Source organism: Bubalus bubalis, chromosome 3 (genome assembly GCF_019923935.1).
Source record: "Bubalus bubalis isolate 160015118507 breed Murrah chromosome 3, NDDB_SH_1, whole genome shotgun sequence".
NCBI classification, from domain to species: domain Eukaryota; kingdom Metazoa; phylum Chordata; class Mammalia; order Artiodactyla; family Bovidae; genus Bubalus; species Bubalus bubalis.
This window is the reverse complement of record NC_059159.1, coordinates 52,983,658-53,055,746: the sequence shown is the minus strand read 5'-3', so window position 1 is coordinate 53,055,746 and position 72,089 is coordinate 52,983,658. Positions and strand designations below refer to the sequence as shown.

General features: G+C 38.5%; 1 protein-coding gene across 1 annotated transcript; it reads left to right on the top strand.

Moving 5' to 3' along the window:
- The first annotated feature begins 18,939 nt into the window (after window positions 1–18,939).
- On the top strand, window positions 18,940–69,696 carry GDPD1 (glycerophosphodiester phosphodiesterase domain containing 1). The gene is made up of 10 exons (XM_006045481.3): window positions 18,940–19,240; window positions 35,821–35,863; window positions 50,758–50,893; window positions 53,172–53,217; window positions 58,588–58,706; window positions 59,221–59,310; window positions 62,603–62,736; window positions 66,129–66,188; window positions 67,858–67,909; window positions 68,995–69,696. Exons 1-10 carry the CDS (start codon window positions 19,099–19,101, stop codon window positions 69,115–69,117), a joined length of 945 nt encoding a protein of 314 aa, XP_006045543.1. The 5' UTR covers window positions 18,940–19,098; the 3' UTR covers window positions 69,118–69,696.
- The last annotated feature ends 2,393 nt before the right edge of the window (window positions 69,697–72,089 follow it).

Here is a 72,089-nt window from a genome sequence, read left to right as displayed (position 1 = left end):
TCTTCATTTCAGTTCAGGTGCTTAGTGGTGTCCCACTCTTTGCGACCCCACGGACTCTTTGCAACCTCATGCAGCACACCAGGCCTCTCTGTCCATCACCAACTCCTGGAGCTTGCTCAGATTCATGTCCCTTGAGTCAGTGATGCCATCCAACCATCTCATCCTCTGTTGTCCCCTTCTCCTCCCAGCCTCAATCTTTCCCAGCATCAGGGTCTTTTCAAATGAGTAGCTGTCCGGATCAGGTGGCCAAAGTATTGGAGTTTCAACTTCAACATCAGTCCCTCCAATGAACACCCAGAACTGATCTCCTTTAGGATGGACTGGTTGGATCTCCTTACAGTCCAAGGGACTCTCAAGAGTCTTCTCCAACACCGCAGTTCAAAAGCATAAATTCTTCGGCGCTCAGTTTTCTTTATAGTCCAACTCTCACATACATACATGACCACTGGAAAAACCATACCCTTCACTACATGAACCTTTGTTGGCAAAGTAATGCCTCTGCTTTTTAATATGCTGTCTAGGATGGTCATAACTTTCCTTCCAAGGAGTAAGCGTCTTAATTTCATGGCTTCAATCACTATCCGCAGTGATTTTGGAGCCCAGAAAAATAAAGTTAGCCACTGTTTCCACTTTTTACCCATCTATTTGCCATGAAGTGATGGGACCGGAGGCCATGATCTTAGTTTTCCGGATGTTGAGCTTTAAGCCAACTTTTTCACTCTCCTCTTTGACTTTCATCAAAAGGCTCTTTAGTTCTTCTTCACTTTCTGCCATAAGGGTGGTGTCATCTGCATATCTGAGGTTATTGGTATTTCTCCCGGCAATCTTTATTCCAGCTGTGCTTCCTCCAGCCCAGCGTTTCTCATGATGTACTCTGCATAAAAGTTAAATAAACAGGGTGACAATATACAGCCTTGACATACTCCTTTTCCTATTTGGAACCAGTCTGTTTTTCCATGTCCAGTTCTAACTCTTGCTTCCTGACCTGTATATAGGTTTCTCAAGAGGCATCTCTTTCAGAATGTTCCACATTTTATTGTGATCCACACAGTCAAAGGCTTTGGCATAGCCAATAAACCAGAAATAGATGTTTCTCTGGAACTCTCTTGCTTTTTCTGTGATCCAACGGATGTTGGCAATTTGATCTCTGGTTCCTCTGCCTTTTCTAAAACCAGCTTGAACATCTGGAAGTTCATGGTTCACATATTCCTGAAGACTGACTTGGAGAATTTTGAGCATTACTTTAATAGCGTGTGAGATGAGTGCAATTGTGCAGTAGTTTGAGCATTCTTTGGCATTGCCTTTCTTTGGGATTGGAATAAAAACTGACCTTTTCCAGTCCTGTGGCCACTGCTGAGTTTTTCAAATTTGCTGGCATATTGAGTGCGGCACTTTAACAGCATCACCTTTTAGGATTTAAAATAGTTCAACTGGCTTTGTTTGTAGTGATGCTTCCTAAGGCCCACTTGACTTCGCATTCCAGGATGTCTAGCTCTAGGTGGGTGATGACACCATCATGGTTATCTGAGTCATATATATTTCTTCTGTGTATTGTTGCCACCTCTTCTTAATACCTTCTGCTTCCTTTAGGTCCATACCATTTCTGTCCTTTATTGAGCCCATCTTTCCATGAAATGTTCCCTTGCTATCTCTAATTTTCTTGAAGAGACCTCTAGTCTTTCCCATTCTATTGTTTTCCTCTATTTCTTTGCATTGATCACTGAGGAAGGCTTTCTTATCTCTCCTTGCTATTCTTTGAAACTCTGCATTCAAATGGACATATCCTTCCTTTTCTCCTTTGCTTTAGCTTCTCTTCTTTTCTCAGCTATTTGTAAGGCCGCCCCAGACAACCATTTTGCCTTTTTGCATTTCTTTTTCGTGGGGATGGTCTTGATCACTGCCTCTTGTACAATGTCACAAACCTCCATCCATAGTTCTTCAGGCACTCTATCAGATCTAATCCCTTGAATCTATTTGTCATTTCCACTGTATAATCGTAAGGGATTTGATTTAGGTCATACCTGAATGGTCTCATGGTTTTCCCTACTTTCTTCAATTTAAGTCTGAATTTGGCAATGAGTTCATGATCTTAGCTACAGTCAGCTCCTGGTCTTATTTTTGCTGACTGTATAAAGGTTCTCCATCTTCAGCTGCAAAGAATATAATCAATCTGATTTTGGTATTGACCATCTGGTGATGTCCATATGTAGAGTCTTCTCTTGTGTTGTTGGAAAAGGGTGTTTGCTATGACCAATGCGATGTCTTGGCAAAACTCTTAGCCTTTGACCTGCTTTGTTTTGTACTCCAAGGCCAAATTTGCCTGTTACTCCAGGTATCTCTTGACTTCCTACTTTTGCATTCCTATCCCCTATAATGAAAAGGACATCTTTTGGGGTGTTAGTTCTAGAAGGTCTTGTAGGTCTTCATTAGAACTGTTCAGCTTCAGCTTCTTCAGCATTATTGGTTGGGGCATAGACTTGGATCACTGTGATATTGAATGGTTTGCCTCGGAAATGAACAGAGATCATTCTGTCGTTTTTGAGATTGCATCCAAGTACTGCATGGAAAGCATTCCATTTGTAAGTGATAGTGTGTATAGTATGAAAGTGAAAGTTGCTCAGTCGTGTCCAACTCTTTGTGACCCCATGTACTATACAGTCCATGGAATTCTCTAGGCCAGAATACTGGAGTGGGTAGCCTTTCCCTTCTCCAGGGGATCTTCCCAACCCAGGGATCAAACCCAGGTCTCCCGCATTGCAGGCACATTCTTTACCAGCTGAGCCACAAGGGAAGCCTTGTAAGTGATATCATATGGTATTTGTCTTTCTCTTTCACTTAGTAAATGCAAGACTTTTATGCTATTTGTACTTATAACTTGCTTATTTGCAGCACTTCTTCATGCTTGTTTCTGTCCATAAATAGGTTTACAGGGTGTTGCCTTAGAGACATGTGGACTACGCTATCTGTATTGCTTACTGCCTTTCTCTTTAGTCGTACAAACCTTACTTCAGCAAACTTCAAAAGTGATCGTTTTATTAAAGAAATTATATTTCTTCTGTAGCAGCATTTGCATTATCCTTTTCTTAGTACTTTTTCGGAGATATAAGCAGATGTTTCAAATATATTCTTTTTTTTAAGAATCACTAGGACAGAAGGGCATCCTTTAGCCTGTTGTATGTCTTGTGGTGTGTCCTTGAAAAGTTGTATAGGATTCAAATTTTTAGGAAGTTAATCATATTTTATTCAAGAGTGCTTACTATTTAAAGGACTACTATGATAAAGCTTATAAAGTAAGTTAATCTGATTTTTAAATGGTTTTCCATGTTTGTTTACTTAAAGATTCTCCTGCACTACTTAAGCAATGAATGTGTTTCTTAGTTTAAAAAATTAAAGATTAAAAAAGACTATAAAGAAACAGGAAAGAAAATTAGAAAAATGGAACTAGAGAAGCATGATTCATAACAATAAAATAATAATAACCACTGTGTACTGAATGGGAGAAGGCAATGGCACCCCACTCCAGTACTCTTGCCTGGAAAATCCCATGGACAGAGGAGCCTGGTGGGCTGCAATCCATGGGGTCTCTAAGAGTCGGACACAACTGAGCGACTTCACTTTCACTTTTCACTTTCATGCATTGGAGAAGGAAATGGCAACCTACTCCAGTGTTCTTGCCTGGAGATTCCCAGGGACAGGGGAGTCTGGTGGGCTGCCGTCTCTGGGGTCACACAGAGTCAGACACGACTGAAGCGACTTAGCAGCAGCAGCAGCAGCAGTGTATTGAATGACATGTAATAGCTATTTCATGAATATCCATTCATTAGGTAACTTAATAAGCATTTTGCATACATTGCCTCTAATCCTCAAAGTATTGCAAGATAGATACCTATATTATCAGGAAATTAAAACTTGAAGTGATTAATTTTGTTCAAGATCATATACCTAGGGAGTAGCAAAGTCAGAATTGAAATTGAGAGCTCTGATTTCAAAGTTGTACTCTTCCTATTTTATGCCTTCGTAGAAAACATAAGAATAAAAATAGCATGTCAGTTTCTCCAACTGAATATTTTGACTCTGGTCTTAAGACTTGTGAATGCGTGAGTTTTTGCTGTCAGAAAAATGAGGTTAGATACTCTCCAAACATCTTTTTTAAAAAACTTATTTATTTATTTATTATATATAACTTATTATTTATTATATATTTGTATTATATAAAACTTGTTATTTATATAATACAGAAAGCAGGCTTTCTCTAGTTGTGGCAATGAGGGGCTACTGTCTATTTGCAGTGCACAGGCTTCTCTTGTTGCAGAGCACAGGCTTTAGGCACAGAAGCTTCAGTAGTTGCTACACTCAGGCTCAAAAGTTGTGGCTCATGGGCTTAGTTGCTCCGAAGCATGGGGAGTCTACCCAGACCAGGGGTCAAACCTGTGTCCCCAGCATTAACAGATGGATTCTTAACTACTGGGCCACCAGGAAAGTCCTAAACATCTTAATTTATTTTAAGAGTATGATTCTCTCTAAAACTGTTGAGCCTTATATTCTTGTACCCTCTCTTGTTCCGTATTTTCTTCTGTATAAAACAGCACTATAGTAGATTGAAGCCAAAAAGAATTGGCTTAAGAATTTAAGAAATTCTTAACCATTTAAACGAAATCTGACAGTTCACGTAATCCTGGAGTATTATTTTCTCGAGAATGGTAATAATTATTATTTATCGCAAAGGGTGGTTATGAGGATTGAAGGAGTATACATAAAGCACCTAATAGACAAATTCTTGATGATAATAACAATTTATCTTAAATGTACTTTTTTAAAGTATCCCATAATTCTGATAGTTTGGGAGTCTTGGTTAGTTTTAGTCCTACCTTTTATAGTCAGGGGCTTCCCTGGTGGCTCAGAGGTTAAAGCATCTGCGTGCAATGCAGGAGACCTGGGTTCAATCTCTGGGTTAGGAAGATCCCCTGGAGAAGGAAATGGTAACCCACTCCAGTATTCTTGCCTGGAGAATCCCATGGATAGAGGAGCCTGGTGGGCTGCAGTCCATGGGGTCGCAAAGAGTCGGACATGACTGAGCGACTTCACTCACTGACTCACAGAGTGCCTAGTACACATACTGGGCTTCCCAGATGGTGCTAGTGTTAAAGAATCCACCTGCCAATGCAGGTAGACATAAGAGACATGGGTTCAATCCCTGGGTGGGGAAGATCCATGGAGGAGGGCACAGCAACCCAGCCAGTATTCTTGCCTGCAGTATCTCATGGACAAAAGAGCCTGGCAGGCTACAGTCCATAGAGTTACAGGGTCGCACACACTGAAGTGACTTAGCACTCACGCGTGTAGTTTGTGTTGAGCTATTTCAAATTCTGAAAGATGATGCTGTGAAAGTGCTGCACTCAATATGCCAGCAAATTTGGAAAACTCAGCAGTGGCCACAGGACTGGAAAAGGTCAGTTTTTATTCCAATCCCAAAGAAAGGCAATGCCAAAGAATGCTCAAACTACCGCACAATTGCACTCATCTCACACGCTAGCAAAGCAATGATCAAAATTCTCCAAGCCAGGCTTCAGTAATACGTGAACCATGAAATTCCAGATGTTCAAGTTGGTTTTAGAAAAGGCAGAGGAACCCGAGACCAAATTACCAACATCCGTTGGATCATGGAAAAAGCAAGAGAGTTCTAGAAAAACATCTATTTCTGCTTTATTGACTATGCCAAAGTCTTTGACTATGTGGATCACAATAAACTGTGGAAAATTCTGAAAGAGATGTGAATACCAGACCACCTGACCTGCCTCTTGAGAAACCTATATGCAGGTCAGGAAGCAACAGTTAGAACTGGACATGGAACAGCAGACTGGTTCCAAATAGGAAAAGGAGTACGCCAAGGCTGTATATTGTCACCCTGTTTATTTAACTTCTATGCAGAGTACATCATGAGAAACGCTGGGCTGGAAGAAGCACAAGCTGGAATCAAGATTGCCGGGAGAAGTATCAATAACCTCAGATATGCTGATGACACCACCCTTATAGCAGAAAGGGAAGAGGAATTAAAAAGTCTCTTGATTAAAGGCAAAGAGAAGAGTGAAAAAGTTGGCTTAAAGCTAACATTCAGAAAACGAAGATCATGGCTTCTGGTCCCTCAGAAAATGAAGATCATGGCATCTGGTCCAACCACTTCATGGGAATAGTTGGGGAAACAGTGGAGACAGTGTCAGACTTTCTTCTTTTGGGCTCCAAAACCACTGCAGATGATGACTGCAGCCATGAAATTAAAAGATGCTTACTCCTTGGAAGAAAAGTTATGACCAACCTAGATAGCATATTGAAAAGCAGAGCCATTACTTTGCCAACAAAGGTCCGTCTAGTCAAGGCTATGGTTTTTCCAGTGGTCATGTATGGATGTGAGAGTTGGACTGTGAAGAAAGCTGAGCACCAAAGAATTGATGCTTTTGAACTGTGGTGTTGGAGAAGACTCTTGAGAGTCCCTTGGACTGCGAGGAGATCCAACGAGTCCATTCTGAAGGAGGTCAACCCTGGGTGTTCTTTGGAAGGAATGATGCTAAAGCTGAAACTCCAGTATTTTGGCCACCTCATGCGAAGAGTTGACTCATTGGAAAAGACTCTGATGCTGGGAGGGATTGGGGGCAGGAGAAGGGGATGAGAGAGGATGAGATGGCTGGATGGCATTACCAACTCAATGGATGTGAGACTGAGTGAACTCCGGGAGTTGGTGATGGACAGGGAGGCCTGGCATGCTGCGATTCATGGGGTTGCAAAGAGTCAGACACAACTGAGTGACTGAACTGAAGATGTGGCAAATAGAACTGCACTCAGTTTTTGGCACACTGCATAATTTTGCACAAATGCCAGCTAATTGTCTGTTTAACTTTTAATACTCTTAATATGTATTGCCCTACATTGGCACAGCAGCTCATTGGGTTGGCGTCTTAAAATAATTTACTCCATTGCCTAACATTGTGTCCCATCTAAAGCTTCAGTGTGTGGATTTGTAAAATGGAGAAAATAATTTCCTTATCTACCTTAAAGAACTGTGGTTCAAACAGTTCAAGAATGCATTAATTGAAATCCTTTACAAACTCTGGACTGTTTTATAAGGGATGGTTATTATTTCTTGTTTGTAGCTGATAATATTGATCTAATCATGTTTCTAAATACGATTTAAAATTTCTCCAAAACATTTCCATACCGAAAATAATCCTGTTCATAGGTAAGCAATGGTAATAATTTTCAGCTTGACTAATTATAAGGAAGATTTCTGAAGTGTAAATTATATCCTATGAGTTCAGTTCAGTCGCTCAGTCATGTCCAACACTTTGTGACCCCATGAATTGCAGCACGCCAGGCCTCCCTATGTATCACCAACTCCCGGAGTTCACCTAAACTCATGTCCCTCGAGTCGGTGATGCCATCCAGCCATCTCATCCTCTGTCAGTCCCCTTCTCCTCCTGCCCCCAATCCCTCCTAGCATCAGAGTCTTTTCCAATGAGTCAACTCTTCGCATGAGGTGGCCAAAATACTGGAGTTTCAGCTTTAGCATCAGTCCTTCTAATGAACACCCAGGTCTGATCTTCATAATGGACTGGTTGGATATCCTCGCAGTCCAAGGGACTCTCAAGAGTCTTCTCCAATACCACAGTTCAAAAGCATCAATTCTTCGGTGCTCAGCTTTCTCCATAGTCCATCTCTCACATCCATACATGACCACTGGAAAAACCATAGCCTTAACTAGACGGACCTTTGTTGGCAAAGTAATGTCTCTGCTTTTCAATATGCTATCTAGGTTGGTTATAACTTTCCTTCCAAGGAGTAAGCGTCTTTTAATTTCATGGCTGCAGTCACCATCTGCTGTGATTTTGGAGCCCCCAAAAATAAAGTCTGACACTGTTTCCAGTGTTTCCCCATCTATTTGCCATGAAGTGATGGGACCAGAGGCCATGATCTTCGTTTTCTGAATGCTGAGCTTTAAGCCAACTTTTTCACTCTCCTCTTTCACTTTCATCAAGAGGCTTTTGAGTTCCTCTTCACTTTCTGCCATAAGGGTGGTGTCATCTGCGTATCTGAGGTTATTGATATTTCTCCCAGTAATCTTGATTCCAGCTTGTGCTTCTTCCAGCCCAGCGTTTCTCATGATGTACTCTGCATAGAAGTTAAATAAGCAGGGTGACAATATATAGCCTTGACGTACATCTTTTCCTATTTGGAACCAGTCTGTTGTTCCATGTCCAGTTCTAACTGTTGCTTCCTGACCTGCATATAGGTTTCTCAAGAGGCAGGTCAGGTGGTCTGGTATTCACATCTCTTTCAGAATTTTCCACAGTGTATTGTGATCCACACAAAGGTTTTGGCATAGTTAATAAAGCAGGAGTAGATGTTTTTTCTGGAACTCTCTTGCTTTTTCGACAGCAGATGTTGGCAATTTGATCTCTGGTTCCTCTGCCTTTTCTAAAACCAGCTTGAACATCTGGAATTTCACGGTTCATGTATTGCTGAAGCCTGGCTTGGAGAATTTTGATTATTTGCTAGCGTGTGAGATGAAGGCAATTGTGCTGTAGTTTGAGCATTCTTTGGCATTGCCTTTCTTTGGGATTGGAATGAAAACAGACCTTTTCCAGTCCTGTGGCCACTGCTGAGTTTTCCAAATTTGCTGGCATATTGAGTGCAGCACTTTCACAGCATCATCTTTTAGGATTTGAAATAGCTCAACTGGAATTCCATCACCTCCACTAGCTTTGTTCGTAGTGATGCTTTCTAAGGCCACTTGATTTCACATTCTAGGATGTCTGGCTCTGGGAGAGTGATCACACCATCGTCATTAACTTGGTCATGAAGATCTTTTTTGTACAGTTCTTCTGTGTATTCTTGCCACCTCTTCTTAATATCTTCTGCTTCTGTTAGGTCCATACCATTTCTGTCCTTTATTGTGCCCATCTTTGTATGAAATGTTCCCTTGGTATCTCTAATTTTCTTGAAGAGATCTCTAGTCTTTCCCATTCTGTTGTTTTCTTCTATGTCTTTGCATTGATCGCTGAGGAAGGCTTTCTTATCTCTCCTTGCTATTCTTTGGAACTCTGCATTCAGATGCTTATATCTTTCCTTTTCTCCTTTGCTTTTCGCTTCTCTTCTTTGCACAGCTATTTGTAAAGCCTCCCCAGACAGCCATTTTGCTTTTTTGCATTTCTTTTCCATGGGGAAGGTCTTGATCCCTGTATCCTGTATAATGTCACAAACCTCCGTCCATAGTTCATCAGGCACTCTATCTATCAGATCTAGTTCCTTAAATCTATTTCTCACTTCCACTGTATAATCATAAGGGATTTGATTTAGGTCATACCTGAATGGTCTAGTGGTTTTCCCTACTTTCTTCAATTTAAGTCTGAATTTGGCAGTATGGAGTTCATGACCTGAGCCACAGTCAGCTCCCGGTCTTGTTTTTGCTGACGGTATAGAGTTTCTCCATCTTTGGCTGCAAAGAATATAATCAATCTGATTTCAGTATTGACCATCTGCTGACATCCATGTGTAGAGTCTTCTCTTGTGTTATTGGAAGAGGGTGTTTGCTATGACCAGTGCGTTCTCTTGGCAAAACTCTATTAGTCTTTGCCCTGCTTCATTCCGTATTCCAAGGCCAAATTTGCCTGTTACCCCAGGTGTTTCTTGACTTCCTACTTTTGCATTCCAGTCCCGTATAATGAAAAGGACATCTTTTTTGGGTGTTAGTTCTAAAAGGTCTCGTAGGTCTTCATAGAACTGTTCAACTTCAGCTTCTTCAAGGTTACTGGTTGGGGCATAGACTTGGATTACTGTGATATTGAATGGTGTGCCTTGGAAATGAACACAAATCAGTCTGTCATTTTTGAGATTGCATCCAAGTACTGCATTTCAGACTCTTTTGTTGACCATGATGGCTACTCCATTTCTTCTAAGGGATTCCTGCCCGCAGTAGTAGATATAATGGTCATCTGAGTTAAATTCACCCATTCCAGTCCATTTAGTTCACTGATTCCTAGAATGTCGACATTCACTCTTGCCATCTCTTGTTTGACCACTTCCCATTTTCCTTGATTCATGGACCTAACCTTCCAGGTTCCTATGCAATATTGCTCTTTACAGCATAGGACCTTGCTTCTATCACCAGTCACATTGACAACTGGCTATTGGTTTTGCTTTGGCTCCATCCCTTCATTCTTTCTGGAGTTATTTCTCCACTGATCTCCAGTAGCATATTGGGCACCTACTGACCTGAGGAGTTCATCTTTCAGCGTCCTATCATTTTGCCTTTTCATACTGTTCATGGGGTTCTCAAGGCAAGAATACTGAAGTGGTTTGCCATTCCCTTCTCGAGTGGACCACATTCTGTCAGACCTGTCCACCATGACCCGCCCGTCTTGGGTGGCCCCACACGGCATGGCTTAGTTTCACTGAGTTAGACAAGGCTGTGGTCCATGTGATTAGATTGACTAGTTTTCTGTGATTGTTGTTTCAATGTGTCTGCCCTCTGATGCCCTCTCGCAACACCTACCGTCTTACTTGGGTTTCTCTTACAGTTCTTTTTTATTCCAGACACTCATGAAAGTGAAAGTCACTCAGTTGTGTCCAACTCTTTGCAACCCCGTGGACTATACAGTCCATGGACTTCTCTGGGCCAGAATACTGGAGTGGGTAGCTTTTCCCTTCTCTAGAGGATCTTTCCAACCTAGGGATCGAACCCAGGTCTCCCACATTGCAGGCAGAGTCTTTACTACCTGAGCTACAAGGGAAGCCCAAACTGAAAGTCTCTCAGTCATATCTGACTCTTTGCGACCCCATGAACCATACAGTCCATGGAGTTCCCCAGGCCAGAATACTGGACTGGGTAACTTCTTCCCTTTTCCAACGGATCTTCCCAACCCAGGAATTGAACTGGGGTCTCCTGCATTGCAGGTGGATTCTTTACCAACTGAGCTATCAGGGAAGCCCCCCAGAAACCCTTAGAGTACTATGTCACCATAGTTGCTTGTTACTTCCTTTTTCCTACAAGGTTATATGTACTTATTTGAGTATTGAGTGCCTTCTATCTTTTATCCTGGTTATTTTGTCAGCATAAAAGCAAGATTACCTTGTTTACATGCATACTGCTGAATCTCTTCAGTCCTGTCCTACTCTTTGCAATCCTATGCATTGTGGCCTACCAGACTCCTCTGTCCATGAGATTTCCCAGGTAAGAATACTAGAGTGGGTTGCATGCCCTCCTCCAGGGGATCTTCCCGACCCAGAGATCAAACACATGTCTCTTTACATCTCTTGCATCATCAGTTCAGTTCAGTTCAGTCGCTCAGTCGTGTCTGACTCTTTGCGACCCAATGAACTGCAGCACACTAGGCCTCCCTGTCCAACACCAGCTCCCGGAGCCTACCCAAACTCATGTCCATCCAAGAATCTCATCCTCTGTCATCCCCTTCTCCTCCTGCCCTCAATCTTTCCCAGCATCAGGGTCTTTTCAAATGAGTCAGCTGTTTGAATCATGTGGCCAAAGTATTGGAGTTTCAGCTTTAGCCTCAGTCCTTCCAATGAACACCCAGGACTGATCTCCTTTAGCATGGACTGGTTGGATCTCCTTGCAGTCCAAGGGACTCTTAAGAGTCTTCTCCAACACCACAGTTCAAAAGCATTAGTTCTTTGGCACTCAGCTTTCTTTATAGTCCAACTCTCATAACCATACATGACCACTGGAAAAACCATAACCTTGACTAGACGGACCTTTGTTGGCAAAGTAATGTCTCTGCTTTTTAATATGTTGTCTAGGTTGGTCATAACTTTCCTTCCAAGGAGTAAGCGTCTTTTAAAAAATTTCATTAAATTTCATGGCTGCAATCACCATCTGCAGTGATTTTGGAGCCCCCCAAAATAAAGTCTCTCACTGTTTCCACTGTTTCCCCATCTATTTGTCAGGTGGGCTCTTTACCATTAGTGCCACCTGGTAAGCCCAAACTAGTTTATAATCCCACTTAAAACAATTTTTGTTTTTGAACATACTTTTGTTGTTTTTGGAAAAGTAATATGTATTCATTGTATCTGTTATTAAAAATTTATTTTTTAAACAAAGATAAGAATATGTTACCTGAAGTTCCACTGCTTTGCTAGTGCTCTGTTAACCATTGGCAGAATTTTAGTGAATATCCTAAACATTGCATACATAAAGGCACCTTTGGATATGTATTCTTTTTTTTTTTGTGGGGCCAAGTCATGCAGTAGTGAGATCTTAGTTCCCCCTCTAGGGGTCTACCCCAGGTCCCTGGCAATGAGAGTGTGAAGTTCTAACCACTGGACTGCCACGGAATTCCCTGGATATGTATTCAGTTTTATATAATTGCAATCAGAATATATCTTGTTCTGTAATTTACTTTTTTTTTACACTCTACTGTGTGTGGTAGACTTTTTTCCTGTCAATAAATGAAAGTATTATTAGTGGATGCATTGTTTTCTCTTATCAAGATTTATATAATCTGTCCTTTATTTAGGTTCTTTTAAATTTAGAATTTCTATGAACGATGGAATACCATGGTGCACACATCTTTTATTAATACTTGTGAAATTTTCTTGGCAGAGTAAACTGTTAGGCCTCGAACTGATGCATCAAGGGATATACACATTTTACATTTTGATATATATTGCTAAATTGCCCTGAAGAAATTTGAACCATGCTCTAACCTAGTACATCAGATTCCCATTATCAGAGTTGAGAATCCAAATGGCAGTGTGCCATTTGCACACTAGCTGTTTGTTTCAGCAGTTTTCTTATTTAGAATAGTATCACACTTTAATTTATCAGTTCCTTTAGAACTTGGGTAGTTTGAGCATTCTTTGGCATTGCCTTTCTTTGGGATTGGAATGAAAACTGACCTTTTCCAGTCCTGTGGCCACTGCTGAGTTTTCCAAATTTGCTGGCATATTGAGTGCAGCACTTTCACAGCATCATCTTTCAGGATTTGAAATAGCTCAACTGGAATTCCATCACCTCCACTAGCTTTGTTCGTAGTGATGCTTTCTAAGGCCCACTTGACTTCACATTCCAGGATGTCTGGCTCTAGGTCAGTGATCACATCATCGTGATTATCTGGGTCATGAAGATCTTTTGTGCACAGTTCTTCTGTGTATTCTTGCCACCTCTTCTTAATATCTTCTGCTTCTGTTAGGTCCATACCATTTCTGTCCTTTATCGAGCCCATCTTTGCATGAAATGTTCCCTTGGTATCTCTAATTTTCTTGAAGAGATCTCTAGTCTCAAAATTCTCCAAGCCAGGCTTCAGCAATACATGAACCGTGAACTTCCTGATGTTCAAGCTGGTTTTAGAAAAGGCAGAGGAACCAGAGATCAAATTGCCAACATCCCCTGGATCATGGAAAAAGCAAGAGAGTTCCAGAAAAACATCTATTTCTGCTTTATTGACTATTCCAAAGCCTTTGACTGTGTGGATCACAATAAATTGTGGATAATTCTGAAAGAGATGTGAATACCAGACCACCTGACCTGCCTCTTGAGAAATCTGTATGCAGGTCAGGAAGCAACAGTTAGAACTGGACATGGAACAACAGACTGGTTCCAAATAGGAAAAGAAGTACATCAAGGCTGTATATTGTCACCCTGCTTATTTAACTTCTATGCAGAGTACATCATGAGAAACGCTGGACTGGAAGAAGCACAAGCTGGAATCAAGATTGCTGGGAGAAATATCAATAACCTCAGATATGCAGATGACACCACCCTTATGGCAGAAAGTGAAGAGGAACTCAAAAGCCTCTTGATGAAAATGAAAGTGGAGAGTGAAAAAGTTGGCTTAAAGCTCAACATTCAGAAAACTGAAGATCATGGCATCTGGTCCCATCACTTCATGGGAAATAGATGGGGAAACAGTGGAAACAGTGTCAGACTTTATGTTTTTGGGCTCCAAAATCACTGCAGATGGTGACTGCAACCATGAAATTAAAAGATGCTTACTCCTTGGAAGGAAAGTTAAGACCAACCTAGATAGTGTATTCAAAAGCAGAGACATTACTTTGCCAACAAAGGTCCGTCTACTCAAGGCTATGGTTTTTCCTGTGGTCATGTATGGTTGTGAGAGATGGACTGTGAAGAAAGCTGAGCACCGAAGAATTGATGCTTTTGAACTGTGGTGTTGGAGAAGACTCTTGAGAGTCCCTTGGACTGCAAGGAGATCCAACCAGTCCATTCTGAAGGACATCAGCCCTGGGATTTCTTTGGAAGGAATGATGGTAAAGCTGAAACCCAGTACTTTGGCCACCTCATGCGAAGAGTTGACTCATTGGAAAAGACTCTGATGCTGGGAGGGATTGGGCGCAGGAGGAGAAGGGGACGACAGAGGATGAGATGGCTGGATGGCATCGCGGACTCGATGGACATGAGTCTGAGTGAACTCCGGGAGTTGGTGATGGACAGGGAGGCCTGGTGCGCTGCGATTCATGGGGTCATAAAGAGTCGGACACAACTGAGCGACTGAACTGAACTGAACTTAGAACTTGGTAAATGCCTTCTGGTCTCAATGATATATGTTCCTAGTCAATTGCATCTGCTAGTCAATTGCATCTGCTTGTAGAACACTAATAATTTGGGCAATGCATCTGTAGGTGGGGTTGAAATTACAAGTTAAGGAGTTATTTGACTAGCATGAATGTTCTTTTCACTATACTGCATCCTGGATCTGCTACCTCTGAAATGTTTCAATAGACACTTTTTAAGTGGGGATTTCCTTAATGTTATCTTCAAAGGGCAAGACTATTTTCCAAATCTTTTTATTTTTCAGACGATCAATACTTTTAGAAGATCCAGCCCCTTGAACTGAGTTAAGATTCGTGACCTTGTTAAACAATCAGCACTAGCTATATTGTCTTGGGCAAACTGCTTAACCTATCTAGATAGCAGTTTTCTCATCTCAGTGAAACAGGCCAGTGATTTCTGATACTCTTTTCTTTTTCAACCCTTTCCCCCATGACACTTGATTTCTTGTGCTCATTTCCTTTCTTGGTTTAAAAGATGTCTTATTAATTTTGGCACCCCTTATAAATTTCCATCAAAATATGGGATTCGTTTTGGAAGACTTCTGTCATCATATTGGTGCAATTTTTAAAAGATGCCTTTCTTCTGTTACACTTCACTTGTTCTTTCATTAATGTTTCATTGGAAGTTTTGGGCCTCCAATAAAGCATATGTACTCCTGCTTGATTATTTATTTTGAATAATTCTGTATACTGTCCCCAAATTTGTTGGTAATGTTTTAGAGAAGTGAGAAATGGAATATTTCCTGCCATATCAATAAACAAAGGATGTTACAGTCATTGGCAGTTGTAGCCACTGTGGATGGTGAGCTGGTGAGCCCTGAGAGAACGAAGGAAGGAAAGAATACCTCCATCTAGCAGCCATCAGTCTGCAGCCACTGCTTATGGTGAGCCCTGAGGAAACTCAGGATGTTTGGAAGACACTAGATACTGGCCCCAGATAGCTGAGGTACATATCAAAGAAATGATTTCAGTGAGCCAGACTCTTGCACATTCCCATATATAGAAAGGCACTGAATTCCTTAACTTGGAATATCTGGTTTTCTTTTGAGGTTCAGACTACCTGTCCTTTGTGGCAAAACTTCTATATAACCTGGCTCCAACCCTCCCCTCCTCAGAGCAATTCTCACAGGGTTATCTCCCGGGCTTGAAGTCTTAAAATTCTTTCTCCCCATCCCCCACCCCCAAGAAAACATAACTCTCAACTTTTATGTTGTGAATTTGTTTTACGTCCACAGAAGTAAAGAATTCTATCTTTTGACATAATGCTTTACTTATATAGGATATATATATATATACACACACACACACTCTTTTTTTTTTTTTTACACTGGCTATGCTGTGCAGCTTGCAGAATTGAACCTGGGCCACAGCAATGAAAGCATTGAATCCTAACAAGTAGGCCACCAGGGAACGCTAGGTTACTTTTAATACTTTCCTTTTACTTCCTTAGATCCTCAAAACACTGCTTTGAGGTTAGATGTTATTATCTCAAGTTTTATAAATGTGAAACTGAGGCCAAAACTAAGTGGTATGCCCAAGGTCACTCAGTTTGTAAATGGTATAGTTGTGTCTATGGGTTCTAAGTTCAAAGCTCTATCTGACTAATGGTACCTCTATAGTTGAAGGTTAGTCTTAGTTACATATTTTTTCCCTGGTAGTAGTTATCATATACTTGTTGTTTAGTCTCTAAGTCATGTCTGACTCTTTTGTGACCCCATGGACTGTAACCTGCCAGGCTCCTCTGTCAATGCGATTTTCCAGGCAGGAATACTGGAGTGGGTTGCCATTTCCTCTTCCAGGGGATCTTCCAGACCCAGGGATCGAACCTGAGTCTCCCGTTTGGTGGCAGATTCTTTACCATTGAGCCACCTGGGAAGCCCTAATCACATATATATATATGTCTGTACTAATCATAAAATAGTCATCAAATTTAAAGAAAATTGCTGTCAAGTGACATTTTAGAAGAGGGAAACAAACATGAGCACAGCTAATCTATAGGATATAATTTGACAGCCCTAAACAGATGAACAGGGAGGCCTGGCGTGCTGCGATTCATGGGGTCGCAAAGAGTTGGACACGACTGAGCAACTGAACTGACTGAAACAGATACTTGCCCTAATTCCTAACAAAGCAGTAGTTTTCAACTTGTGAGTTTCCTTAAATTAAAAAAAAAAAAAGGAACTTGCAATAACATATATAAAGATTACGTTAAATAAGACAAGGTAGTATGGGCCCAGGGACTGGCTCACAGAACACAGAAACAAACTGATGTAAGGACACCTAGTTATTCATATGGGGGAAAAAATTAAATTCCTACTTCACAACTTTCATCAAAGTCAATTTCAGATGTATCAAGGGCTTAAATGTGAAATGCGATATTTCAAAACATTTCCTTAAAAAGTTTTTAAGTTTGCTTGTATTTGGAATTTTTTATACTTAGTTCTCTTTCTTCTACAAAGGCTTTATCATTTCTTTGGGTATACTGGTGTTAAACCAAAAAATAAGACTACTATTAATCTCGGAGAAGCAGTAGTGAGCAGTGGCATGTAGTGAGAGCTTAATTCCCTGCCCAGGAATTGAAACTGGGTAGCCTGGATGAAAACCAGAAATCCTAGCCACCAGACCAGCAAGGGCTAGAGGCCGGAAGCTATATATTTCACTGGCTCTAGTACCCAGTGAAAAATGCATTTCTCATGGAGGCAAAAACTGTAAATGCAAGTACAAAGTATATTATCAGAGACAGCACAACAAATGAGAGAGCACACAGAGGAACAGCTAAGATAGAAGCAAGGCAGAGATGCACATATGGAGAGAAAAGGTGTGGGTGTCCTCCCCAGGGAGGAGTGCAGTACAGAGGTGGGTAAGTCATTTTTATAGGACAGTTCTGGGGTTTTGTTTACCTTTGGCCAATTATCTGGTTTCTTTTTCCACACCTGACCTACCCTAGCCCCCTCTCCAACATGTGTATGCAACTTTTTTCCAAGTTGGATTCCAGCCCAGAGTCCTATGTGGGAGCCTTACCGTCACATATTATAGGGTGGTGCCCTCTTCTTTTTGACCCCCAAGGAGCCTTTCTCCACCTGTGAAATGTCTCCCTTGCCCCAAGGATGGGAAATATATGATGTCCTGACCCTTTACTCAAACAAGGTTTAGCCACTCTCTGTTGCTGTCATGACTATATTAAGGTGACACAGGAGACAAAGCCTGGCTATTTACTCTATTTGTGATGTTACTTCCATTTCAGAGGGCAAATGGGAGCCCATCTATCTCCTGTCTCAGGAAATGCAAACTGGAGGCTAATTTTAAATGTCCAGCTTGAAGCCCATCTTTTTTCCTCCCAAGAAACAGGAGACCAGTTGTAAATACCTAGCCTGGGGCCCATCTACCTCCTGCCTCACTATGATGGTGAACTGACGTAAAAGTCTTTTTCTGCTACTTTTTAAAATCTACTGAAGGCCTTTGTTTTCAAGAATCCTCTAAATTTTATTAAATTTATAAAAAAATTTTATTTAAATTCCTCTTACCAAGGACACAAGAATCTTTGGAAGTCATTATTAACAGAAAGAGTTGTACGTTATCATTTAGTAAAAATGTTCCTCATTTTTCAGATAAGAAAACAGAGAAGTTTGCTTCAGGTCAGAGTCACATGATTTTAAATAACCACTCTGCCTTCTTCTTCTGTGGGAGATCTGTTTTTATGACCAAATTTTCTCCCTCAGCCCTGGGTTAATTCTTTTGCACTTAAATGTGACTCTTAGAATTATAGTTTGGAATGTGTAGAATGAAAGGGAATTTAGTTTCCAGTCTTCCCGAGACTGAAGTGATAACCTATAACACTTCAACGTTTCCTTATTTTTTAACAAGTCCACAAATATTTGTCGACCATGTCCGAGGCACGAAGTTTGCAATTTCAGTGAAATGTGCGAAGAGCCATCTCTCAAATATTTGACTGATAAACTGGCATCTCGCATGATATGTGCGACAACGGAGAAAGTTCTCGCTTGCCTAGACAAATGGATGTGTTTATTCTTTGCTTTAATAAGCCTTAACTCCTCCTACGGTAAGAGTTCTTTGCATTTCCTCGAGCAGAGGCTAACGACGCGACCCGGAGTGATTCTTTTCTGACGTGGGCTTTCTAATTACGTCAGGCCTTCCTGAAGGCTCTCCTTGAACAGCCTTTTGTGTGGGAACGACGGCAGAGGCACTGGCGGGTTTCCAAGCTTTCTCCTTTATAGGGCCGCGAGCCGGACCACAAAGCTAGGTGACAGGAGCCCGCGCTGGGACCTCCGCAGGCTCCTACCGGAGCGCGCCTGCGTGCCGGAGCTCCTTTGTTGCTCGGCGGCCGGAGTCCGGCTGCGCGTGCGCGGTGGGCAGGCGCCGACAAGTGCGCTGCACCGCGGGCGCCGGCTGGGGGCGAGCAGACCTCGAGCAGCCGCCGCTGCCGCCGCCGCAGCCGTTGCGACCGTATCAGCGGAGTTCAGAGGGCCAGGCGGCGGGAGGCTTCCTCACACGGGGGCTGAGATGTCGTCCACCGCGGCTTTTTACCTCCTCTCCACCCTGGGAGGGTACTTGGTGACTTCATTCTTGTTGCTCAAATACCCGACCTTGCTGCACCAGCGAAAGAAGCAACGATTCCTCAGTAAACACATCTCTCACCGCGGAGGTGAGAGGGGTCCCCAGAACCAGATGGCGGAAGTGGGGGAGGCTCCCCCCACCCTATCCCCCGGCCCCGCGACTGGAGCTGAGGCTCCTCGGCAAAAGGCAGGCGGGTGGAAATACGTGTGAATCTGAGGAAGGATGGGCGTGTGTGAACTGAGGGTCCCCTGGAGGTAAAGACAATGTGAAGGGGAGGTCTCCTGAAGGAAGGAGAGGTCTCCTGAAGGAAGGAGAGGGTCTTGAAACTGAGCCAAGGTGGGAATCTCTTGGGGGCAGGGAAGTCAGGGGTTCTCCGAAGGAGAAAGGACCGGGGTGAGAATGAACGGTAGATGGGAGGCTTCTCGGCGAAGGGAAGGATAATCGCGGGGTCGCTTCCCTGCAGCGGAGGCACCAGTGGGGAGCCCCGGGCCAATCCGCTGGTACCCTGCCGGGGGAACCCGGGAACAGACTTGTTCCGAGACAAGCCGGTGGCGAAGCTTGTGGGAAGATGGGGCGAACTGCTTTCCAGGGCCGAGGAGCTGCGAGAACGTGGAGCGTGGTGCAGCCCGGGCACCCACAGTCCCTGGGGGCCGGTCCCAGTTCTCCACCTCTCCATCCCTCCTCCTGAGCAGGGTAACTGAGAAGAGGGGGAATCCAAGTTCCCGAGCCGGGGACACTTCCCAAGGTCACAATTAGAGCTTGAGCTGGACTGGGACAAGAAACGGGGGTGTCCTGATTCCCAAGGCTTCAAACCTCGCACCTATTTTTTTTTTCCCCAACCCCACCTTGCACCCCAGGAGTGACGTGTGGATTTCCAAAAAAAAAAAAGATTGGGTTTTGTGACAGGACCGTATTGTATGAAGACAACAAAGAAGTTTCTTTTTAAACAGTGCCTTGCCAGAAGGAACCTATGTAGTTCCCCCTCTCATTTCTCAGACAGCAGGCCACATCTTTGCCTCTTCATTATTGTGTAATAATGTGCTTTTATTTTCATTTCAAGTATGATGTATAAGATGTTGTAAGTTTGGATTATTTCATTCAGTTTTAGCTGTTCTTTAGAGCCGAATGTTAAACTAGGTTAATATTGCTTGGAATTTACTTGAAATGGTAAATTCTAGGAGTTTACAGTCAAAAATTTAATTTAGTACCATGACTCCTTTTGTTAATAAAAATGGGCCAGGAATAGTCAGTCAGTCAGTTCAGTCACTCAGTCGTGTCCAACTCTTTGCAACCCCATGAACTGCAGCACACCAGGCCTCCCTGTCCATCACCAACTCCCGGAGTTTACCCAAACTCTTGTCGATTGAGTCGGTGATGCCATCCAACCATCTCATCCTCTGTCGTCCCATTCTCCTCCCACCCTCAATCTTTCCCAGCATCAGGGTCTTTTCAAATGAGTCAGCTCTTCGCATCAGGTGGCCAAAATATTGGAGCTTCAGCTTCAATATCAGTCCCTCCAATGAACACCCAGGACTGATCTCCTTTAGGATGGACTGATTGGATCTCCTTGCAGGCCAGGAATAAGGTTTTAAATATCACAGAAGTACCTTTGCACGCTGCTGTAAAATCTGTATAATTTTATCAGTTAAACAAACATAGGACTGCCCAGGTGGTCCAGTGGTTAGGACTTGCACTTCCAATGCAGGGGGTGTGGACTGAAGCGACTTAGCAGCAGCAGCAGCATGCACTGTGGTGCGCCAAGAAAGAAAAAAAGAAGATAAACAAAGTACTAAAGAGTGACTTCAATGGTTATGCTAGTCTCCCACTCATGAAAACTATCAAAGATTTTAAGGGATCTATCACCAGCTAAATGACATGTTAGTTCTTATTTGGTTTACCTGTATTTTAATAGATACAGAAGTAAACTGTAGGTAAAGCCAAAAAACAACTTTTGTGTTTGAGTTGTCCCTGTAGAAATATTTTCAATGGTAGTAGTCCTACTCTGGAGATAAGCATTACCTACTGCTTTTAAATCAGTAAATCAGTGTTTACTGATTAAAAAAAAAAAGTATGCTTACTAAAAACCCAAATCAAAACAAAATAAAACTAGGTCTTCTTAAAAAGCTTTCTAAACTGTCATTGTGGGTGATCTAGATTTTATTTCAGAAGAAATAATATTGTTAACTCTGTAGGATATGAAATCTGTGTACAGTCCTGAAGCACTTAGTAAGTTCCTGTGTGATAGTGCTTAATATATTTTTTGTTGAGTATGTATATCAAAGAATACAGTTGAACCAGAGTGATAGAGAATATATTTACTAAAAACCACTTTGGAACTCAAGATAGTAAGTTTCTGGAAAATAATAGACTAGGAAGCAGTCAGCTTCTACTTGCTTTTTATTTTTCTCTTGGACACTGGTAATAGCAAGTGGTACTATCTGTGCATATTTCTCCATGCATATCATCAACATTTGGTCTAATTCTCTATCATCCTAACTGCAGATAACTTATTTCATGTAACCCAGCTGTATGACCACTCCAAGATTGAGACATTGATCATGAGAGGTATATAAAGTATATACACCTGAATTGCTTTAACTTAAAAAAACTGTTACTGTATACTGTTATGTCTCTATAAAAGCATTATCACCTGAGTCAGATTCTGGATCTATAACTAGTTAACCTTGGGAATAAGCTTTAGTTTTAGTTTCCTTATCTATAAATGTAAACCATTTACCTTGCTTCCCTTTGGGTTGTTATGAGGATTAGGTGTACAGAAAGCACTTTGAATACCATGAAATTGTTTAGAAATGTAAGCATGGATACATGGAGTCACATTCATATTTTGCAATAGAACTTTGAGTTGAATGAGGAAAAAATGAGATCACCAGTGTACTTAATGTTTTCAAAGTTTAATGAACACTTTTGCTTTTTGCTGATTGATTGTCCTTGAAAGTAGAAAATGCTTTGTTTTAAAAATTAAATGGTATAGGCCTGCTTTGTTCTTACCTAGGTAACACGTAGGTTGTATTGCATTATATTGTGGTAGGATATCTGCTTCCCTTATTAGACTGTGAGTTCCTCAAGAGCAGATTTTAGATTTTATTAATGCTTGAGTCTCTAGCCTCTAGTACAAATTGTAACCTACACTTAAAATAATAGCTTATTGTCTGCTAATTATCTACTTTGTGCTAGGTACTTTCCATGTGTTTCCTAATCTATTTGTCCAAAGAACACTTTTTGTAACTACAGTGTATTGATGAACCCACTTCAGTGTTCTTGCCTGGAGAATTCCAGGGATGGAGGAGCCTGGTGGGCTGCCGTCTATGGGGTCGCACAGAGTCGGACACGACTGAAGCGACTTAGCAGCAGCAGCAGCAGTGTATTAATGAAATACCAATAAGATCAAAGATGTACCCTTTGGATTAAATCAAGAGCAAGCCATACTCTCAAAGGCTATTTTTATTGTTTCTCAATGACATTGTGAATTTTAATAATATTTTTGACAGTTGCATAAGTAATTCATGTTCATTGTATTAATAGAAAATTTGGAAAATAATAGAAATGAAAAAAGAAAAAGTAGTTCCTAAAACTCACTATCAGTAGACATAATCTTTGTTAACATTTTGAAGTACATATTTTAAGTACATATTTTGAAGTATGCCCTTTTAATATATATTTTTAAATATATCCTTTAAGTACATATTTTACTACCCTTGGAATCATACTATATATATACTTATTTCAGATGCCCACTAAGTTAACTAGAGTTAGGATAGCAGGGAAATAACTTTCTCATACTTCCTAACCTATTTCTATGGGCCAATTAAATTAAGCAGTAGGGTTTACTAGGGTTCAATGGCAAAAGAATTAAAAAAAAAAAGTCAACTGATAAAATCCTCACCTGACCTTTTAATCTTTCACCCATAGTTACAAGGCAAAGTATTGCCCAAATCTGGGCATTTTGGCACAGATTGATTTAGCAGGTGATAAGTTTGAGGGTAAATATTGCTGATGGACACTGGTTATTTCTGAGTCCTAAACTTGAATTCCTCAAGGAGGAAATTGAAGCATCTGTTTGAGTCTCAGAGTGTCACTAGAAGTAACATTCTGCAGTTGCACCCTGAAACATGTTCTGCACGGCAGGGTATCAGTTCTTTTCAGCTTCTCTCTTTTCTCTGCATTCCTGTTTTCAAGGAGATCTTCCTTACTTGTCAGTGAAGACTTTTTTCCCAACTTGCTTGTTCCTACTGATATCTTGCTAACAGTGGAATCATTCATCCTTTATCTTCCCAGATGGCATTAGTGGTAAAGAACACACCTGCCAATGCAGGAGATGTAGGAGATGCGGGTTCCATCCCTGGGTCTGGAAGATCCCCTGGAGAAGGAAATGGTAACCTACTCCAGTATTCTTGCTGAAGGATCCCCATGGATAGAGGAGCCTGGCAGGCTACAGTCCATAGGGTAACAAAGAGTTGGACATGACTGAAGTGACTTAGCATGCACACATTTTCCTGCTTAATAAAGTAGACTAAAATGTACACAGTTATTTTCAGCAATGGCTGTGCGTATATATTAAACTGTATACATATATCTTAAACTGTATACAAACTTAGAAAAATTGAATGTCGTTACAGAAAAATGTGAAAGTATAATCAGATAGATAGCAAAAAACACATTGAAAAGAGCACACATGAGGTGATTAGTTGGTAAATGCTGCCACTGTATCAATATATACTTTGAATATCATCCTTCTGTGCTACTGATGTGTTTAAATTTTTTCTTATGTCTGCAAATATAAATCTCGCTGATATTTTCCCTAAAAAAAAGAATTCTGCAGTGTTCCAGGGATCCCACATATTGAGAAATGTTCTTTTGTATATACCATCTCTAGTCCTTAAATGGAGAAGGCAATGGCAACCCACTCCAGTACTCTTGCCTGGAAAATCCCATGGACGGAGGAGCCTGGTAGGCTGCAGTCCATGGGGTTGCGAAGAGTCGGACATGACTGAGCGACTTCACTTTCACTTTTCACTTTCATGCATTGGAGAAGGAAATGGCAACCCACTCCAGTGTTCTTGCCTGGAGAATCCCAGGGATGGCGGAGCCTGGTGGGCTGCCGTTTCTGGGGTCGCACAGAGTTGGACACAACTGAAATGACTTAGCAGCAGCAGCAGTCCTTAAAAGCTCTTTATACTCTTACAGCAATCATATATACTGTTTCCAAGGTGCACTATAAATATTGAATTAATGTGTAAGTTTAGAAGTGAAGGAACTCAACTTGGTTGCTTGATTTATTGAATAGCTCCTTTTTAAGTTAAGATAGGATGATGTCTTCCAACATTAAAATATTTTATTTGCACTAAACTGTCTTCTCCAGTATCAGAAAATATTTAATTTGGAAGTTCTTTTGTGGCTGGAACACATTGTCATGTTTGTCACTGGTTTTATAAACATCACACACATATAGCATGTATACAAAAGATGTTGATGATAGTGGTGATTGGAGGCTAACTGTAAAATAGGTCTAAACAGGTCTACAGTGTTTACTGAATGTTTGTTGTTGTTGTTTAGTTGCTAAGTTGTGTCTGACTCTTTTGCGACCCCATGAATTGTAGCCCACCAGGCTCCTCTGTCCATGAAATTTCCCAGGCAGGAATAATGGAATGGTTTGCCATTTCCTTTTCCAGGGAATTTTCCCAATCCAGGGATCAAACCCACATCTCCTAAGTTGGCAGGAAGATTCTTTACCTCTGAGCTACCAGGGAAACCTTGTTGAATGTTTACTGGTATGTAAAACATTTGGGAGGTAAAAAAGGAAACTGAACAGATATTTCTTTCCTTTTCAGTATTTACATCTAACAAAAAATACAAAAGAGAATGTTTCCTTTACTTTTCCTATCCTAACAGATATTAACCACTCACAAAGTAACTATGAAGCACTATAAAGAGGAAAAATTAACACTGAATGAATTGGAAGGTATAGATTTGTATAGTGTTGGGAAGTGATGGTTTCTCAAAGAAATAGAAAATATGAACTGGTGAAGAGGGAGGCAGGAGGACATGAGCAGAGAAATTATAAACAAATTATAGTAGAACAGCATGTAAAATATATTCTCATTCTCTTCTACATTTCATAATTAATTAAAAATTAAACTTGTTTCCATGTAGAGTGGTTATTTGCAAAGTCAGATATTAAGCCAGACATCCCCTGCTTATTGAAGGAAAAGAAAAATTAATAGCAAACGTGCTTTATGAATGATGTTACGATAATTGGCAAGAGAAGAAATTCAAACCATTTCATGAGAGAAGAGCTATCACCAAATAATTCCTTAGAGAGGAGTGGCAGACTTTTAAATTAGTCCCTTAGTTACTCCCCAGGCTTTCACCATACGAATCTAACAAGTAATTTGTGGGTATTATCGTTGTGGGATTTATCTTCAAGCTTTGCAAGCAAGTATAAGAATATGGAAATAAGTGACATTAATAATTTATTTGTAAAGCTAAAATAAAGAGATATATGACTGCCAGCATAGAAACTGCAGCATAGTTAGTAGTAAAAAGAGTGGGATCTGAAGTCATACTGCTTATGCTTGAATCTCAGTTCCCCTTGTTGGCTTATGTGACCTCACCTAATCTTATTTCTGGAGATAGTAATGCTTGGCATGATTGTGGGCATTTTAATGAAATAATGTAGAGAGCACTAAGCACAGTATCTAGCTTCTCTTAATTATTAATATCTTGACCACCTTTTTAATATTTTATTTAGTACAAGCTATTTCATAAACTTATAAAGTAGATCAGAAGTCTTAAGTAGTAATGTTTGCATACTTAAGGTTTTTTTTTTTTGCTATAAGGAGCTCATGATTTCAGCCACAGTCAGCTCCAGGTCTTGTTTTTGCTGACTACATAGAGCTTCTTCATCTTCAGCTGGCTCACATCATGAACTCCTTTTTCAAAATTCAGGCTTAAACTGAACAAAGTAGGGAAAACCAGGAGGCTATTCAGGTATGACCTAAATCAAATTCCTTATGATTATACAGTGAAAGTGACAAATGGATTCAAGGGATTAGATCCAATAGAGTGTCTGAAGAACTATGGATGGAGGTTCGTAACATTGTAAAGAAGGCAGTGGTCAAAACTATCGCTAAGAAAAGGAAATGCAAGAAGGCAAAATGGCAAATAGCAGAGAAGAGAAGTGAAAGGCAAAGGAGAAAAGGAAACATATACCCATCTAAATCCAAAGAATAGCAAAGAGAGATAAGAAAGCCTTCTTCAGTGATCAATGCAAAGAAATAGAGGAAAACAATAGAATGGGAAAGACTAGTGATCTCTTTGAGAAAATTAGAGATACAAGGGAACATTTCATGCAAAGATGGCCACAATAGAAAACAGAAATGACAAGGACCTAACAGAAGCAGAAGAGATTAAGAAGAAGTGGCAAGAATACAGAAAAGAACTGTACAGAAAAGGTCTATCATGACCCGGATAACCATGATGGTGTGATCACAAATGACTAGAGCCAGACATCCTGGAATGTGAAGTCAAGTGGACCTTTGGAAGCATTACTATGAACAAAGCTAGTAGAGGTGATGAAATTCTAGCTGAGCTATTTCAAATCCTAAAAGATGATGCTGACAAAGTACACATATTGAGTGCTGCACTCAGTATGCCAGCAAATTTGGAAAATTCAGCATTGGTCACAGGACTAGAAAAGGTCAGTTTTCATTCTAATCCCAAAGATGGGCAATGCCAAAGAATGTTCAAACTAGTGTACAGTTGTGCTCATTTCACACGCTAACAAGGTAATGATCAAAATCCTTCAAGCTAGGCTTCAGCAATATATGAACCAATAACTTCCAGGTGTACAAACTGGATTTAGAAAAGGCAGAAGAACCAGAGATCAAATTACCAACATCTGTTGGATCATAGAAAAAGCAGGAGAATTCCAGAAAAACATCTGCTTCCTTGACTACATTAAAGCCTTTGTGTGGATCACAACAAATTTTGGAAAATTCTTCAAGAGATGGGTATACTAGGCCACCTTACCTGCCTCCTGAGAAACCTGTATGAAGGTCTCTGCTTTTTATTTTTGTTAAAAAAAAAATATATATATATATATATATTATACATATATATGTATATATACAAAAGCTTTTCTACTACACCTGATAAAGGCTTGAGAAAGAATATAAAAAAAAAGATGGGGAAATTGGAGAACATAAACTAAATGAAATGGGAGCACTCAATATGAAATAGAAAAAGTGAAACAAACTAGGTAAAAGTAAAAGATCATCATATAATCCAGTTGTTTTTAAACATGACTGCTCATTAGAAACATATGTGGAGCTCTGGAGAAAAAAAGCAATATGTGAGCATATGTATTTTTCAAAAAATTTCAAGATAATTTTGATATGTATCTGGATTTTAAAAAGTGATTATAGGTTTTTCTATTAGATCCTAGCTTTGGTGATATAGAGTTCTATTATTTTTCTGTTGGCCAGTCATGATATTGTTACATAATCACAATAGTAAAAGATGTTTATCAGTTTTTACAATCAATAGCCAGACAAAAAATAAAAGATAATTACAATTGCAAGCCATAATGGAGACATGATTAATTTAACAATATAAAATAATTGCATACAATTTGAGGGGATCAAGCAGAATGATGTGATAAGTGGAAGTGCATACATGCACATGTTTTCATCCACCCAGTCAGTCTGTGTCTTTTGGATGGTGCATTTAATCCATTTACGTTTAAGGTGGGTATTGAAATGTATGAACCTGTTACTTTTTTCTTAATTGTTTGGGGTTTATTTTATGTTCTGTAGGTCTTTTTCTTGTTTTTCCTGCCTAGAAGAGTTCCCTTAGCATTTGTTGTAAGGCTGGTTTGAATTCTCTTAACTTTTGTTTGTCTGGAAACCTTTGGATTTCTCCATCAAATCTGGAGGAGAGTCTTGCTGCGTAGAGTAGTCTTGATTGTAATGTCTTCCCTTTCATCACAGTAAATAGATCATGCCCTTCCCTTCTGGCTTAAGAGTGTCTGTTGAGAAACCAGCTAATAGCCTGATTGGAGTTTCCTTGTATGTTATTTGTTGTTTTTCCCCTGTTGCTTTCAATATTTTATCTGTCTTTAATTTTTGTCAGTTTGATTATGTGTCTCGGTGTGTTCCTCCTTGGGTTTATCCTTCCTGGGACTCTGTGCTTCCTGGACTTGGTTGACTATTTTCTTTTCCATGTTCAGGGAGTTCTTAGCTATTATCTCTTCAAATATTTTCTCAGGTCCTTTCTCTCTTCTCCTTCTGAGACCCCTATAATGTGAATATTGGTGCATTTAATGCTGTCCTAGAGGTCTCAGTCTGTCTTCATTTCCTTTCATTGTTTTTTTATATCCTCTTGTGTGGCACTAGCAGTTTCCACCATTCTGTCTTCCAGGTCATTTATCCATTCTTCTGCTTCAGTTATTCTGCTGTAGATTCCTTCTAGTGTATTATTCATTTCTGTTTGTTTATTCTTCAGTTCTTCTAGGTCTTTGGTAAGCATTTCTTGCATCTTTCAACCTTTGCCTCCATTCTTTTCCCGAGATTTTGGATCATGCAGCAGTAGCAGTAGCAGGATCATCTTCACTATCATTATTCTGAATTCTTTTTCTGAAAGGTTGTCTATCTCTACTTCATTTAGTTGTTTTTCTGGGATTTTATCTTGTCCCTTCATCTGGGACATAACTTTCTGCTTTTTCATCATGATTAACTCACTTTCTGTAATACAGTTTTTGTTTTAGCTGCTGTGAGACTGTGCTTATTGCTTCTTCTGTCTGCCCTCTGATGCATGAGGCTAAGAGGCTTGTGTAAGCTTCTTGATGGGAGGGTCTGGCCATGAGAAAAACTGGGTCTTGCTCTTAAAGCAAGATGGGCAGAGCCTTGCTCACTAAAGCGCTAATCCAGTTACCTCCCTCCCTGATAGTTTTTTGGTCTGAGGTGACCCAGCCCTGGGGTCTACAGGCCCTATGGGAGGATTAATGGTGAAGTCCAAGAAGGCCAAGGGGGACCTTCCAGTGCCTCCATTCCTGTGGTGAGCCCCTGCTGACCCGTGCCTCCACAGGGGTCCCCCAACATGAGCAAGTAGTCTCCTGTGAGGTCACTGCTCCTCTCCTCTGGGTCCTGGTGTGTGCAAAATTTTGTTTGTGCCCTCCAAGACTGGAGTCTCTGTTTCCCTCCATCCCCTGGAAGAGCTCTAATCAAATCCCGCTGACCCATAAGACCAGATTCCCTGAGAATTCCCAGTTCCTTTGTCAGATCCTCAGGCTGGAAAGCCTGGCGTGGAGTTCAGAACCTTCGTAATAGTGCGAGAACGTCTTTCGTATCATTGTTCTCCAGTCTGTGGGTCGCCCACCCCGCGGGTATGAGATTTGATTTAATTGTGATTGTGCCCCTCCTACTGTCTCCCTGCGGCTTCTTTGCCTTTGGACGTGAGGTATCTTTTTTTAGTGGGTTCCAGCATCCTCCTGTCAGTAGTTGTTCAACAGCTTGTTGCAATTTTGGTGCTCTGGCAGGAGGAGATGAGTGCACGTCCTTCTCCTTGGCCGTCTTGAACCAGAAGCCAAGGTCTCTGCTTTTTTAACAAGCTGTCTAGGTTTGTCATAGATTTCCTTCCAAGGAGCATTAGTCTTTTAATGTCATGGCTGCAGTCACTGTACACAGTGCTTTTGGAGCCCAAGAAAATAAAATGTCACTTTTTCTGCTTTTTCCCTTTCCATTTGCCACAAAGTGATGGATCAATTTGGAAACAGAAGTAGATGTTTTTCTGGAATTCCCTTGCTTTCTCTATGATCCAGCAAATGTTGGCAATTTGATCTCTGTTTCCTCTGCCTTTTCTGAAGGCAGCTTGTACATCCAAAAGTTCTCAGTTCATGTACTGCTGAAGCCTAGCTTGAAGGATTTTGAGCACTACCTTGCTACCATGTGAAATGAGTGCAGTTGTATGATAGTTTGAACATTCTTTGGCATTACCGTTCTTTGGGATTGGAATGAAAGCTGCCTTTTTCTGTGGATTCACTCGCTGGTCAGGGAATAAGACCCTGCATGCCACAATTGAAGATTGTTCATGCTGCAAGTAAGACCTGGTACAGCCAAATAAATAAATATTTAAAAAGATAATTGCCTTCAAAAAGCCTTGTCAGGGTTCAGGTGGATGTACTAGAATTTTTTAAAATTATGATTTAGAAATAAAAGCTTTTTACACAGCGTGGGAAGGAGAGAGAAGAATGAATTGAGAAAGTAGTATTGACATATATACATATTCATGGGTAAAATAGATAATTAGTGGGAAGCAGCTGTATAACACAAGGAGCCCAGTCTGGCACTCTGTGATGACCTAGAGGAGTGGGGTAGGATGGAGGAGGGAGGCTCCCGAGGAGGGGGATATGTTTATAATTACGATGGATTCAAGTTGTACGGCAGAAACAAGCCCAACATTGTAAAACAGTTATCCTCCAATTAAAGAAAAGAAATTTTAATAAAAGCTCTTAAGAAAATTTTAGGAATGGCATACATGTAGTAGCACTAAGCTGAAACTCCAATACTTTGGCCACCTGATGGCAAAGAGCCAGCTCATTGGAAAAGACCCCGATACTGGGAAAGATTGAAGGCAAAAGGAGAAAAGGGCGATGGAGGGTGAGATGGTTAGATAGCATCACCAACTCAATGACATGAACTTGAGCAAACTCCGTGAGATAGCGGAGGACAGGAAAGCCTGGCGTGCTGCAGTCCATGGGGTCGCAAAGAGTCACGATGTAGCGACTGAACAACAGCGACAATAGCACTAACCTTAAGTGTACAGCTTCTTTTTTTTTTAATGTATGTGTACATCCAAGTAGCCATTACTCAGATCAAAGTACATAACTTTTCTAGAATCCCATAAGAACCCCTTCCCCGTCTACCCTCCTCCATCGCCACAGGGGACCACGCCTCTGACTTATCTCATTGTTGACTGTTTAAGACCGTGGTTTTCAAAGTGTGGTCTGTAGAATTCTGGGAGTCCCCAGAACCTTTCATGGGCCTACAAGATCAACACTATTTTTATAAGGCATTTCTTACCTTTTTCACCTTAGTGACATTGGCGTAGTGGGTAAATCTGCTGTTGCTTTAGGACAGATGAAAATACTGGTACAAAATGTACTAGTAGCCATTATATTCCTCAGCATCATGCACTCAGGCAGTTTCACATAAGAATATCTTTGATGAATTAGAAAGTTATTAATTTTATTGAAGTTCAATCCTTGAGTATATATATGTAACTTTTAGTATCCTGTAACAAATGTTTTTGTGTGTGGGGGATTACACAAACACTTTTGCTGCATACTAAAGTATGTACATGATTGTCTTGAGGAAAAGCACTTGTGAAGTTGATTGAATTCTGAGCTGAATTAGCCTTCCCCCCACCGACCCCGCCAAACATTTTTACTTAAAAAACTGACACACTGGTTATTTAGACTTGACTACTGGACAGTTGTGTCCTTGAAAATTAATAAAGTGAGTCTTTCATTAGAAGAAAAATAATCTAGCTGCCTTCTATTAAATGATTACATTTGAGCTTTTAAGCAAGAATTAGACTTTTGAAAAATATATCATCCACAGTGAGCTTAGTAGCTTTCCAATTTGATTTTCCTGATATAAGTTATTAGTAAATGTGATGTTTAAAAAATATTGTAAAATGAAATGTTTCAGTCAGTATTTAGAAGATCAGCATGATTCAGTAAATCAATATTTTCCAAAAACCAGTGCATTTTATTATAAAACCATGCATGGGTGAAAGATCCATTCAAAGTTCAAGACGGACTAATTGATTTTCATGTAATGGAAAAAGTCATTGATATGGTTCAGATTCCGTGTTACAGCCAACTTTTAAGAATCTACTATTTGTTGAATTTCGGTACAGTATCGAAGAAGGAACTTTCTTTTCCAACTATCTATGTGAAGGTTGATATGTATGTTTGAAGCAGATATGAGAATCTAGCTGCCTTCTCTTGTCAGACATTAAAGAGATTTGCAAAAGTGTAAAACAACTTCCACTCCTTAAATGTTTTTGGCAGTTATTTTTCATAAACTGTTATATTAACATATAATGGGTTTATTGTTATTTTCAAATAAATTTTTTTAATTTGGAAGTCAGTTTCTAATATGTAGCTATTAATGGATTTGTTGTTCAGTTGCTCATTCATGTCCAACTCTTTGAGACCCCATGGACTGCAGCACACCAGGCTTCCCTATCCTTCACCATCTCCCAGAGCTTGCTCAAACTCATGTCCATCAAGTCAGTGATACCATCCAACCACCTCATCCTCTCTCACCTCCTCCTCCTGCCCTCAATCTTTCTCAGCATCAGGGTCTTTTCTAATGGATATAACCCACATAATCAAAAGCTCTTTGAGGTATTCAGTAAGAGTCCTGAGACCAAAATGGTTAAGAAATGCTAGTTTAAGGCATTAACTCTTTTTTTTTTTTTTTTAATTTTTGGAGTATAGTTGATTTACAGTGTTGTATCAGTTGTACAGTAAAGTGAATCAGTTATGCATATACATATATCCACTTTTTTAGATCCCTTTCCCATATAGAGTATTACAGAGTATTGCATAGAGTTCCCTAAGCTCTACAGCAAGTCCTTATTAGTTATCTATTTTATATGTAGTAGTATGTATATTTTGAGAAGGAAATGGCAACCCACTCCAGTATTCTTGCCTGAAGAATTCCATGGACAAAGAGCGTGGCAGGCTACAGTCCCTGGGGTCGCAAAGAGTTGGACACGTCTAAGCAACTAACATACACACACAGTGCGTATATTTAAGTCTTCCAATTTAAACCCCCCCAAATCCCCTGGTAACCATAAGTTTATTTTCTTCATCTGTAACTCTATTTCTGTTTTGTAAATAAGTTCTTTTGTACCCCTTTTTTAGATTCCACATATAAGCAATGACATATGATATATGTCTTTCTCTGACTTCACTCAATATAACAATCTCTGGATCCATCCATGTTGCTGCAAATGGCATTATTTCATTCTTTTTATGGCTGAGTAATATTCCATTGAATATATAAGGATGAACTCTTGACTGTAATAAAGAGTTATTTAATCTTAAGTGAGTAAAAAAAAATGCTTCATGGAGGAGTTGGGAAGTTGAATTCATTCTAGGGTGAAGATTGCGATGCTACGGTGAAGAGAATTTTGGAGGGATATGGCATGTGTTTAAGGCTTTGAGTCTCTCAGAGGCTCAAGAGGGGAGGGAACAGATGTATACCTATGGCTGATTCATGTTGGTGTATGGCAGAAACCAACACCATATTGTAAAGCAATTATCCTTCAATTAAAAATAAATTTTTAAAAATTGACCAAAAAAGTAATACACAGTCATTATGGAGGGTTTGTAAGGCTAGAATAGTGTACATTAGAAAAGAAATCTTTTGTATTCTGACCTCAGCTGCTGGAAATAACTGATATTAATTTGATTTGTTAATTTTTAAATTATTTTTAATTTTTATTTTATATTGGAGAGTAGTCGATTAACAATGTTGTATTAATTTTAGGTGTACAGCAAAGAGCAATGTAGGTCAGACAGAAAAAGACAAATATGTAATATCACGTATATGTGAATCTAAAAAATGTTACAAATGAACTTACTTATAAAACAGAAGTAGACTCACAGATTTACAGAATGGATTTATGGTTATCGGGGAGAAGGTAGGAGAGAGGGACAGACTGGGACTAGCTGCGGTGCACAGCTTGCAGAAACTTAGTTCTGTACCCTCGGCAGTGAAATCTCAGTGTCTTAACCACTGGACCACCAGGGAATTCCCATACTGATTGTTTATTGTACACAAAGGCAAGGAAATTAAAAGGACACAGAAGTCAGCTTGAAAGAACTAATGATGATGACTTTGATCACTTAGTGAAAGTGGGAGATGCCAGACTTATATTGTGAAGTTACTCTTTTTCTCTTTGTAATTAGTATTTTTGTAGGAAAATACTTTAAACCTACATAAACACCCCATTCCTTATCAGACTTTAAGTCCATTTATTAAAATGGGTTCAGAATATCCTATTTTGTTCAGTGGTTTAAAGTCTGTTACTGTCGTCATTTTGATTCTAACATTGTCTCAGGTTTGGCCAGTGAGAGCTTTTTCAAATTGGCTTCTGTGTCCTATTAACTTGCTTGCTTTCTGTCACAACAAGCAGTCAGTAGTTTAACGTAATCTACAAATAACCATTTTAGTACTTTTTTCTATTTGGTGGTATTCTTGAGTGCTTTGTTCTTGAATATTACCTGTGTATAACATATTTCCATAGTTTTTGACTAAGATAGGCACTGACTGGACTTTTAAAAATCAATTAACCTCAAAAAGACCACTTACTTTGGAAAAAAAACTTTATTCTCTATATTTGCTTCATCAGTCTTTTGTTATGCATCAACTCTACAAAAGTGAACCTAAAGTCAAAGAGGCTTTTTTCACAAGGGTGTCCCTTTCTCTCTGCCAAATTGATAGAATTTTTAGAACATTAGGTTAATATATTTATTTCTTCATACTTTATGTTTCTGTTCCTTATTAATTAGATTATGATAACAATATAATCTAACAATATAAAAGAAGAAAAATTGAATACCCTTGCAACTATGTTCAAATGTTATTGTATATAAAACATTGTAATGCTGTTACTTGAACAGTACCATAAACTTGAAGTGCTTATTTTTGTTAAAAAAAAAACTGTTTGGAAAAAAAATTTTCCAAAATATTTGGGAAAATATTTCCAAAGTATTTTTCCTGTGCATTCCATTAATCATTTAGTAATACCAAAATCTTTTAGTTTTAAAATATCTAAAAACTTATGGCTTGCATATTTTATGCTAACTGAGTCTACCTAGTATATAATATTAGCTAAAAGAGGCAATTAGATACTTCTTATCTGTGTCTTTTTTTGTAATTTCAGTATTACTTATTACTTCAGTAAGTGGAAGCACCAGTTACTATAATGATGGGAGTAGTAATAACAATGCAATAATTTTTAGTTTTACTGAATATTTGCTATTTCATTGAATCTAATGCCATTAGTTTGATGCATATTTTAAAAATTAATTTATTTTAAGGATGCATATTTTTAATGTGCTGTTTAACGCACTTAAAAATCACTTAGGTTCTTCTAACCCCACTGCTTGCTGTGACTGTGTTTTGATCTTTGATTCTTCCTGTGCAGTGCTGTGCTGTGCTCAGTCACTCGGTCGTGTCCGACTCTTTGCAACTCCATGGACTGTAACCGGCCAGGCTCCTCTGTCCATAGCATTTCCCAGGCAAGAATACTGGAGTGGGTTGCCACCTCCTCCTTCAGGGTATCTTCCCGACCTAGGGATCAAACCCGCATCTCCTGCATCTCCCACATTGACCTAGGAATCAAACCTGCATCTCCACCAAGGTGGATTCTTTACCACCGAACCACCTGGGAAGCCCTGATTCTTCTGGTGCCCCTAAAAACAATGCAAAATGCCATTACATTCTTTAAAACACTTGTAATATCTACCTCATATGTACCAAATGTATGATTTACTTGAAATATCTTATATAAGGTGAATTTGGGGGAAAATAAAATATTCAAATTAGTTTCAATTTAATGTTTTCACAGGTGCTGGAGAAAATTTGGAGAATACAATGGCAGCCTTTCAACAGTAAGTATATAAAAAGGCATTCTTTTACAGTTTATCATTAAAGTGATGATTCACAGAGTAAGGATAGTATACATGTAGCATCTGCTTGTGATAGTTGTTTCTGTTTTATTATAATCTTTTTTTCTTTTAGTTAGTTAGTCTGAAGTGTTCTAACAAGTGTTTGTCTTCTGCTTAACTGAAAAACTAGATTTGAGTTTTGGCACTATAGTGCCAGAGCTGAAAGAAGACGTTTGTAACAAGGCACATACTGTGCATAATGCTAATTAGTCTCAGAGAGAAAGAGAAAAGGAAAACACTGTTACATTGGCTCTTGTTTATGTGTAGGATTATGTGTCTACTCAGTAATTCTTCCACAGACCTGGACCTGTTATCTGGTCTTTCTTCTTTGAAGCCTTAGGAGTAATTGATTTTTTTTTTTAAAAAGGTAAATTATTTTTTCCAGTTTTTGAATTATTCATATTTCCCATGGAGGTCTTTTAGAGCACCTCACAGAGAAGCAGCAGGAGAGACAAGAACGAAAGCAGATTGCTACCTTGTTCTTGGTCTTAAAGTAATTGCTTATCATCAGTCTGTGGTAATGCTGAGAACACTGTTTTCTTTTCCCTGAAGAATAAGATAGGAAACTTGGTAAGTTAACCTCCATTAAAAACATTACTATCCATATTTAATAAGGAAAATATTTTCTTAAATAATTTTCAACCATTTTTATGTACACAATTGGGGCTAATAAATCAGGATAACTTGGCTTAAGGTTTAGTTCTATTTCTCATCATTCAAAAACACTTGAGAGTTTTTTTCCTGTTTTCAGGTCCCAAGGTACTGCTTTTCCATAGTCATTTTGTCTAAATCCTATCCTTCTATATTTGGCATTGCTTATTCTTCCTCTCTAAAATATGATGCCTTTTGACTGTAATCTCAAGTCTCTTACAGCTCTAAAATGCAAATTCTTTCCTCCTGTCACTGATGGTGAAGCAGAATAATGTAAATTACTTTATCTTCTCTACTGAGATTATGTAGCTAGCTCCTGTAACAAAATATGTTTAATTTTATGTGAACAATTTTCACTGTGATTCACACACACATATACACACCCACACACACCTACATTGACTATCATTTATCAGATACTTTTTGCCTGTGATGTAGTGATATATTTTTACTTGGGGGAAAAACTTCTCATGACTGAGTCATTTTAGCATTCTCTATGTAAAAGTATGTTATTTTGTAAGTTTTCTCCATGTATTTTTGCTAAATCTTTACCAGCCACTCTTTTTATGAAATTAAGACACTGAGTTGTATAATAAACTATTTCTAAGGATGATGCATTTGTATAATACATTATTTCTAAGGATGGTACCTAAATATTTTTTTTATCTTTGAAGATTTTGATCCCCTGAAAAATTTTTTTATATTCAAAGAATATCTAATTTAGATGATTTTTACCTGCTGGATACAACATTTCATTTCCTGTCTTCAAGCAGTTTGTTTTTATATTGTTTTGTTCAAGCAGTAACTATTGAAAAGTACCACAGCCTTCTCTATCATGTGGTAGCTTTCTATCACTTTAGTTTTTTGGAGGTTTTTCTGGTACTTTAAAAGAAGAAAGCACCTCTTCCATATATTAAGGCTGTTTAACTCTTTCATTGTATGGCTGTTTGCTAATTGACTTTGGAATTTATATAAAACCTAAACCAAATAAGCTTTAATTTTAAACTTAAAAAAAGATTTTTGATGTTGGTGGTGGTAGTAATGATTTGGGTTTTTGTTTCTTTTGTCTAATGCATCAGTATATTGTCAATAAGTACTTCTTATAATTTTACTTTCATTTATAAATATTTATTTATTTAACCACTAGGACACTTAGAAAGGTTTTTTTTAATATACTTACTTCATGAACAACAAGAAAAAACTGTTTACGCATACTATTTTCAAAGTATTGTATATGAAAAAAATTAACAGTTATAATCCATAATTGGCAAAAGACAGACACTGTGCTTAAGTATGGTTTATCCTTGATAGGATAAGTAGTTGAAGAAGAAATAGTGAAAATACAATGAGCAGCTAAAACTTAGATCTTATTTGTTACATATATTTAAATCTTATTTATATATTGATATCTGTGTATATTGAAAAGAAAGTATAAATAGTTGGTGTGGGAAGCCTGGTTAAAATGAATCAGAAAATTGATAAGATATCAGGACTAGAAAAGCTATCACTTGATGGAGAGGAAGAAGCTCCTTTTAAAACTATGAAATGTTTGAGGTTAAAATGTGAGGTTATATGGACAAGCTACATTTAGAAAACTGAAAGGACCTTAAGAGTATATGGAAAATTAATTCATTATGTATTTATTATATTATAGTCGGGCTAAAGAAGTAATTAGTACTGACAAAGAGAAATAATTATATTTCACAGTTTATAAAAAGTTATTTAATCTGGCTTGTAAAATAATTTCATGGACTTCCCTGGTGGTCCAGTGGTTAAGAATCTGCCCGCCAGTGCAGAGGACACAGATTCGATCCCCGGTCCAGGAAGATTCCACATGCCACAGGGCAACCAAGCCCACATGCCATAACACTGAGCCCACTTGCCACAGCTAGTGAAAGCCACGTGCAGCAATGAAGACCCAGTGCAGCCAAAAAATAAGTGAATAAATAAATTTTAAAATGATTTTACAGACACTTTAAGTTATGAATTGGAGAAGGAAATGGCAACCCACTCCATATCCTTGCCTTGAAAATTCCATGGACAGAGGAGCCTGACAGGCTACAGTCCATGGACTCACAAAGGGTCGGACACAACTGAGCGACTTCACTTTCTTTTTTCTTAAGTTATGAATATGGCTCTTCTGGGATTCTTTGAGAATAAGAATTTTCCTTATTGATCTCAGTCCCTAGATCTAGCTCTGGTACTAATAGGCTCTCACTAGTCAATTACTGAATGGTATATGGAGTGGAGCACTCAGGAACAAAGCTGACTATTAACAGAAGTTAGAGGCAGAACCCCATTTATAATAAGCATGGAACCGAAAACTAAAAAATTGTACTACAAAGATAGACACACACACACACTCACACACACAGAGCCAGTAAACCCTTGAGTATGTAAAGTGTGGTTCTTAAGAGCTAATAAAACTAGGTTATTAAACCAGGCTGCTGTTGTGAATACCCATAGGACAGTTTGATCCCTGTGGTATTAATATGAATGGTAAAAGAAAGAAGCAAATTGTATTAGCAATAGCTGGAAGCTTAAGTTGGCAGACAATCAAAGTAATTAATCAGTGACCTGATTCTCATGGTAAAATTTTTTTTACAATGTCTAATTAATACAGTACTAATTATCTCATCTCTGAAGTGGAAATAATATAACCTCAATGTTTTGAGGAATACATGAGATTCAAATGAATTCTTTAACATAGAGTCTATTGTAAGTTTTGACACACAGTTTTTGTGGAGTTTGAAGTAATTTCACTTCTTCTTTTAGAGCTAGAGTTTTTCTTTTCTTTTTCCAGAAATTTTGAAATCTTGCCTTCCCTAACTTTTTTCTGTGTTTGTCATCAGCTTATCAGAAATTCAGCTATAAAATATCTGGTGTTTCAGTTGAAGTAGATACATATTGTTATTTGTGGGAAAGTTTGAAGGCTAAAGTGATTTTAAAAAATAGTTTTCTTTTCTTGCTGTGTTCTAGCTATTTGTGTATCGAATTTGAGATGACTTTATTAGAATAATTTACAGATTGTCCTACATACACTTACTATTCTAAATTTTTGATTATTAGCTGTACTCCTGCCTGAAAAATCCCGTGGATGGAGGAGCCTGGTAGGCTGCAGTCCATGGGGTCGCTAAGGGTCGGGCAAGACTTGAGCGACTTCACTTTCACTTTTCACTTTCATGCATTGGAGAAGGAAATGGCAGCCCACTCTGGTGTTCTTGCCTGGAGAATCCCAGGGACAGGGGAGCCTGGTGGGCTGCCGTCTATGGGGTCACACAGAGTCAGACACGACTGCAGTGACTTAGCAGCAGCAATAAGAGGTAATCATAAAATAAAAAATATTTTTTGTATAATTCCTAAACATTTCTAAAAACAGCCAACATTTCAGCTAAAGGCAAACTTCATACTTAGAAAGATTTCTTAGATAATATGCATAGGTATTTTTAAATACAGGGAAATATAGATTTAAATACAGGATAATATAGATAACCCCTGCTTTTACCCTGGCAGGCAGATTCCCATCCATTGTACCACTAGGGAAGTCCCCTTTTATTCTTAAAAAAAAAAAAAAAGCTAAAAGCTATGCACAGTATAATAATATTTAAAGAAAATTTAAAATATAGAAAAATACATTTACCAACCTAAAACCTATTTTTGCCTATTTTTAGATTTTATTTTTACACATCTGTGGTTCTAGCAAACACAATTGCAGTCTTTTTCAAAGGTGGATGTTCTTTAGAAGAGGACACATACAGTTAACAGTTATTTACTGTCTTGGTAAGAATTATATTAATGAGCCAGGTTTGTTTTTCTCTTAGCAGCTGGTGATAATCAGAGCACTAAAAGGGGAGATTATTTAAGAAATAGGGGAGTAGTGTGAGACTTTGGCACACGGCAGCAAGTGACCATTGGTTCTTTTGGAGTGGGATGCTGATGGGGTTGGATTATCAGAGGTAGATCAAGTAAGACAATTCTCAAGTAGTTGGCTCCAAAGATAAATTTGTCAGGCATATAAAGTGTATACATACACACACACACTTTATTTTACATCAGAGGGATCATACCATGCCTACTTTTTTTTCATTTAGATATCCACAATGCCATTCCATGTGAATGCTTTATTCTTTGACGTATGGTGCTCACTAGGGCTTCCAGTGGAGAAGGAAATGGCAACTCACTCCAGTGTTCTTGCCTGGAGAATCCCAGGGAAGGGGGAGCCTGGTGGGCTTCTGTCTATGGGGTCGCACAGAGTCAGACACGACTGAAGCGACTTAGCAGCAGCAGTAGCAGGGCTTCCAAGGTGGCTCTGTGATAAAGAATCCTCCTGACAGTGCAGGAGATGCAAGAGACACAGGTTTGATCCCTGGGTCGGGAAGATTTCCCTGGAGAAAGAAATGGCAATTCACTCCAGTATTCTTGTTTGGGAAATCCCATGGACAGAGGAGCCTGGCGGGCTACAGCCCATAGGGTTGCAGAAAGAGTCGGACATGACTTAGCAACTAAACAGTTCATTGTGGCTTTGGATCATCACTATTGACTGATGCTAAAGCTGAGGCTACAAAATCTGAGGCATCAGATTTTGGCCATCTGATGCTAACAGACAACTCATTGGAAAGGTCCTTGATGCTGGGAAAGATTGAGGGTAAAAGGAGAAGAGGGCGTCAGAGGATGAGGTGGCTGGACGGTGTCACCAATGCAATGAACATGAACGTGGGCATACTCTGGGAGATGGTGAGGGACAGGGAGGCGGGCCTGCTGCAGTCCATGTGGTCACAAAGAATCGGACACAACTAGGCGACTGAACAACAGCGATGGATCATCACTGATGAACATTTACATAGCTTCATTCTGCTCGTTTAGAAATGTGTGATTACCTGCAACATACCCAACATTGTGAACGTTGGAAAATAAGAAACAGATTCCCTTCCTCACTAGGAATTTAGTATCCAGTTGTAGTGACATGACCTTATGCACAAACACTGGGAAACAATTTAAATGTATGGGAATATATTATACAAACTGTAATTTACCTACTTTTATGTTTTTCCTTCCTGCTTGCTCACTCTGCTCACTCAGCTCTTACTCTTTCCATTCTTGAATTTTAAAAAAGGGAAAGGTTTCTTTTTTCTTAAAACACTCTGCCTGCCCCACCTACGTTTACTTTCTTTTTCATCTTGAAAATGTCATCTGTGGTAGTTGATTCATAAAGTGCTGTGTAGGCTTTTTACATATACTGAGAGCTGTCTCTCTTCATTTATTAATTCAGTACATGCTGTGAGTAGCCCTGTGCCAAGGCACTAGGAATGCAACAGTAAACGAGCCACGGTCCAGAAACCCTTTCTGTCTAATTGGGCAAGTAGGGGAAGATAAATAGGTATATTCAAAAGAGTGTGGTAGGTACTCTGACCTAGTAAACACAGGTGGTACAGGAAGTCCTGGCAGTTTGGCAAATAATTGGTGAATAGGCTACAAAATCCAGTCTGGGATGCGGGGGGCAGGGCAGGATTAGAGAAGGTGTCCTGAAGTGCTAGTTTCTTAGTTTACACCTAAAGAACAAGTAAGAGTTAGCAGACAAGGGGAAGAAGAAAGACTTTAAAAAAAAACTGTTATTGTGGGACTTCCCCGGTGGTCCAGTGGTTAAGACTCCCTGCTCCCAGAGCAGGAGGCCCAGGTTCAGTCCCTGGTGGGGAAACTAGATTCCACAAGCTCCAGATATTAATAAGACCCGGCACAGCCAAATAAATAAATCTTTTTTAAAAACTGTTATTTAAACTGTTACTGTAGTGTGTATAATATACATTTGGTAATATGCACAAACCCAAATAATTTTAATATACATATACACACCCTTGTGATCACCACCCAAATAAAAGTATAGAACATTTCTAGCACCTCTGAGGGCACCCTTGTGGCCTCTCCCAGTCTGAACTCTTTTCCACTAGATAACCATTTTTTTAATTTCTATTACAATCAATTGACTTTTTTCTGTTCCTGATAACATAAATGTAATCATACAGTATTTATACTTTTGTCTTTGGCTTTTCTTGCTTTCAATTTACATCTGTAAAATTCATCCATGAGGTGTGAAATAATCTTGTACATGTTTTTTAATGGTCAAATGAGTTCATCTCTCTCAGAAGATATACATTTAGCAGAAGTTGAATTGCTGTGTCATAGGGTGTGTGTATGTTAAGTCGCTCAGTCGTGTCCAACTCCTTGCAACCCCATGGACTATAGCCCAGCAGGCCTCCCTGTCTATAGAATTCTCCAGGCAAGAACACTGGAGTGAATTGCTATTCCCTTCTGCAGAGGTGTCATAACGTAGGTGGATATTTTTCAAAGGATTTTACCAACTTAGACTCCCATCAGCAATGTATGAGAGTTCCAATTGCACCACTGTCTTGCTAACTTATTATCGTTCCTTTTAATTTTAGGTATTCTGCTGGGTATATAGTGCTGTCTCATTGTGGTTTTAATTTCTGTTTCCCTGTGGAATTTTTATGTTGAACACCTGTTCATAAACTTATTGGCCAGTTAGAAATTCTCACTCGAGAAGTGCCTGTTCAGTGAATATTCAGGGTTGATTTCCCTTAGAATTGACTGGTTTGATCTCCTTGCAGTCTAAGGGACTCTCAAGAGTCTTCTCCAGCACCACTGTCTGTTATTTTATTGTATGTTGTTTTTCTATGAAAGACATTGCAGGCAAAAGAAATATTTAGAGCATGGGGCTGCTTGGAGTATAGGAGCAAGGTGGGAAGGAGGTGTAGAGAGCTAATGTTATCACTGCTTTGCAAATAAACTTAGAGAAGCTAAATAACTGCCCAAGTAAGTGGCAGAGCCAGGATTTGAACACAGGCTCCCATGTCTGTGCTTTTTTTTTCCCCCCAGTTACTGAAGTATAAATGACAACATTTTAATGTATTCAGAATGTCACAATGTGATGAATGATAAGAGTGTATACATTGTGAAAGGATTCTCACCAAGTTAGTAACACATCCATTACCTCACATGTTTACCTTTTTTTTTTCTTGTCAATGTTTGTTCTCTTAACCACTGTGGTATACCTTCTGTATCAGTCATAAGATCTTAGGGGGAAAGAAACCTTAGCAATTATCTGTTCTGATCTTTTCAAGTTTTTTCTTTTTTGAAAGACAATTAAAATATTTTTGTTTTATCATGATAAAATGTACATAACGTAAAAGTTGCCATCTTAACCATTTTTAAGTATACAGTTCAGTGGCATTAAGTATATCACATTGTTATACAACCATCACCACTATCCATTTCTACAAAAATTTTTTTGTTTTTTTTTTTTTTAGAAATAATTGACATACAATCACTGTATAAGTTTAAAGCATACAGCATGGTGGTTTAATTTACATATATTGTGATATGACTACCACAATAGGTTCAGCTAACCTTCACCCTCTCTTATCGATACAATAAAAAGAATAAAGGAAAAAATTCTCCTTGTGAAAAGAACTCTTAGGATTTACTCTCAACAGTTTTGCTGTATATCATCACAACAGTTAGCTGTATTCATTATGCTATCCATTACATCCCTAGTACGTATTTTATCTTATATCTAGAAGTTTGTGGCTTTTGTCTCCAGAACTTTTTAATCATATCATATTAAAACTCTGTACCTGTTAAATAACTCCCCAACCTCCTCGCCCCACAGCCCTGGTAACCACCATTGTTGTTCAATTGCTCAGTCGTGTCTGATTCTTTGAGAACCCATGGACTGCAGCACACCAGGCTTCCCTGTCCTTCACTGTCTCTCAGAGTTTGCTTAAACTCATGACCACTGAGTCAGTGATGCCATCCAACCATCTCATCCTCTTTCGCCCCCTTCTCCTCTTGCTCTCAATCTTTCCCAGCATCAGGGTCTTTTCCAGTGAGTCAGTTCTTTGCATCAGGTGCCTAAAGTATTAGAGCTTCACTTTAGCATCAGTCCTTCCAATGAATATTCAGGGTTGAATTCCCTTAGGATTGACTGGTTTGATCTCCTTGCAATCCAAGGGACTCTCAAGAGTCTTCTCCAGCACCACAGTTTGTAAGCATCATTTTTTCAGCACTCAGCCTTCTTTATGGTCCAGCTCTCACATCTGCACATGACTACCAGAGAAACCATAACTTTGACTATATAGAGCTTTGTCAACAAAGTGATTTCTCTGCTTTGCAATATGCTGTTTAGGTTTGTCATAGCTTTTCTTCCAAGGAGCGGGTGTCTTAATTTCCTGGCTGCAGTCACTGTCCTCAGTGATTTTGGAGCCCAAGAAAATAAAGTCTGTCACTGTTTCCATTTTTTTCCCCCATCTATTTGCCATGAAGCGATGTGATCGGATGCCATGATCTTTGTTTTTGAATGTTCAGTTTTAAGCCAGCTTCTTCACTCTCCTCTTGCACCTTTATCAAGAAGCTCTTTAGTTCCTTTTTGCTTTCTGTCATTAGGGTGGTGTCATCCGCCTCCCTGGGTTACTGATATTTCTCCCAGCAGTCTTGATTCCAGCTTTTGTGAGTCATCCAGCCTGGCATTTCACATGATACACTCTCAATATAAGTTAATTAAGCAGGGTGACAGTATACAGCCTTGACATACTCCTTTCCCAATTTTGAACCAGTCCGTTGTTCCATGTCCAGGTCTAACTGATGCTTCTTGACCTGAATACAGGCTTCAGGAGACAGGCAAGATGGTCTGAGATTTCCGTCTCTTCAAGAATTTTCCACCATTTATCGTGATCCACACAGTCAAAGGCTTTAACATAGTCATTGAAGCAGAAGTAGATGTTTTTCTGGAATTTCCTTGTTTTGTCTATGATCCCATGGATGTTGGAAATTTGATCTTTGGTTCCTCTGCCTTTTCTAAACCCAGCTTGTATGTCTGGAAGGTCTCGGTTCACATGCTACTGAAACCTAGCTTGAAGGATTTTGAGCATTAGCTTGCTAGCATGTGAAATGAGTGCAACTGTGGTAGTTTGAACATTCTTTGACATTGCCCTTCTTTGGGATCGAAATGAAAACTGACCTTTCCCAGTCCTGTAGTTATTGCTGAGTTTTCCAAATTTTCTGGCATATTGAGTGTAGCATTTTAAGAACATCATCTTTTAGCATTTGAAATAACCACCGTTATAGTTTGTTAAACAAACTGTCCTAGGTACCTTGTATAAGAAGAATCAAAAAATATTTGTATTTTTGCTTTTGTTCACCTAGCATAATGTCTGCAAGGATTGTTGATATTGTGGCATTTGTTTTTCTTTTCTTCTCTTACTTCCTTCCCTCTTTTCTTTATTAATAGCCGTTTGAATGGGAGTGAATAGGAAAAGAAGTACATCAAGGCTGTATATTGTCACCCTGTTTATTTAACTTATATGCAGAGTACATCATGTGAACCGCTGGGCTGGAAGAACCACAAGCTGGAATCAAGATTGCTGGGAGAAATATCAATAACCTCAGATATGCAGATGACACCACCCTTACGGTAGAAAGTGAAGAAGAACTAAAGAGACTCTTGATGAAAGTAAAAAAGGAGAGTGAAAAAGTTGGCTTAAAGCTCAACATTCAGAAAACTAAGATCATGGCATCCGGTCCCATCACTTCATGGCAAATAGATAGGGAAACAGTGGCTGACTTTATTTTTTGGGGCTCCAAAATCACTGCAGATGGTGATTGCAAGCCATGAAATTAAAAGACGCTTACTCCTTAGAAGGAAAGTTATGACCAACCTAGACAGCATATTAAAAAGCAGAGACATTATTTTGTCAACAAAGGTCCGTCTAGTCAAGGCTATAGTTTTTCCAGTGGTCATGTATGGATGTGAGAGTTGGCCTATAAAGAAAGCTGAGCGCAGAAGAATTGATGCTTTTGAGCTGTGGTGTTGGAGAAGACTCTTGAGAATGCCTTGGACTGCAAGGAGATCCAACCAGTCCATCATAAAGGAGATCAGTCCTGGGTGTTCATTGGAGGGACTGATGTTGAAACTGAAACTCCAGTACCTTGGCCACCTGATGTGAAGAGATGACTCATTTGAAAAGACCCTGATGCTGGGAAAGATTGAGGTCAGGAGGAGAAGGGGACGACAGAGGATGAGATGGTTGAATAGCATCACGGACACAATGGACATAGGTTTGGGTGGACTCCAGGAGTTGGTGATGGACAGGGAGGCCTGGTGTGCCGCTTTTCATGGGGTCGCAAAGAGTTGGACACAACTGAGTGACTGAACTGAACTAAATGGGAGTGAAGTATTTTGATTACATTTCTCTGATGATTAGTGATATTGAGCATCTTTTCATGTGCTTATTGACACATCTTTTTTTTATTTTATTTTATTTTTAAACTTAACATAATTGTATTAGTTTTGCCAAACATCAAAATGAATCTGCCACAGGTATACGTGTGTTCCCCATCCTGAACCCTCCTCCCTCCTCCCTCCCTATTCCATCCCTCTGGGTCGTCCCAGTGCACCAGCCCCAAGCATCCAGTATCGTGCATCGAACCTGGACTGGCAACTTGTTTCATACATGATATTTTACATGTTTCAATGCCATTCTCCCAAATCTTCCCACCCTCTCCCTCTCCCACAGAGTCCATAAGACTGTTCTATACATCAGTGTCTCTTTTGCTGTCTCGTACACAGGGTTATTGTTACCATCTTTCTAAATTCCATATATATGCGTTAGTATACTGTATTGGTGTTTTTCTTTCTGGCTTACTTCACTCTGTATAATAGGCTCCAGTTTCATCCACCTCATTAGAACTGATTCAAATGTATTCTTTTTAATGGCTGAGTAATACTCCATTGTGTATATGTACCACAGCTTTCTTATCCATTCATCTGCTGATGGACATCTAGGTTGCTTCCATGTCCTGGCTATTATAAACAGTGCTGCGATGAACACTGGGGTACACGTGTCTCTTTCCCTTCTGGTTTCCTCAGTGTGTATGCCCAGCAGTGGGATTGCTGGATCATAAGGCAGTTCTGTTTCCAGTTTTTTAAGGAATCTCCACACTGTTCTCCATAGTGGCTGTACTAGTTTGCATTCCCACCAACAGTGTAAGAGGGTTCCCTTTTCTCCACACCCTCTCCAGCATTTATTACTTGTAGACTTTTGGATCGCAGCCATTCTGACTGGTGTGAAATGGTACCTCATAGTGGTTTTGATTTGCATTTCTCTGATAATGAGTGATGTTGAGCATCTTTTCATGTGTTTGTTAGCCATCTGTATGTCTTCTTTGGAGAAATGTCTATTTAGTTCTTTGGCCCATTTTTTGATTGGGTCATTTATTTTTCTGGAGTTGAGCTGTAGGAGTTGCTTGTATATTCTCGAGATTAGTTGTTTGTCAGTTGCTTCATTTGCTATTATTATCTTCTCCCATTCTGAAGGCTGTCTTTTCACCTTGCTAATAGTTTCCCTTGATGTGCAGAAGCTTTTAAGGTTAATTAGGTCCCATTTGTTTATTTTTGCTTTTATTTCCAATATTCTGGGAGGTGGGTCATAGAGGATCCTGCTGTGATGTATGTCAGAGAGTGTTTTGCCTATGTTCTCCTCTAGGAGTTTTATAGTTTCTGGTCTTATGTTTAGGTCTTTAATCCATTTTGAGTTTATTTTTGTGTATGGTGTTAGAAAGTGTTCTAGTTTCATTCTTTTACAAGTGGTTGACCAGATTTCCCAGCACCACTTGTTAAAGAGATTGTCTTTAATCCATTGTATATTCTTGCCTCCTTTGTCAAAGATAAGGTGTCCATATGTGCGTGGATTTATCTCTGGGCTTTCTATTTTGTTCCATTGATCTGTATTTCTGTCTTTGTGCCAGTACCATATGACACATCTTCTTTGCAGAATGTCTACTCATTTTTCACTCTGATTGTTTTTCTTGTTTCATTTTAGGAGTTCTGTGTGTATTGAAGATGTTAATTCTTTATCAGATAGATAGGTGATTTTCCCATTCTGTGAGTTGCCTTCTGTTGTGAGTTGTCTATTAATGTCCTCTGATGCACAAACTTTTAAAATTTTGAAGAAGCTCAATTTGTCTATTTTTAATTTTGTTGCCTGTGCTTTTGGTGTCATATCCAATAAGTCATTGCCAAGTCCAATTCAATGAAGCTTTTCCTGTATGTTTTCTTCTGAGTTTTTCTTTTTTTTCCACTTTAGGTCTTACAGTTAGATCTTTGATTCATTTTGAGTTTATTTTTGGATATGGTTTTATGTAAGAATTCAAATTCATTCTTTCACATTTGAATATCCAGTTTTCTCAACACCATTTGTTGAAATGACTGGCCTTTCCCTATTGAATAGTCTTTGCATCCTTGTCAAAAATCATTTGGCCATATCTGCGAAGATTTCTAGACTCTGTCTTCTCTTGGTCTGCATGTTGTCTCTATGCCAGTACCACATTGTTTTCAAGCTTTGTAGTAAGTTTGAAATTAGAAAGTGTGAGTCTTCCAACTTTGTTCTTTTTCAAGATTGTTTTGGCTATTTGAGCTTCCTTGAGCTTCCATATGAATTTTAGGATGGATTTTCTATTTCTGCAAAAAAATCATTGAAATTTTGATAGGAGTTGCATTAAATCTGTAGATCAATATAGTATTTATATCTTAACAATATTAAGTGTTCCAGTCTATGAACATGGGTGTCTGTGTGTTTATTTATATCTTCTTTAATTTCTTTCAACAGTGTTTTGTACTTTTCATTGTACAAGCTTTTCGCCTCTTTCAGCTCAGTTCAGTCGCTCAGTCGTGTCCGACTCTTTGCGACCCCATGAATCACAGCACACCAGGCCTCCCTGTCCATCACCAACTCCCGGAGTTCACTCAAACTCACGTCCATCGAGTCAGTGATGCCATCCAGCCATCTCATCCCCTGTCGTCCCCTTTTCCTCCTGCCCCCACTCCCTCCCAGCATCAGAGTCTTTTCAATGAGTCAACTCTTCGCATGAGGTGGCCAAAGTACTGAAGTTTCAGCTTTAGCATCATTCCTTCCAAAGAACACCCAGGGCTGATCTCCTTTAGGATGAACTGGTTGGATCTCCTTGCAGTCCAAGGGACTCTCAAGAGTCTTCTCCAACACCACAGTTCAAAAACATCAATTCTTCGGCGCTCAGCTTTCTTCACAGTCCAACTCTCACATCCATACCTGACCACTGGAAAAATCATAGCCTTGACTAGACGGACCTTTGTTGGCAAAGTAATATCTCTGCTTTTCCATATGCTATCTAGGTTGGTCATAACTTCGCCTCTTTAGTTAATTCCAAAGTTTGTATTCTTTTTGATGCTGTTGTAAATGAAATTGTTTCACGATTTCTTTTTCAGATTTTCATTCTTAGTGTACAGAAATAAAAATGATTTTTGTGTTTTTGTTTTGTATTGAAATTTACTGGGTTTTTTTTTTGTTCTGACAATAGTGTGTGGAACCTTTGTATCTACATATGAGACTTTGTCATCTGCAGATAGTGATAAATTTACTTCTTCTTTTCCAGTTTTGGTGCTTTTTTTTTTTCTTGCTTAATTTCCCTGATAGAGTTTCTGATCCTGTGCTGAATTTAAGTGGCTGAAGTGGGCATCCTTTTTTGTTCTTTAAGCTTTCATTTTATAGATGTGGAAATATAGGCCCAAAGAGGGGCATTTACTCACCCAAAGTTACACAGCAAGTTCATAGTGAAGTAGGAACTGGTACCCAAATCTCAACTTCTGGTCCACTGTCCTTCCCTTTATATTTGTGTTGTTGTTTAGTCACTAAGTCGTGTCCAACTTTTTTGAGACCCCATGAACTATAACTCACCAGGCTCCTCTGTCCATGGGATTTCCCAGTCAAAAATACTGGAGTGGGTTGCCATTTCCTTCTCCATGGAATCTTCCCAACCTAGGGATCAAACATCCATCTCCTGCATTGGCAGGCAGGTTCTTTACCACTGAGCCACCAGGGAAGCCTTTTCTTTATTTTAGGTTGACAAAATTAGGGATTGCTTGTTATGGAAAGGAGGCAACATCAGTCTCTTATTTATTCTAAGTTCACTTAGAATATTTTCATATCAGTTATTCATAATAAATAATAATCTTGAGAAATTTTAGTATTATGGGGTTTTCTGCTATTTTGATGTCACTGTGATCTTTTTCATCTAATGTACGTAACCTAAATGTTTGCTTATGTTTCAGAATGTCATTATTTTTCTTTGTATTTCTTCAGCGCAGTTACAATTGGAACTGATATGTTGGAATTGGACTGCCATATCACAAAAGATGAGCAAGTTGTCGTGTCACATGATGAGAACCTAAAGAGATCAACAGGGATCAATGTAAACATCTCTGATCTCAAGTACTGTGTAAGTTAAAATGCATGATAAACTAATAACTAATAGGTATTTTAATAAGATTTTTAAAAACACTAAGTGCCAGATAGCGCTCAGTAAATAAGAAAAAAAGTTAAAGATTAATGAATGTCAAAGGAAACAAAAAACTATTCTGACTTCCAGTGAGAATTTGTATTCATTACATACATTTGTGAAGACTTACTTGAATAAATATTTCAACAAAATTACCAAAGTCCTCAAATGCAAAGCTACTGAAGTTCAACTTGTTGCAAATATTCTACAATTTATTTGATTCAGATTATATATATGAACTAGTTTTAGTCTTTGGGAATAGGAAAAAACCCTTTAAAAATCTGATTTTAGTAGTTTATATGCTCATTATAGTAAACTGATAAATGGAAGAAAAACAATGCTTAATTCTACCACCTAAAGAAAACTTATGTCAACAGGATACTATCTTTATATATACTCTGAATGTCTTTTACATGGTTGTGTTCTCATTGTATATTATTTATATTGTGGCATGACGTACATTTTTTTCCTTTTTTTTTTAATAGACTTTTATTCTTTAGAACAGTTATATCCGCACAAAACTAATCAGAATATGTAGAGATTTCCCAAATACTTCCTGACTTAGCACAGGTACAACGTCCCTCGACTGTCAGCATCCCGCTGCATAGTGGCGCGGTTGGTACACTGACACGTCACCACCCAGAGTTCAGAGCTTGCATCAGGATTCACTCTCCATGTTGTATATTCTATAGGCGTTGATATGATAGACATGAAAATAACTTGTATCCACTAATATAATGGTATACAGCATAGTTTCCCTGTCCTAAAAATTCTCTGTGCTCTAGCTATTCATCCTTCCTGCTCCCCAACCCCTGACAATGACTGGTCTTTTTATTGTCTCCATAGTTTTGTTTTTTCCAAAGTATCATATAGTTGGAATCATACAGTATTTAGCCTTTTCAGATTCTATGCTTATTTTTCATAAACATTTCAAATGACTGAAGTTATTATACTGAGTGGATATATTGTTATTTTTAACCATTCCAATTTGTTGGGTATTTGAATTAGTTCTGCTTTCACCATTAGGAATAACATTGCCCTGAACATCTATTTATATGTGTGTAATAAAGTTTTGTAAAGATAAAATTTTCTCTATATTTAAATTATTTCCTGGTACTTCGCTGGTGGTCCAGTGGTTAAGACTTCAGCTTCCAATGCAGAGTGTGGGTTCAATCCCTGATTGGAAAGCTGGCATCCTACATGCCTTGCAGCCAAAAAAACTAGTATTGAACCGATATTGTAACAAATCAATAAAGACTTTAAAAATAGTCCACATTTTAAAAAAATTTTTTTAATAAAAAAATAAAATTATTTCACCAAATTAGCTCTCAGGCTTCCCTGGCAGCTCAGAGAGTAAAGAATCTCCTATAATGCAGGAGACCTGGGTTTGATCCGTGAATTGGGAAGATCCCCTGGAGAAGGAAATGGCAACCCACTTTAGTATACTTGCCTGGAGAATTCCATGGACAGAAGAGCCTGACAGGCTATAGTACACGGGGTTGCAGAGAGTCACACATGACTGAGCGACTAACGCACACACACAAATTAACTCTCAGCAGGGAAATTATTGGATAAAAAATTAGGAATGTTATAGTTGTGGGTTTTTTTGGCCATGTGACTTGTGAGATCCTAGTTCCCTGACCAGTGATTGAACCCAGGACCTCAAGGCAGAAACACAGAGTCCTAACCAGTGGGAGCACCAGGGAATTCCCGATAGTTTCTTAATATATATTGAAAGTTGCTGTTTGCTAGCTTGGATTTTAAAAGTGTTTAAAAGACTTTTTCTATCTGATATTAAAAGAATTTCCATTTTGCCACACCCTTACCATTTTGGGGCACTATAATTAAACAAAGAATTTCCTGATTTGCTAGATTAAATTTTAATTAGCATTTCCTTATTAATGAATTTGAAGATTTTTTCTTTATGATTTTTTTTCCCTTTGAATTGTCTGTTGCTGATACTTTTCTACTGAGATCTTTGTGTATTTATTATTGACAAATGGTTTGTATCAGTACAGATTTCCTGTAGGTCATGAAAGTCAGTAATTATACAGTCAATTTGCTGCTGGGGCTGTTCTGCTAAAGAGTTTACTATATAAACATTTGTAGATTTCATTTTTGTCTTTTTCAAAGAAGCAAATCTTTATGTCTTAATGTAAGATGCTAAAATACGTTTTATTTTTTGAGAGTTAACTTTTTTCAATCATATCTTTTAAAGGAACTCCCACCTTACCTTGGCAAACTGGATGTCTCGTTTCAAAAAGGTAATAATTTACATTTGCAGACAAAATGCTTACACTAGCGTATTCATTTATGAATATACTAAGTGTATTCATTTATGCTGAGAATTAGAAATACATGTGTATTAACTTATGATAAGAAGTTCTAACTAAAAGTCTTCCCTCAAAGCTTGTTTGTACAGGCCTACAAATCTGAAATCTTGATGGTATCTAAACCTGAGATGATGATGCCCAAAGATTTATTAATGACTCATTCTATCTAAATTTAGTTCATTTAAGTCTGAATATTAATTATGAGAAACTCATATATTATTAGGGATACTTTGCACTTCTAAAGCTTCAAATTCTAGAATATTACTATAACTTGTAGTAAATAATCCATCATAAATAAGAAGAATGAAAAGAAATTAAAGGGACCCCTTTCAGATCCTTGCCAATTCTGTAATTTTTTCATTCTGTGTTATTTAGCTACTCCATATTTTAAATCAGTAAAAGAATTCTGTTAGTCGAATAAACCATCCATTTCCTAGTCATCTTCATTTTCTAATCAGCAACATAGTTGTTTTTTTTTCTTTTGAGGGAACATTTCCCACAAAGAGACATGTCCCTTGGTCCAATGTGTTAGTTACGTTAGGATGGAAAACACACCACCTCGAGTTACAGGTGCTGAGCGCCCTTCCCTTGACAATCCAACATCATGTTTTGAGTTGATTCACATGTAACTCAGGAAAACTGCATGATGTTCTTGTCATGGTCCTTGGTAAAGCTTGCATATAGTTGAAACCTTGGTTAAATGTCAAGGATCTGTTGATACTAATTTTCAAGAAGACCTGTAACCACTCTGTGAGCTAAACTTAAAATTGGCCAGTATAATTTCTCCTTGATTGAGAAACCTTGTTGTTGCTGTTGTTCAGTCACTAAGTCATGTCCAACTCTTTGCGACCCCATGAAGAAACCTTAGAGAGCCAAATAAAAATCAGAAACCTGTTTGCATGGGCTGTCTCTACAGGACGTTTCAATGTGATGTTTGTGGGGGTTTTTTTGACTTTGCCTTCCAAGTAAGTATCATTAAGCTTTTGCTGATTTGATGAAACACCTTTCATTCTTATAATTAGTAGGATTATAACTTGCAAAGCTGTTCAGTACTGGTGTCAATTGTGGACTTGGAAAAGTTAAGAAAATTTCCTAAGTGAAGTTTTTCCCAAGTTTTCCTTTATAGAGAGCAAAGCCAAAGCCTCACAAAGTTTATAAGATGCTTTGGAAAAAAAAAAAAAAATTTGTTCCCCTGGTTTTATATCTCCCAAATAAGTCATACAACTTTTGAATGGGAAGAGACCTCTGAAATCATCTAACCCTGTCTCCTCTTGTTAGAGAAAGTAAACTGAATCCTAAATGTGTAAATTTCCTTGATTAAGGTCATATAACAAGAAAATGACAGACCTGGGACTTGAAACTAGGTCTTCTCCTTACCAGGCCAGTGTTCAGCTATCTGTACTGCCCCTGTAGCTACAGAGTCTCTTCAAATAGCATGTTAGTAGCAATGCCATGTACTCTCAGATTTAATGATTAACAATAATTACCCTTCATTCATATTGTATTCAAGTCATATCATAATTAGCTTAAAGGCTGTGCCTCACACGTGAGGTTTTTTGTATTTGAAACAGACATATATGGTACTGTAAACACTTGACTCAGATTAGGCAGAAAGTTGTTCAGTGTTTTTCCTCTTCTGTTCCCCTGCTAGAACTGTTGTTTTCTTCAAATACTGGAGGAAGGGAGAGAAAGCAAAAGGGAGAGAGGGAATCAACTCTCAGAGGAATACAGATTTTAGGCCTCTTGCTTTCTTTGTGGTTCACAACTTAAGTGAGGAAGAATTGAGTGTTTTCTTTTTAAAGGTACTTTGATGTACCACAGGCTACATTAAAAAGTAAACTTAAAGAAGGAACATGAAAATGTGTTAACCAAAGGGTTTATTTTTATCTGTCCTGCTTACTTGAAAATAACCTCTTTTCCATGAAAATTACATAGTTTGGATCTAGATTTGACTGTAGTGATCTGTTTGAAAGTTCTAGTGTGCTCCAGAGCCACTTCATGTGTTCCATCCACCAGCACGTCCTATGGCACACTCTAAATGTAGCATTTATGTTTTCATGTTATTTTCCTCTTTCCCTTTTGGTAATATTTCCCCTCTAGTTATTCTCTGCCTGAACAATATTGGGGACAAACTTCTTCCTCCAACTCTTTATTCTGTGCTGACTGAGTCATCTAATTTAAATATCTTCATATCACTTTAGCACACATTCTCTTAGCATGTTTTCATTTCCTTTTTTCCCTCCCACTATTTGATTCAATATTATTCTTATTGTGTAATGGGTCATGTTGCTTTTCCAAAGTTAGTTTTGTCTGACCTTTTTCCAAGTTGGGATCCTTGCGTACATCTACTTAGGTGTGAATAGCTATTGTCTATGGTGATTCTTTCGACTGCAAAATTAGTTTTTCCACATTGAATAAGCTAACAAAAATTTAGCTAGAATGGCGTTGCCTAAATATAGCTTTCTATACTGATAGAAATGTCCTACATTTGTACTGTGTGATACAATAGTCAATAGCCACATGTGACTGTTGAGTACTTGAAATGTGGTTAGCATACCCGAGTAACTGAATTTTAAATTTTATTTCATTTTATTTATTTCTTTATTGCCACACCATGCAGCATGGGGGAATCTTAGTTCCCCCACTAGGGGTGGAACCCATGCCCCCTGTAATAAAACGGCAGAATTTTTAACCACTGGGCCACCAGGGAAGTTCCCTATTTCATCTTAATTTAAATAGCCCCATGTGGCCAGTGGCTGACATATTGGACTGTACAAATAGAACATCACGTTCAGACTTTTTAAATTATAAGTAACAGAGACCAGTTTATAGGACCATATCCTAGAGAGAGGATCATAATTAAACATTATGGGATCCTTGGGCACATAAAAAATCTCTTGCTTTATTCCATTGTTCTGCTTCTCTGAGGTCTTCTTTTACTATAGATGGATTTGGGGCATGTGGCAGGAATGTGATCACTGACAAGTGTAAATTCACATCCTGCCTGTACTGTGACCTTACTTATGAAAGGTTCTAGAGAAAGGCACTGATTGGCTAGACTTGGGTCATGTGTCCATCTTGAACTATTCATGTGGATAAAGGGACAGGCTGTTACGATTGGGCAGACCTAGGTCATTTGGCTACTTGTGAGAGTGAGTGGGGAGAAGGCCTGTTTTTGACAGCCCAATCAAAACAATTTAGAATGCAGCAGATGCAATTTTCCTAAGGAAGGAAGGCGTCTGGTTAGATAAAAACTATAGCTAAATTTTTGTATATTAACATAATTAATTTTTATAGTTCAGTTCTGTAGTCTAAGTCCAAACTCTTTGAGTTATCAGTACTAGAAATCCATCTGAAAATAGTTTAAGAGAAGTTTACAAGAATAATTTATTGTTTTCTCATAACTAAAAAGTCTAGAGGTTATATGCCTTCAAACATAACTGATTCCAGTTGCTCAAGCAATAATTTGTCTGTGTCTTATTTCCATTTCTTTATTCCATTTTCATCATGTTAGCTTTGTTCTCAAGCACATCTTCTTCACATAAAAATGGACCTCTGATAAGTTCAAAAGTACAGGATCCGTTTTAGGCAACATCTCCTGTGGTCCATATTTTTATGCTTGAAAGGTTATGTGCTTTCTCTGTGTCTGGGAGACAAAGCCAAATGATTAACAGTCCCATCAGAATGACCCAGAGCCCCATCTGAATTATAAGGCATAGTAAAAAGGCAGTAAGAATAGAATACAGAATAGACAAATGATAACATATTTTTTCTTTTTTTTTAATTTTCCCATTCCCATCTGCTTTTCACACGAGCCTGTGTTTTAAAAAGTTTTAGAACTTAGACTCAAATTACTTTTTTTGATATGCTTGTTTGTTTTGGTTTGCTGTACAATAAGGATGAAATAAAGGATCTTTCACAATTTTGTTACTCACGCATTAGTGGAATTGAAGTTTCAGATGGAAGGGGAAATTTTATAATAGTTATATAGTATGTATAGTATATTATATAAGTAATTAGAGCAAATGGAACTAAGGAAAGAATAAAATAACCCTCAGAAAATAAAAAGAATGATTAAAAATCCTCTTCTGATTTTTCGTGACTCAGTTTTCTTTGAATAACTGCATTGATATAATTCTTCAACCCATTACTGAATTAGCATGCATTTCCCTTGCCTAACCATATTATTCACAGTCTGAAAAATTTACTGATGATATCATAGCAAAACTTTAGAAACAATCTCAGTTTCCAGTAGTAAGGTCTAGGGGAAGAAAAATTTTTTTCTTCTATTCTTTTAGTTTCTCATCTAGACTCTGTAACAAAAAAGATTAACACGAGAAAAACAGAAGTTTACTAATGTGCAGGTGTCATGGAGGAAACTCAGGGATGAATACTCAAAGGTGTGGCTAGAACTTGAGTTTATATAGCATCTTAAACAAGCGAACAAAATCCAGTAAATTTTCAGAGAAGTGACAAGACAAAGGAAAAAAGGACTTTGAATGTCTAGAGTGGCAAATGGTGGGGAGGTAAATATGGGGGGTTGATGGAAGATAAAGACTAATCAGTAGTTTTTTATATAGAGTCCTTTGGTGCTGATAAGGGTCAAGGGTTGTTGCTTATTTTTTGCACAATTTAGTCTTGTTTTTAGGCATTGGGGGATGGGCATCGAGAACTTTTCTTGTATCTGCTTCTTCTCAATTGCCTCTGCTTCAGAAGATTCCTTATGCCAAAATGGCATATTTTGGAGTGACAGATTATGTTATCCTTCAAGGAGACTGGTTAAATTTTAAACCCTTAAATTTATTTAAAATAATAATTGCAGGATAGGATCCGTGGATTCTATCAATGTAAATATCATGGTTATGATATCATACTACAGTTTTGCTAAAGGTTACCATTGGGAAATCTGGGTAAACCCTGCATAAATCTCTATATTGTTTCTTAAAACTACATGTGAATCTACAGTTATCTCAAAAAATATAATGGAAAACTTTTAATCATAATCATAAATACAGTATACTAGCATTTATTTTTACTTATGTGAAAAGATCAAGTTAAAACCTGAAGGGACACTATATTATAACATCATCAGATTATGTATAGGGAAAAAAGAGGAGAGAAAGTACACCAAATGGTCTCAGTGGTTATATCTAACTTGTTGGATTTCTAGATGATTTTTCTTCTCTTCTTTATACTTTTTATCATTTTGTAAATGTCCTGTTATGACTGCATACTCTTAACTTTTCTAATCATCAAAAAAGTGATCTTTTAAAAATACATTTAAAAATCTTGCTTTCTCAGCATGCCAATGTGAAGGAAAAGATAACCGAATTCCATTACTGAAGGAAGTTTTTGAGGCCTTTCCTAACACTCCCATTAACATCGATATCAAAGTCAACAACAATTTGCTGATTAAGAAGGTACTTAAGGCATTGCCTCCTCTGAGCGTATTGCAATCCGATTTCACGAACTAAATACGGCTAGCGCAGGTGCCTGCATAGATTGATAATGTTCAAGGAAATGTGATACTCTAGGGACCAGCACTGTTTTAAATACTACCCTGGTAGAAGAGATCACTCTACTGTAGGAAAGCCTGTTTTCAGAGTGACTTGTCATGTCTCAGTCATGGATAAGTGTGAGTTCCTGTGAACCCCCATGGCTGTGGCATTTATGTAATTAACTTCTTCCAGTTTCACTTGTTTCATTTGTACTTAGTTTATGTCCAGTTACTAAACAGTTGTATTCTATTAGATAAATCATATAATGGTAGATGTAATTTCTTGTACTTTATGAAATAATCTGAATTTAATGATCAGTTCTTTCAAAATTTTATACTGTGCACCAGCAGATAGTTGTAATCCATTTTATAAGTAAAATCACGTAAGTGGATTTACAAAGAGTCACATGAATAAAATTTTGAATTTTCACATGTAGGTTTCGGAATTGGTGAAGCAGTACAGACGAGAACACATAACAGTGTGGGGTAACGCCAGCTATGAAATTGTAGAGAAGTGCTACAAAGAGGTAAGCTTCAAAAACAATACAGAATGGGAAAAAAAGATACAGAATGATCTATCTTTGTTGTTGTTATATGTCTATAAAAGTTAAGTAATTACAGTCATAATTTTTTAAAAATATCTTATTTCATATAGCCTTGTTACAAAGACAGATAGTATTGGATGGAAGCAGCTAACCAGAAGTTTACTAATAGACATAATGAATTTATAGATAGTAGGTTGAGTAGATAATGGACCTTTTTTTTTTTTTTTTTGATAATAGACCTTGCAATTAAGTTCACTATGATTAGACTGGCTCACAGAATTATTATTTTCACATGATAATATTAGTTGTTTGCCAACATGTTATTCATTTTATTATGTATATATGTGTGTCTTTTAGTGTCTGGTTTTTGTTAGGTAATCAAAATTTTTTTGCATAATTTTGAATGAAGGAAAGTATTTAGTCCTTCAACTTTACAACTTAAGCTTTTCTTTACATTACTTCCCAAATAGAGTTAAATCATGGTTATCAGGTTCAATTCAGTTCAGTTCAGTCACTCAGTCGTGTCTGACTCTTTGCGACCCCATGGACTACAGCACACCAGGCCTCCCTGTCCACCACCAACTCCCAGAGTTTACTCAAACTCATGTCCATTGAGTCGGTGATGCCATCCAACCATCTCATCCTCTGTCGTCCCCTTCTCCTTCAATCTTTCCCAGCATCAGGGTCTTTTCATACGAGTCAGCTCTTCGCATCAGGTGGCCAAAGTATTGGAATTTCGGCTTCAACATCAGTCCTTCCAATGAATATTCAGGACTGATTTCCTTTTGGATGGACAGTAAAGATTATCAGGTAGCATATTGAATTACAGCCATCCACCAATTGAAATGCTTCTGTTTGAAGAAACTATATCTATAAAAATTGGGTGTATTTTGAAATGGTACACTAAGCCTCTACAAGAAAATTTAGCTCATAGTCAGCTAAGAGGATTTGAAATACAAAGAGTTAAAAAATCTTAAGCATTGAAGATTCTCTTTCAGAATACAAGTGATGATGCAGTAGGAATATTATGACACAAGGTGCAATTCTGAAATACAAAGAATTCTTTTGAAAAGGCCTTCCTTCCTGGCAAAGAAGGAAAGCATAGATGCAAAATCAGCACCATTATAATTAAAAGTACAATCAAAAGTAATGAGGCTCTCATTAAGGCAAGGAATAAGTTTTATTTATCTGTGTACAAAAGGACCGAACAGAATAATCAATGGGCTGAGTGACTTCAGATCCCCAAGAATATAGAACTGAGACAAAAGCAAGATAATATACTGGAGACTTCATGACCTGCTGATCTTTTTGTGTGTGTGTTAGTTGCTCAGTCGTATCTGACTCTGCAACCCTATGGACTGTAACTGGCCAGGCTCCTCTGTCCATGGGATTCTCAAGGCAAGAATACTGGAGTGGGTTGCTGTTGCCTTCTCCAGGGAATCTTCCCGACCCAGGGATTGAACCTGGGTCTCCTATATGGCAGACAGATTCCTTACCATCTGAGCCACCAAGGAAGCCCCTTTTTACATCAATTTTTTCAATTTTTTTTTCAAATTAAAAACAGTGATAATAGCAAATGCTGGAGAAGATGAGGAGAAACTGCATCTCACATGCATTGCTAGTGGGAATGTAAAATAAAATAGCCACTCTTAATTCAATGAGTAGTTTCTTAGAAAACCAAACATACATTTAGCATATTAATCATCTAGCTTACTCTTGGGCATTTATCTCAGTAAAGTGAAAATGGTGCACATGAAATCATTCATTTAATTAAGGAGGTAGCAGGAGGGAATTCTCTGTTGTGATGGAGCAGTTCTGTGTCTTGACTGGTGGTGATTACACATACCTATACATGGATTACAGCTGCATCTAACTATACACATGCACAAATGAACACAAGTTTTTTTTTTTTAACACAAGTTTTAAAAACGCTGAAAACTAAGTAAGATTGACAGTCTAACAGTAATATATCACTGTCAATTCCTGGTTTTGGTACATCTGGTTATAGATGTGGCAGCTGAGTTAAGAATAAATGGGACTCTAGTACATTCTTACAACTTCCTGTGAGTTTATAATTATTTCAAAATAACATGTTCACTTTTGGCCCAGAATCACAGAACATTCCCCTTGATTCACGTATTTTTCTAGACATCTCTGGGCTTCTGTCATTTTAGAATTTAAAAACTCCCAAGATTTCAGCAGTAATTTTCAAACACCTAAGGAAGAATGTCTCAACAATAATTGTCATTTGTACTATGAACATGCTTATGTAATTCATGCATCTTTTATAATTCTTAAATTACGATGTATAAGAATTTCATATTAGCTCTTTAATTCCCAGATGCTAGAAGCTAAAAATATAAAAGAATGGGAGGATGGTGGAGTGAATTGGGAGACTGGGACTGACACATATATGCTACTATGTATAAGATAGGTAACTAAGAAGAACCTACTGTATAGCACAGGGAACTCTACTCAGTGCTCTGTGATGACCTAAATGGGAAAGAAATGTAAAAAAGAGTGGATGGAGACTCCCTGGTGGTAGTCCAGTGGCTAAGATGCCATGCTCCCACTGCAGGGGTCTGGGTTTAGTCTCTGGTCAGAGAACTGGATCCCGCATGCCACAAAAAACACCCCCTGTATCACAGCTAAGTAGCCAATAAATATATATTTTTAAGTGACTGAATGTTAAATAAAATATGTTTTTGCATGATTTTTTTCAATATATTTTATACAGAAACATTCAAATGTATTAAAATTTTTATTTGTTTTAAAGATAGACATGGGGGATCTGGGGGAGGGGAATATGGGGATTTGTTTAATATAAGTATAGAGTTTCAGTTTTGCAAGATGAAAACGTGAATATTTGCAACACTATTAACATATATCTGTATCATATCCTATTTTAAAAATATATATATGTATAGTTATTGAGTATGTAGAAGGTTACTGAATATTTCATATCATTATTTCTTTATCTCGTTCCATTAAATTTGATATGTTTAATCTCTGGTGATAGAGACTAGCACCAAGAGACAGGACTGGTGCTGCAGAAGCGGAGAGTGGAGAATGGAGAAGCTTGAGTATCGGTTTATACTGTAGGACTCCAGCATAGATCCTGACCTGTTTGTCAAGGACCAGTCATTTCTAAGTGTGGTGTATTTGGAAGTGGATGTTGATGATTTAGGGAATACTTTAAACAGATGTCAAGATACAGTCTTGGGAAATTTTGAAGGTTGTGCAATAATCCTCTGATATTGTTTGTGTCTTTTAGAATTCGGAAATTCCTATACTCTTCAGTTTACAACGCGTGCTGCTCGTTCTTGGCCTGTTCTTCACCGGCCTCTTGCCCTTTGTGCCCATTCGAGAACAGTTTTTTGAAATCCCAATGCCTTCTATCATATTGAAGTAAGTGATTACCCTGTTTTCATCAGTTAGCAATTACTGGAAAACTAAGACAAAGACTTAGAAAGATTGAAGATGGGAGGAGAAGGGGACAACAGAGGGATGAGATGTTTGGATGGCATCACCAACTCAATGTCCATCACCAACTCCCAGAGCTTGCGCAAACTCATGTCGATCGAGTTGGTGATGCCATCCAACATCTCATCCTCTGTCGTCCCCTTCTCCTCCTGCCTTCAACCTTTCCCAGCATCAGGGTCTTTTCCAATGAGTCAGTTCGTCCCATCAGGTGACCAAAGGATTGAAGCTTCAGCTTCAGCATCAGTCCTTCCAAAGAATATTCAGGACTGATTTCCTTAAGATTGACTGGTTTGATCTCCTTGTAGTCCAAGGGATTCTCGGATACTTCATAATTGTGTAACTTCTCTACTGGGTATAAAGCCTTGCTTTTCACACACTAATTTACTGTTTATACAAAGGTAAAAATGTATAAAACACTTGGAGCATTGCCTGGCAAAAAATAAGCACTCAATAAATGATAGCTTTTATCGTTAAATTATCTTTATCATTTGTATTTAACAAAGATGTTCATCTCACATGCTTAGAATGTCATTTCTAGCCGTAAATTTCTCTGGAGCTTCTGGGGAGATCATTTAAATGTGGTTTCACCTGCATGAGAACTTTTTTCATCCCCACAGAACTATAAAAAATCAAGCTGAACATAAGCAATCATTAGAAAATATCAGTAAGAAAAAGAAGTTGGTCAGCACTCTTGTACTCAGCATCTGTGTTTCATGCTTGTCTTCCAGTTTGAGTTTGTTAGTTATGTGTATGCTTATTTTGTCTATTCCTGATTATAATAGTATTTATTAGCAATTTCTGTAGCTGTTTCTTAGATGAAACAACAGAAATCGCTTCTTGTCTACAAATAAACTATTTTCATTTGCTAAATTAAAATAGTTCCTAGCCATTTATCCCTAAACTACTTCGCTTTCCTCTGGTCTAGAATGGCCTGTTGTGCTCTTGAGATCATCTCCAGGTGTTCCTTTTAGAAGAAAATGTTATTAAATTACAGATGTGAACAGATTTCATAGAATTTATTTTTTCTTTAAAAAGTGATTATGGATTAAGACAGCGGTAGAATATTGTTTGTATATTTTTTTAATGAAAGACAGTGGATACTTCCTAAGGCAACGTAATAGTTTGTGTTTAATGAGGTAATTAATATTTCAAGTTTTTTAATTCTTGGGATTCCTGAAATTGCGATTAGAACTTTTTACCTCGGGTAGAGTTAGGAGAATAGAAGGAGTTTATTTAGAAAGCTTCAAATAAAAACTGAAAAGAGAAAAAATTAAGGACTCCCTTGGTGGTCCAGTGGTTAAGAACCCATCTGCCAAGGCAGGGGACATGAATTTGATCCTGGTTGGGGAACATTCCAACATTCCAAGGAGCAGCTAAGCCCATGAACCATGACTACTGGGCCCACATGTCATAACTGCTGAAGCCCGCATGCCTAGAGCCCTGTGCCCTCCAACAAGAGGAGACACCGCAACAAGAAGCCCGCATGCCTAGAGCCCTGTGCCCTCCAACAAGAGGAGACACCGCAACAAGAAGCCCACATGCCTAGAGCCCTGTGCTCTGCAACAAGGGAAGCCACCGCAACGAGAAGCCCACGTGCCACAACTAGAGAGTAGTCCCTGCTTGCGGCAACTGGAGAAAGCCTGTGCATAGCGATGAAGACCCAGCACAGCCAAAAATTTAAAGATAGATTTAAAAATAAATAATAAATTTAAAAAAAAAGAATTTAAGTTGGGAAACTCAGAGTAATCCTAAGAGTGTAGACAAAAGGAGTTAGAAAGGAAACAAGAATCAAGATCTGGGGAGAATGAAAATCACTGTGCACTAGAACTCCAAAAGAGGCTGAACAGTCTTCACAGTAGAAAGACAACTAGTCAGAGAAGCCTCTGGGCACAGCCCGAAGTTAATGACACAGCTGATGCTCTCAGCATCAGAGAGGCTGAAGGAACTCATTGTAGGTCTGAAAGTCAAGTGTACTCTTTCAGTAGGAAAGATGTCTTAAAAGGATGGGCCTAGGTCTTCAAACATTGAAAGTGAAAGGAAAAAAATGTTTTTAGGGTTGTTTGTTTTTTTTTAATCTCATTTTTAACCCCAAATATCTTTTAGTACATAGTGAAGTTTGGCTATGTGTTTACATCTACTGCATACAAAATTACAGCAGACAAGGCAAGAGAAAAAGAGGCCTCACCAAAAAAGGAAGAAACATGGGTTCTGGGTATCTGAGATCTCCAGAAAGATAACTTTTAAATTTTAAACTTTGAAGAGTGTAGCAAAAAGTTAGCTTGAAATCATGAAAATAGAGAATCCAAATGGGCTTTGTTCTAATTTAATTTTGTCCTTTCCCAGATTTTAAGATAGGACACTGAAAGATGAACTCCCCAGGTCGGTAGGTGCCCAGTATGCTCCTGGAGATCAGTGGAGAAGTAACTCCAGAAAGAATGAAGAGATGGAGCCAAAGCAAAAACAACACCCAGTTGTGGATGTGACTGGTGATGAAAGCAAGGTCCGATGCTGTAAAGAGCAATGTTGCATAGGACCGTGGAATGTTAGGTCCATGAATCAAGAAAAATTGGAAGCGGTCAAATAGGAGATGGCCAGAGTGAACATCGACATTTTAGGACTCAGTGAACTAAAATGGACTGGAATGGGCGACTTTAACTCAGATACAGCCATGAAATTAAAAGATGCTTGCTCCTTAGAAGAAAAGTTATGACCAATCTAGACAGTATATTAAAAAGCAGAGACATTACTTTGCCAACAAAGGTCTGTCTAGTCAAAGCTATGGTTTTTCCAGTAGTCATGTAAGGATGTGAGAGTTGGACTGTGAAGAAAGCTGATGTCAAAGAATTGATCCGTTTGAGCTGTGGTGTTGGAGAAGACTCTTGAGAGTCTCTTGCACTGTAAGGAGATCCAACCAGTCTATCCTAAAGGAAATCAGTCCTGCATATTCATTGGAAGGACTGATGCTGAAGCTGAAACTCCAGTCCTTTGGCCATCTGATGCGAAGAGCTGACTCATTGGAAAAGACCCTGATGCTGGGAAGGATTGATGGCGGGAGAAAGGGACAACAGAGGATGAGATGGTTGGATGGCATTACCAACTCGATGGACGTGAGTTTGAGTAAACTCCGTGAGTTGGTGGTGGACAGGGAAGGCTGGAGTGCTGCAGTCCATGGGGTCGCAGAGTCAGACACGACTGAGCCACTGAACTGAACTGAAGCATATACCAAGTACAATCAAGGCACTGATTTTTGTTCTTGAACTTGTTTTATCACACTGATATATTCCTGTGTTTCTAATTTAAATTTTATTTTCCCTCAGGCTGAAAGAACCACACACCATGTCCAGAAGTCAGAAGTTTCTCATCTGGCTTTCTGATATGTAAGAATTTTAGTTTCTTGATATACAGATTATTGTTTTAACTCTTAAATATGATGCTTATAATCTAGAGCAGACTATGTGTAATTTGTAACCAGGATGAGTTGAACATTGACTATACAAATGAATGTGTATGAATCATTTAGAACTAGCTTAATTACTAGTCATGAAACCTTAAGAGGAATTGGGAGATAATCTCATCAAACTCAGGGGAAAACTGAGCACCTGGCTACCCAAAGTTAAATGATTTACGTGGCGTGTCAGTAGCAGACCTGGGATATATACCCGTCCCCTGCTACTTACTCACTGTTTCCACTAGCCTGCACTCAACAACATGGTGAAAAGAAGCATGTACAGCAACACAGCACATGTGAGAGTGTAGATTGACTAATGGCACATTTCTAAGGAAGAGCTACACTGAGACTTAACAGCAGGATGGAAGCCCCACCTGTACAGTGGGCATCTACTTTAGAGAAAATGCCTTAAAGTCTAAGACATGTTGAGTGTAATTTTAGGTAAAACCTACCTCCATATTGCTTTAAAATGGAATCTTGAAAAAAAATAAAATACAATGGAACCTTGGTCCAGTGGCTAAGACTCCATGCTCCTTTGCAACACAGAGGGACTGGGTTCACGCCTGGTCAGGGAGCCAGATCCCACATGCTGCAACTAAGAGGTCACAGCTAAAAAAAAAAAAAAAAATCCTACATGCCACAGCTAGGACCCAACACAGCCAAAGAAAAAAAGAAAATGGAACCTTGAATGCCTTGAATGCTTAAATAATAGTCGTAAATCACAACCATTTTTTTCCTTAGCTCCTCTTTCAGAGTTTGAAAACTAGTTTTATCTTTTCTCTGTGCCACAAGATTTATTCTTTTTTGCTTTATTCCTGATTTCATTTGTAGTTTTTAAAGATGCTGTTTTTGTTTTTTTTTTTTTGGCCCTGCCACATGGCATGCAGGATCTTAGTTCCCCAACCAGGGATTCAACCTATGCCCCCTAACCACTGGACCACCAGGAAATTCCCAAGGATGCATTTTAGCTGGTGTTAAATGCATATGGTTTTTCATTTCTGCTACTTAATCATTCTAATAGACTAAACAGAATAGAAATAATATGTATAACTTTTCAGTACAAAAAGCTTTCATCTTGCTCAAGTGACTTGTATTCTAAAAGTTCACTTTTTAAGTTATTTGGAGCTGGAAAAAAAAAAACTTTTTTTTCTTTATAAAGGATAGTGTAATTAATGAACATTACGTTTCTAAGATAACTCACAAAAGACTAATACACTTTGTAAATGGACTGTGACTGTATAGAATTTGACCCACGTTCACTGCCTTATTTTGATTTGGGAAGTTAGGAACACAGACTCCCTAGTTCTTTCTCATTCAGTACGGCGCCAGCAGGAGTAGTGAGGAAGCCTGGTCTCCATTGAGCTGCTTCAGGAAGAGTGGCAGCAAAGAGCAGAAAGGAGATCCAGCAGTTAAGATATAAACCCATCCACAACAGCTATTACTGCTTGAGGCCGTCCCTTGCTTCTAGCCTGAAACATCAGGATTAAATCCAAGAGGGGATTAGAAACTCTAAACTGACTGAATTAGAATTGAGGACTAATTGTAGTCCTTCCTTAGGACTAAGGAGTACCTAAATCTTTTATGCTCTTCTTTTCTAGTTTACTAATGAGAAAAGCTCTGTTTGACCACCTCACTGCCCGAGGCATTCAGGTAAGTTTTTGTAATGATGCATTCTAGAAAGAGCATAGTTTACCAGTTCAACACAAGTTTAGAGGGCAGTAACTTCTGACTGACTTGATTTGGTCCTAACTCTGCTGCTTTTACTGGTTCTCATATGAAGACCTTAAGCTCTGCCTTATAGTTAACAAGATAGTATTGGTGTTTCAGTAGCTAGAGTTCACCTATAGGTAGGTGAGAACTGAAGCCGGAGGGTGGGATAGTCATATTTAGTGAGCAAAGTGGAATTTGTTTAAAGGGCTCAATGATTTCTTAAAATTGCAGAGATTTTTGTTTTTGGCTTTTATTTGCTGCTGCTGCTTTCTTTCTTTCTTTCTTTTGCAGCATTTATTCCGAGGCCATAAGTTATTTATTTCTTCACTTTTTCCCTGGGTATCTTTTTCTTCTGTACAAGCTCCTCTTCTGGGTTAGGAACAATCATCTGTTCTTTTTCAGTAAGGGTCATCTCAGTGGGGCAGGGAGAGTTCATGTCTGGGCTGATCTGACCATGAGTTCTGTAAGTCCTACCCACGCCTTGGGAGATTTGCTCACCAGAATGTGCTCAGTGACCAGAGAATCTACATCTAGAGTCTACATCTAACTTTAAGTTCAGCATGACTCTGCATTTTTATGCATGTGCAGTAAAAATTCAGCACTCTTTTTGGGCCACTGACCCAGTGTCCAGCCCCGCTGTTTGGCCTGCACGTACCTAGCACCTCCACCATTAAAATGATGGAATGGCATGCACGTTGCTTCTGTAAAGTGACATCCTTCAAATACTTGGTGGTTTTCCAGATATGCATACCCTTAATGGCCTGGGCAGTTTCACAAGTGTTCTTAAAGGGAGCGTGAAGATTTGAACCTCTTGATTTACATGATTTTGTGGCGTTTTCTGGGTTAAGTGAATAGCAGACCATTTTTAGAGGTCACCTCAGACCGCTTACCAGAAAAACTTTAAATTGCAGGTTATTAAAAGGTTGTTTCTAAGTGTACTGAGATTGTAGTGGATGCATGCTAACATAAAGATAATTTGCTGTTTTAACATTTCTTCTTATACTTCTCATTTTTCTAATTTTCAGGTGTACATTTGGGTATTAAATGAAGAGCAGGAATACAAAAGAGCCTTTGATTTGGGAGCAACTGGGGTGATGACAGACTATCCAACAAAGCTTAAGGATTTTTTACATAATTTTTCAGAATAGAAAAGGACGTACTCAGAAGCATTCAAAGAAAACATGAAAAGACCTAAGAAAAAATTTTTTCATTTCCCTAAGCCATTTCCAGAATGGTAAAAGGTTTAATCAGTTAAGTGTTTATTACCTCATTTTTAAGCCTGTCTGAGAATGTAGAAACTATATATTGTATATTTATTTTAAACAATATTGCATATTTTACATTTGTAAATAGTTTGTTTAGAAAGATAATTGTTTATGAGATGTAAGTGGAAGATTATTGATCAAGATTTCTGTATTTGATGCAGTATTCTACTATCATAAGTAATTCTGAAATCAAAGGCTGTTGGATAAATTTGAAATTAGCCTTCACTGGAATAAGATCAACTAATTAGTAAGACAGAATTATTGAAGGTCATTACAGCTATTCAGGTTGTCTCATTATTTCTAGGTACACCTTAGTTAAAGGGGAAAAATGTTGTGGAAAGAGAGCTTGGAAATCAGTGATGTAATTATCTGACAAGTTGTACATTGTTAACAGAGGCAGACTCAGAAATAACTGAAAGTTTGTTACATGATCAGAAATAAAATCTCTAATCTGAATTCAAATTTCTTGGTTGTTGTTGTCAATAGGGACATTCTGTTTAGAATCTTTTTCAGGTGTGTAACAATTGCTGCTGTATTTCTTTTTTTGGTAAAAAGTAAAATTGGACTTAATAATTGTAAATTAAGATGCTAATAGTCAGATTTTTGTTTTCTCTAACGAAATGTACATTTTCCATTGTTAGCAATGACCAACTGTCTGGGCCTACATCTAGATTTTAAATAACATCTTGAGTCCTAATAATCATAACAAACTGATGAAAGTGCATATCATTGTGTCTAATACTTATAGGATAAACCACCTGCTCCTGATCTTTAAGAATTTATTCTTCTGAGTATTAAGTGGGAACAGAATTTCCCAAAGCATTAGACATCACTTTCTCAGATTTTCTAATGTGACTTCATATAAATCTGTTTATCATCTTTTTGACTTATTTTCATTATCTCTTTGGAAGGTAAATATAACCTGGAACAATAAGCATCTTAGACCTAGATTGCATCTCTCATTTGGACTTTGCCAGCTAACAGTTATGAAGGATAATCATACTGTCCCACCTGTCCCTGGATGACATAAGTAACATTTCTTTTTTGTTTAAACTGAAATAAAAATTTCAAAAACAAAAGAATTCATTGGTGTTTTCTTTTCTGCCGTTATAATTCCAAATATGCTTTATAATTTTTTTCCAGAATTTAATGAGGTGGTGAATTGATAATATAAGTAAACACACCTGAGAATTCTCTCTCATATAAGGAAAATAAAATATGGAAATACTTTTATGGTACATTGCCTCTTGGCATTTGAATAAATAACTTGGGCAGGTAATCCATTAAATCTGTCATTTTTACTTTCACTTATATAACATATGAGTATAGTTGCTAGAGATGCTTTTGATCATCATTGATATAATTCTTTTTTACAGTTTCCCTGTTCCAAATTTGCTTTGTTGTGATTCAGTTATGATGCAGTTCATATTATAGGACCAGCATATATTTTGTGTCAATCAGTAAAAGAGAAAGTACCCACTATAGTAAAGATGTTCAGAAAATCATGTTTTAAAAGTTTGATGATTTTATAGTCAAGGTGACTTCAATTCACTTAATAAAATTATAGTATCTATAACAACAGAGTTCACATTTGTCATCAGATAACATCTGAGCATTGCTTTTCTGATCAGGGCATCACATTTTAAAAGATGTTAAATATCCTTTCCTAATGAGACATACTGCTAGGCATGGCACACAGCATGAAGGCTAGAGAAGTGGTCAAAAGATATAATTAGATCCTTTTGCTGGAATAAAGGTGGCACTAGATTTGAGATAGATAGATATATGTATATATATATATATATCTCCCTGCTATAGGTCTAGTCCAGCATACCAACAGAATTCTAAATACATGCCAGTGGACAACAGTTGGCAGGTTGGTTTGAGGAAATATTACTTTGAAGTAGCAAGAGCTTCTCTGTAGGACTAGGTCTGAGGCATGTTATCAGGTAAAACAGGACACAAGTTAGCAGAACTAGGATCCAGAGCTTGGAAAAAACCTCATTTAATAGGACTGAAAGAACAGAGTATAACATTGGACTAATTAGAGGGTTAAGTTGGTAGTTCCAGAGCTGTTCAACTGCTCCTTTCTGGCCAGGACAGGTTCTAGAAATTGGGGTGGGGCCCTGGCTATAGGTGGCCATCTAGTCACCACAACTGTAGAGATAAAATCGCTGCAATGGGTTAGGAAAAGACAAAATATAAATCGTAGTGTGTTGCCCTAACTCTTGCCTGGAGAATCCCATGGGTGGAGGAGCCTGGTGGGCTGCAGTCCATGGGGTCGCGAAGAGTCTGACACAACTGAGTGACTTCACTTTCACGCATTGGAGAAGGAAATGGCAACCCACTCCAGTGTTCTTACCTGGAGAATCCCAGGGACGGTGGAGCCTGGTGGGCTGCCATCTCTGGGGTCGCACAGAGTCGGACACGACTGAAGCGACTTAGCAGCAGCAGTGTTGCCCTAAGCGTCCAGGAGCGAGCGACGAGAATGAGAGCAGAACACGAAATCTGGTGCAGTGGGTCAGGGGGCCTGCAGCCTCTGTTGGACTGAGGTGCAGAGTCCACTCTGAGTCCAGCTGTTACTCCTGATTGCAGACTACAAAACTTGCCTTGATCTATCTTTCCCAAGACACTGCACTGACATAGTCCAGATCTCCTTGTTTTCACCCCAGGCCGTTCCCTCGTGGGATGGTCTCGGGAACAGTCAGCAAGTGTGTAGGCGGTGTTCATACCTAACGCTGACCCGCTGTTCCAAGGTCCATGCTTTCATGACCCCAGTCATACTCCCTTCTGGGTCTGGCCTTGGGGTCTGTAAGAAGGCTATTATTCTAAGAAAAACATGAAAAATGTTTCTC

What these genes read in the sequence shown, in the direction of transcription:
- GDPD1 (XM_006045481.3), top strand. Translation starts at nt 19,099, where the DNA reads ATGTCGTCCACCGCGGCTTTTTACCTCCTCTCCACCCTGGGAGGGTAC. An exon ending in ACACATCTCTCACCGCGGAG is followed by an intron (nt 19,241 to 35,820) that starts GTGAGAGGGGTC and finishes ATGTTTTCACAG; the next exon opens with GTGCTGGAGAAAATTTGGAG. An exon ending in ACAATTTGCTGATTAAGAAG is followed by an intron (nt 58,707 to 59,220) that starts GTACTTAAGGCA and finishes TTTCACATGTAG; the next exon opens with GTTTCGGAATTGGTGAAGCA.